Raw genomic sequence first — 72,089 nt, 5'->3', positions numbered from 1 at the left:
TCTAAAATCATATTATTTGCATCCCTCATCGTTCTAATAAAATCTTGCCTACATAGTGAAATAGGGAGATTTGGTGAGGTAAAGATAAGTACATAGTTTCCTATATTTTTGTGGGAAAGATTTTGTCATAGAGCTGGTTTCTGCAGAATATTCTGGTAGAAGTAAAACTATCAACAGATGATAAAGTAGGAAGAAAGGCAGGAGACACAAATTTTAAAAAACAGTAAAACAGAATGGGAGTTCTAGATAAAAATGGCTGCTTGCATATATACATTTAAGTCTACTCTCCTCTTACATCCATTAAATAAGGGGTTTTGAAAAAGGCAAGAAGAAAAGAAAGAAGATGAGCTAGCAGCAGAATGTTCAGAAGCTAGAAAACTGACACAGGGGCATGACAGGAGGCCTGAGAAGGCTGAATAGCAATCTTGCATAGGAAAAGCTGTTGAGCAATACAGTTATGATCCCTTCGGTGGGATCAACCTCCCAGGGGTCATAACTTGGAAAGACCAGATACCTTTGGAAATGGTGGCAAAAGTGAGATTAGTGACAGGAAGATTGCTTTAAAGTCTGTTTTGAAAGTAGATTCATGTGTCCTCCTCAACTCTACATTGCCAGACCATTCCCTCTCCAGTTGTTAATTCTCTGAAAACAACTAAACAAGCTGCTGATAGACTGATTAGATAATTGCATTATATATAAATAAGCAAGAATCTTGGGAACTCAACAATGAAATCAAACCAAATCAAAAATAAAGTCTAATAGAATTGAAATCACAAATATAATTTATCTTAAAGAAAATATCAGAGCATTAAAATCAATTAAATGTTCTTTCTCATTATTAATCAGAGAAATCAAATCAAATCAATCCCAAGATACCGCTTCAAATTCAAGTTGGAAGAAAAGTGTGTTGTCAACTGCTGGAGAAGTAGCAGAGAACAGGAAATTCTCTTTGCAAGACGAGTAGGATTGTTAATGAGCCTGATCATTTTATTAAGGAATCTGTCACTTCCTAGACAATGAAGTATAGGGTTTTCAATTTTATCCTGTATGTGTAAGCCAAAGAAACTCTTACACTGAACATTTGCAGAACTGTCCATCAAGGATTTGTTTGTTCTAGCAGAGTTGAAGTCAATCTTGGAATGTGGAATGTGCTTGTCCTTAAATATCACACAGCTGCCAGAAGCACTATAAAAATCCACATTACACATTATCAGAGTGAAAAATTAGACAACATGAGACATAAAGCACAATAGCAATTTCCACATTAAAGCATATGTAAAACTAAAATAATACCAAAAGGAACACCCCATGGATTGAAAATATGCCAGGTCATGGTGGCACCTACCTATGATCCCAGCAACTCAGGATTCCCAGGGAGAAGGATGGCAAGTTTGAGGGCAACCTCAGCTGTGTAGCCAGTCCCTAAGCAACATAGTGAGATCCTGTCTTGAAATAAAAATTAAAAATAGTTGAAATAAAGCTCTGTGGTAAAGTGCCCTTGGGTTCAATCCTGAACACCAAAAAAAAAAAAAAAAAAAAAAAAAAGGAAAAAAGGAGGAGGAGGAGAGGAGAGCAGGAGAAGGAAAAGCATGTGTATAATCAAAGAGAAAGGAAATTAGTAAAGTTAGAAATTGGGATTGCAGCTGCAGAGTGAATGGAAAGAATTGATAACATAATGATAGCGATTTATTAAATGAGAATGACTAGCATGATTCTCAGTCCCTGAAATCTTTTAGACAACATCAAAAAGCAAACCAACCAAAGTAATCAGAAGTGGGGTGGTGGGAACATAACATGGTAACTGACACACAGTATTTGCTTCCTGACCAACTGAATGAACATATGATTTCCTGAATGAACAAATATAAGAGAATGGATGGTATGTGTTTTAAGTGCTATATGTTTATTCTATTGGACAGAAAGTAGGTACGAAAATAGAATGCACCCAAAAAATGTTTTTCTCTCAGATAATCCAAGTAGATGTGTGCTACAATGATTGATAATTAGTTTGGACTGAGGGTTTAGTTATGATTATTTATGAAATGCAGGGAAAATGCATAATTGATTCAGATGATGCCAATTGTGCTGAAAAAGCATAATGCTAGTTGAAATTTAATTCATTACATGCATTCCTGACCATTCTCAGAGCCCATCAGTCTAATCATAAAACAGGGGACTACGATCAGTTTAGAAATCTCTCTAAGGCAAATATATTTCAGTGGGAAATACATTTTCCTATCTACAGTGTTTGGTTCAGCATAATTAACATGAATAATTCAGGACAATTTCCTGATAGTTATTATATTCGAGAGCTTAGCTGGATCCTAACTGCCCTCAAAATGTAGTCAGAATGTAAATTTCTCAGTAAAGAGTGGGAAGTTAGGTAGTTTGATTAAAATGTAATATGTATTTAGAATTAACAATCTTCAGGTTATAACAAAATGACCTTAACCATATTGCTTAATAGAAAAACATTTGCATAAACGTTGCAATGACATCTCCCTCTCCTGCTAATTTCCCCCCACGCCTCCTTACATATTTAATTTCTCCCTTAATCAATAGCCTTCCATGGAAAGAACAGAACTTCTTTTGTAGTTAATTTTCAGTTTAATGCCAGCTAAAAGAGAGAGTATGGTTTTAACCTAAGAAAAGCAGGGGAAAGACATCACTTTTATAAAAACGAGAATGTCTGAATCAGTTACCTCTATCAGGTCTTGTTTGTTATATTTATGTTATACAGCAAGACATTCACTTTTGTTAACTTCTAATTTAGTTCCCTCTCTGTGTGTTTAGAACCCAGAAAAGTCATTAGGTTATAGGATGGTTTGTAAGAGAAATGACTATAAGTTATACTTTAAAAAAATTTGATTTCTCTGTGTCAATTTTAAACTTTTACCTCTGAAATAAAACATAAACAAAACTTCAATCCACCATCTCTCTCTCTCTCTCCTTTCTCATCTGCTTATCTACTTACAGGTACCGGGTATTATTTCCTTTCTTTGGCATCTTATATTTTGTATGCATATTAAAGGAAGATCTGGGGCTTTTTTAGGGTGGACATGCCAGACAACCCAGTAGGGTGAATAGAACAGAAGGCGGCCAGGGTATTGGCTGGAGTCAATGGTGATCATCTGACAAATGAAAATGAAACTCAATTTAGACTAGCAGGGTTCTTAGGTCTCAGGAATCTTATAAAAATCATGCTGCCCCCAAATACACTTAGACTCCTCTCTGCTTTCCTGTTACGTGAAACTTTCTTTCACATAGGACTTTTAGAAATAAAGGAAAGGAACTGTAAGCACCTGTTTTTGAACTACATTGTTCTAACCACCTAGATTCTACTCTAACCTTCCTATCCACCAGCCATACATCACTCCGCAACCAACTTACTGTTTTTAAGCTTCAGTCTCCTGAAAATAATAGTACCTAGCATACAGGTATTACTTGTTATTATTTCACTATTGCTAAGAGATTTTAAGTTCCATAAATGGAGAATGTTTTTTAAACAATTTTTTATCACTAGTCATGTATGTTGTTTATACTCATTTGTCAGAATAAATGATAGGATAACACAGCTAACCTGTCATCACAATTATTAAAACATGGAGCAATATGTGTGTTTATACACACATACATGTGTCTGTATGGATATATGCATGTATGTGTGCATTCAATTCAATTACTTTTTCAATCAGTTCTTTGGATAAAAAAACATTCCCAGAAATGAAATGGTTATATGGTGTGAACTGAATGTACTATTTAGGACATTTTATGCAAACTGCCAGATTATATTCTTATTTACATTCTTTCTAGCTGTATATGAAAGCTTCTTTCCTTTCTCCTTCCCCAAATTCTGAGCAGCAGTATACTTTTTAATCTTACTAATACCATAGCTTAAAAAATCATTTTACCTACTGTATTTGCATTTCAATGATATATTGGTAATTGTTACATTTTTGTGTATAAATTTAAGTACTTATATTTTTACCTTGAACAATTAATGTTTACATTCCTACCCTATTTTTTCCCATGTGGAGTTCCTTCTTAATTTGAGAGAATTATTTGCTAATGGGATCACTAATTATTCTCATATAAAAAACTCATTTATCCATTTATATTTTGTCTTTCTCTTTATAGTGTTTTCAAATTCTGTTTCTCATATGACATTAATCCATACTTACTATTATAATTTCTTTGATTTCATTTTATATTGATAAATATCTAATCTATTTAATCTATTATAAACTGTGAGTTAGGGAATTAATTGATCGAAGTATAATTTTTATAATATAATAAGGTTTTATCAGAAACTTTTCAATTTAGAATAATAAACTTAAGTTTATGGGAAAATTGTAATAGTTTTCCTTAGTGTTAGCATTTTATATAATCAGGGATCATTTGACAGAATTAAGAAATTAACATTGGTAAAATATGATTAATCAAACTATGAACTTTATTCAGATTTCTTGGGTTAAATTTTAATACTTTTAATTCTATGCAACTATTCTATGCAAACACTGTAGCATTTTTATTATTATTAATTTATAAATAATCTTGATATGTCATATAAAGTCAAATTTTTATTCTTAAAAAAATTTGCTTGGTTATTGCACATAGCAGGTTTATTTTTCCAATTGGACTTCAAAATTATGGAGCAAGTTTTAACAAAATATAATAATGAAATTTTATTTTTTATAATTAAATATTAATTTGGGGAAGACTAACATACTTAAATTGTTTCCTTAGGTCATATATGTTGAGTCTTTATTACAACATTCTTCCTCCCCTTTATGTGTTCTAGGAATCTTTTTTTCCCCCAAGAGTCTTTTTCCTTTTCCCCTAATGTTTTATGAAGAAATACTCCTTGTCTATCTTCCTGTAGTTTGTATATAGTTAACTCCATCTTATACCCAGGAGACTTTCTTAAACCTGTGCTGCTGGTCTCATTGTATACTTCTTAGATGCACGGATGGGTTTGAGTGAATGTCTCTCATATTACTTGTGAACTATCCTCTATTAAACAGGATGCAGTCAGGTCCAGGTAACAGAGTATGGAAAACAACCATGTCTCTTGTTTACAAGGAGTCCTGAAATAGGTAATTCTATTGTATTATCAAACACCCATATTTTTCATTCACATCTTTTTGTATTTTTGTCTTCAGGCTTTTTAAAAAAATTTGTTCTTTGTAAACATTCATGACAGTAAAGTGTACTTTAACATTATACCTACATGGAGTATAACTACCCATTCTTGTGGTTAGACGTAATGTGGAGTTGATTTGTTGTGTATTCATATATGAACATAGGAAAGTTATGTCCAACTCATTCTATTGTTTTTCCTATTCCAATCCCCCTCCATTTCCTTCATTCCCATCAGCCTAACCCAATGAACATCTATCCCCCTCCCCAACCCCACCCTGCCTCCATGTGTGTTAGCATCTGTATATCAGAGAGAACATTCAGCCTTTGATTTTTGAGATTGACTTATTTCACTTAGCATGATAGTGTCCAGTTCCATCCATTTGCTGGCAGATGTTGTCTTCAGCCTTTTTGTACTTAACGTATGTTACTTCACTGACCAAGATGGATGCTGTTGTTCCATAACTGTATTCAAAAGTCAGTATCCCAAGCCACAAGAAAAGGATAATTAAAAAAAAAAAAAGGTGTCTCTGTGTTTCTCCTTGGTTAGAACTGGGTAAAACAGTCACTCTGAACTAACTAGAAAAACTATTGGGGGAAATGTTCCTGTAGAATAGGATATATTCACCACAATTGGCTTAGGTCAATGTATTTCTTAGGAGAAATGAAATTTATTATCATCAATAATAGGGAGTAGCCAACGTTGGATAAATAATCATTGTAACTACTGGTGCCTCTGAACTTGTAGAGTGTATATTTAAATCCCTCTCTATACAATAGAGAGATAATTTCCCTGAGTGATAAAGGGTCCTTATTCAATCTGTTCTTTTGCTCCTAATGGATTCTCAAGATGTCTCACTTAGGGACTGTATTTTAATTTTGGTCCAATTTTTGTAACTTTAGTATAAAATATCTTCTTTTGATAATAATTTAACTCTAGTACATTCAAAATACAATTACTTCAATATTAAATTTTTATGAGGCCACTTGTCTATTGCTATTTCTATGGCTACAAGAAAATATTTTTCACAATACCAATTCTGTAGTCACAACTTTTATATAAGAAAAGCTTCTAGAATCAACTATCAGTTTACAGTCTAAACTGTGTAAAATTGATATTAGAAAAGTAGATTTGGACTATATACCTTTGCATTTAATCTGATTTCATTGTGAGAAATAAAGAAGAGGAAACAGGAACAGAGCTTTTCATATGTTTGCACCCTCTATCTGAGAAGCTCACCATTTATTACTAATGAAGGTTAATTTTGAGAAAATGGCCATTTCCTCACTGTGAAAGTCAACTGCATCATCTAGTTGAATTTCCAAATTAAGCAGAATTAATGACCTAAACAGAGGCAATGTTGGACTAGAGCAGTACCCTTCATACAAGCAGTAGAGATTACCTAGGGAAAAGCAGATTAGAAATGGTTCTTCTGTAGGCAACCTCCTCCCAAGAGGGGAAAAACTGATCCACACATTTCTATGTGTGGGTACCAAATACTCCAATCAAAGACAAAAATTCATCTTTCTGAGGTAGAAAGGGTAATGGGACAGGATATGGCCACATAGTATATACATTGAGTTGATTAGCCAAGGGGGAATGTTAGAAAAAAATATGCATATACACATATTTATATATAATTTATAATATATATATATTTTCCCTCTATTTGTTTCTTCAGAAGGAAGGCATCTCCTTCAATCAACTGTGGATTGAACATATAACAACTGTTTATATAACATTTATATTGTATTAGGTGTTATAAGTAGAGTTGATTTAAATATACACAGAATGTGCATGGGTCATATGCAAATGCAATGCCACTTTGTATAAGGAATTGAATATCCACTGATTTTGTATTCCCAGAGAGAGGATCCCATAGATACCAAAGAACAACTGTATGAATGTGGGAATGTGTTTGTGTGTGTGTGTGTGTGTGTAATATCTATATCTACATATAACACACACACAAATATAAAATAAACAAATTGATCTTGATCTGGCTGTCAATTTAATAGAGCCAGAATAATCTTAGTAAGATGGCATTTGAGAATAACCATTCTGTTGTGTTTGGAAACTGAATGTTTCCCAAAGGCTCTTGTGTTGAAGACTTGGTCATCAATGCTGCAATGTTCAGAGGTGGGGCTTTTGGGAAGTGATTGAGGATCATGAAGACTCTGATGTCATCAATGGATTAATACTTTGTTGGATTCATAATTTGATGGCATTATTGGGAACTGGTGGAAACTATAGGAGGTGGGTCACTCCTGGTGATGGGGATTCCATGAAAAGTCTTATGTCCATGACCCCATCCCCTATCCCTCTCTGCTTCCTGGCTGTCATGAGCTGAAAAGCTTTCCTCTTCCTCCTCTAGACACCTCCCATGATGTTTTCTGCCTCACCTCATCCCCAAAGCAAGGGAGTCAGCTAAGCACAGACTGAAACCTCTCAAACTGTGAGCTAAAATAAGTCTTTTCTCCTCTAAGTGTGTTCCTTAGGCATTTTGAGGCAGCAATGTAAAGCTGAAAACAACATTCCAAATCTTAAAGCTCATATAACTTATGGCCCAAGAACTCAGCCCAAGATGTGTGATGATCATTCCCAGGGTGGTAGAATGATCATAGTAGAGCTTGGTGCTTATAGTAACTGTTAATTGCTAACAATAACTAAAAATATTATTTTTTACATATGAGTATGAATTATTTTACAAAATTTTTAAGTGCTATCACTTTCAATGTTTGTTAATATTTTTTGTGTTTCAACCAAATATTCATGCATTCATCTATACTCTGTTTCTAGTTATCTATTGCAAAGATATGGTGTATATAAGACAGAAGCTCATGCTTTTTTCCAGGACTGTGAAACTTAAGTGTAGGAGGGTATTTAGTGTAGTTGTGCTTAAAATTATATCACTATAGATGATAAGAAAATGAGACCATTGTTTGATATATCTTTACTATGAAAGCTGTGTGGACCAAAATAACTACACAGTTTTAAAGAAACATCTGGCATTGACATAGTGAGAGTGTCTAGTGTTGTTATAATTTGCTGAGGTAGGATTGGTTGAATCAATTGGGCAATGAATGGGATGTAAACCCACAATTCTAATACAGCAATGTTGGAAATGATTGAGACAACAGAAATAGTTCCTTCAGTTGGAAAACAACAACAACAACAACAACAGGAAGGGAAAGAAATAGAGGGATGGAGCCCCCACTTTTGAAGACTGACATAAAAAAGGAACCTGTAATAAGAGGTCTGAGGCCTGGTCATGAGCATTCATGCTACTTTCTCCAAGGATTCTAGGAGAATTTATTATAGAAACATAATGGAAGTTAGCACCTAGAAATAGACCATCTTTCTTTCAAGATAAACACAACATTCCCTCCATCCTGAGCTTGTATTGGAGCCACTTCTTGCCCTTTTGTCCAATAAAATGGGATTTCTCTAAATGACTGATATTAATCCTTCTATGTTCTCCTATTAATCTTTTCTCTTCCTTTACACATTGCTTTATATAAAACTTTTTGCTAATCCAAGAAGTATTTGGATCTTCATATTTTCTTAATTCTGGACTTCATGTCTGTCCTTGCTTTTCTTGACATTAACATTCATGTCCTCAGAGATAACATACATGTTCCTGAACAATCACATGGAGTAGAGGTAGCTCCATTAGGATGCTTGTTGATGCAAGTAACAGAAACCCAAACAATACAGAGGATGCATGGCTCACACGAAAGCTGAGAAGTAATGGAACCAGTTTTAGAGTTGGGTTGTCCATGGATTGAAGCATATCTTTAACGATTCAAGTCCATAGTGTCTCTTTATTCTGCCAACTGCTTCTCAACAGTGCATGCTTAAGATTAAGGAAGAACATTCCCTGATGATGTCACTCAATGTCTTCTCATCAGTCAATGGCCAGAATTTTGTCATATTCTCATTCTTGAACTCATGCCTGACAAAAGAGATGAAGCTGTATTTAGACTAATGTTTTTCATCCTTGTCACTATTGAGATTTGAGGTTAAATAATTCTTTTTCATGGAGAGCTTCCCTGTGCATAGCAGGAAGTATAACTTCATCCTTGCATATTACCCACTGAGTGTCATCACCCACTCCTTTATGGGATGAGTCAAAATGTTTCTATACATTTCCAGAAGTCCCCAAGGGAAAAACTTGCTCCCAGTTAAGAACTAAGGTTTTAGACCAATACAACTCGCTCTTAAAACTAAAGGTGAACTGAGTTTCCATTATAGCTCACAGTTTCTTGGGAGAGAAATAATTACTCTATATAAAGCAAGGATTTTAAAAATAATGAAATAGAATAGTGATATGTGGGTAACTACATAATTATGTAAATTACATAGTTAAATCAAGTCCTGCTTTAATATTAATGATGATAAATCCTTACTGGCTATGAAAAGGAGAATCCTGTAACATAGGATAGAAAGAAGACAGGCTTACTTCTATGAAAGATCTCATTTCCACCAGTGGTTATGGCTGCTCAATGTAACTACAGTCCTTTGGCTCCTACTGGCTGGGTGAAAGAAGTAGTGTTGAATTAACATTATCATGTTATTGTCAGCATGTAAGATTTGTCTGCAGTCCCAGCATTTTTAAAACATTTGATGATAGTTGTGGAACCCTGGAATAAAATTTGCACTCTTTAAGCAAATTGAATCACTTGTTGGCACTTCAGTTGACCTGTCCTTGCATGTATTTATTCCTTGAAACACCTTATAGCAGGAGCTGTCTTGAAACCATTCTGAATCTTTGACAGCACCCATCATTTACATATGTTGGCATCCCCCCATTCTCAGGAATCTATAACCAATATAGAAGATGTTCTCTAAATTGTGTTACTGTGAAAGTGAGAAAAAGAAGATAAGTGTTTATTATTTTGAAGCTTCATAGAACATATCTCAGGACAAATCTAACTTAGAGCATGTGGAGTATTATTTCTTTCTTTTGTGAGTTTTTTCTGGGCTCTGGCCTGGATGCCTGGGGCACAGATTTCTATTTTAATGTGAACAGATGTAGGAATCAAGCTGCTTTCCTCTGGACTTATTGTCACTTGTATGACACAATGATGGTATCCTGTTATTTTAATCCAAGTAAGAATCTCGGATAAGAAACTTGACATAACTAAAGTTTTAGCTGACAAGGAATGGAGTTCAAATTTGTGTATTCATTCATCTATCCATCATACATTTATTTATCAGGAATTGTGTATATTCCTAAAAATACATTCATGACATGATTGAAGCATAATATCAAGGAAATCAAACCCTAATAGGGAAGAAAATGTGTAGACACATGATTGAAACAAATTCTAAATAGTGTCATAAGTGGCATGAATAAAGTATTTTCAGAAGACAGATGCAATATACTTCTAAAAACAAGCTATGGTCCAATTCATAGCAGGAAACAGGAAAAATCCAAAGAATTCACAGTTACACAGGCTGTATAGAGAGAAACAGAATAGAAAGCTGTAACATCCAGCAACTAATAACAGTGAAAACCAGAAAACCTGAAGAGGGAAGAGGAAACTAATGTTATCACATCTCACAAACATCACAGACATGGGAGAGGAGGGTCCACAGCACCTGAAGACCTGGGAGAAGAATAAGAGCAACACAAAATATTAGAACCATGGTCTTGTGTAATGATGGCATGCAGAATAAATACCCCAGTGTCTTCCTGCCTCAGATTTTGTGGTATTCCACTTGCTGCCTCTCCTTGGTGGTACCCAACTAGAAAATAGAGGGCAGGAAGATAAGTTCTATGGAAGAAGCCTCTTAGCAATTTTTTTAAAATAGCAAGAATATGAAATTTATTAAGTACCAACAGGGTGGGGTGCAGGAGAAAAGTGCTGTTTGTTGGGCCCAAGCAACTGAAGCCCAGACTGGGGAGGTCTCTGATCTTTCATCTCACTTCTTTGAGTAGAGATAAGACGCTGGCAAGCTAAAAAAAAAAAAAAAAAAGTTTCTTCCTTTAATTTTCTCCTTATTATTTGAGGAATTTATGCAAAAGACTATGTATTCGTGTGTGTGTGTATTTTGCTTTTTCACTTGCATAAATAATTTTCCAGAATAGTTTTTAAATGACTATAAAGCATTTTTAAGACTTTCAGATTATTTCATAGAAGCAAGTACTATATCTACTAAGAAAATATTTTTAAGAGGAAAAAACTTAACTGGACAGAGAGGAGATTTGGGGCATTAGGACAATGAAGAGTTCATTAGGACAATTTTCTTAGCAGGACTTTTGTGCAAGTTCATAGACACACAAAAATACAAAGTACTGCAGCTCCATAGACCTTGAGGTGCCTAGAGAACTCAAATCAAACTTTAAGTCTAATATGAAAGTAAGTGCCAGTTTCCTGTGCCTTATATTACATTTTGGTTTGATCAGAGATGTCTGGATGTTTCAGGTCCTCATTAAAACTAAGGTGGTTTACTGTGCTTTGTGAGATGCTATTTTGCCCCTGTTCTCATTTCATCTAGGTTCCAGACATCTGAGATTTTTTAAACATGCGTAGAATAATTGGCCAAATACTTAGGTATTTCCATCAGTTTTTATAATTAGGTTGGCTTTTTCCCCCATCCAAGCATAGTTGGAAAAATGACAAAGGATGAGCTGTTTGTGTATCATTAATCTGCATCCTCGTTAACTAAAGTAAGATCTTTAGTCAACAGGAAGAGATTGGGCTAATGATGGTTTCTGGCTGTTTGATTGCTTATCACTCCTTTTGTCATTTTTCACCCTCTACATCCCTTTGATTGAGCCAATTGTGAATATAGGCAATCAATAAAGCTCCAGGTGCCATGATTTGGCATGTATCTTGCATATATTATGTGAGATGGGGGAGGTGAGACTATAACATCAAGAGGGAGTTTAAGAATTTTTTTTTAAAGTAACAACAAAACAAAACACTCAGAAATTTTAAAGTCAACATAATGCCAGGATATTTTGTGGATATACATTCATATGTAATTACGAAAGGGACATTATTTTTGCAAAACAGATATGCAATATGAATCTAGAGGAGGTAAATGCTAGATACATACTAATGAAAAATCTTCAAATATTAGCATCACATATACTGAGGGTTTTTAGCAACTGGCAAGTTTTGAATAATTCTGGTGGATCTTTTACTTTTTTACATATAGCCAGAAAAGAAAACAAATTGATATAATAATTTCTTTTGTTTCCAAAGATGTCACACAGCCAATAAGCCCTTTCTCAGCATGCTACACACTAGTCTATGTTATGAAATTATTTTCCAACATGGCTGTGCTCCACATGGTCTCTTCTTTGATGGTTAATAGAAGAAATCAGAACCAAGAAACCTATGCAAATCTCAATTTTAAAAATATTATGAGTTATTTTAGAAAATAAATTTTCTCAGCTCCAAATGTAAACATGTGGTAAAGTTGTTATAGATGGAAGCTAAAAATAAATGTAAGCCAATAGAAAGGAAACAAGCAAGCTTACATATGTGTGGTAAACATGAATATTCAACCTCTCATGACTACATTTTGGAAAGTAACAATTAAAAGTAGTCAGCAGGGATGTCAAAGTTGTGTCCCTTGCTTTATGACTTATAAATCATAAAGTATTAAATAATTGCCAACTTTTCTATGAGAGCCCACACACTTATATTTAAAACCCTTTACATTTAGAAAAGAAGAGCCAGATGTGGTGGTGCATGCCCTTAATCCCAGTGGCTCAGGAGGCTGAGGTAGGAGGACCACAAATTGCAGGTCAGTGTCAGCAATTCAGCAAGACCATCACTAATTTAGGAAGAAGCAGTCTCAAAATGAAAAATAAAAGGACTGGGGATGTAGCTCTGTGTTAAACAGCTCCTTGGTTCAATCCCCAGTACTAAATAAACAAATCAATAAAAATAGAAAGGAAGAAATTATCTTGTTCTCAAAGCAAACATACAGGGTGACTGTAATTCAAGCTACTAGGGAAGCTGAGGCTGGAGAATTGCAAGTCCAAAGCCCCAACTCAGCAATTTAGACTCATTCTCAAAAATAAAAATTAAAAGAGGGCTGGGTTACATCTCAGTGATGGGGTGCATCTCAGTGCTAGGGTGCCCCTAGGTTCAATTGCCATGACTGCAAAAGCAATACCCCACTACCACCACCACCCCTGCCGCAAAACAACAACAACAAAACACCCTACAGGCTGTAACTGAGTGATGATAACACTGTCTAGAATTTGGAGTCAGGGAGGTTTATTGTTGGGAGTGTCTGCTAAATCTGGCAACTCTGCCAAGGACATCCTTGTCCTTCCTCACTCTGTATGGGAGTAGGAAGTTCAGTCTGAGGAAAGCGTTACTGGTGTGGATTCTTTGCCCTCCTAAATGGAAGAGCCTACTGAAGACTGGCTCCTAAGTGGTGATGCTGTCACCAAGGCTATGGGAATGACAAAGATAGTAAAGAAGCACTGGGTGAGCAGATGTTGGAACACTGTCCTTGCTGTGTGACTTGGAATCTGGGAGGAAAACAATGGATCAGCAGTGTCTGCTGAGCAGCTGGGTCTAATCTTGCTGGCTGTTCCCAAGAATCATTGCTCAATGCCTGCCCTTCAGGGCAATAATTGTGACAGGACAAAGTCTGATCAGCCTGCTTCCTAGCCAGTTCTGCAGAGTTCAGTGTGCTCTGCCTGAGATATAGGTTTCCTATTTCTTATAGCTCTTCAAATGTAGATTTATAAAGATCACAAAAAAACCATTTATTCACCTGCCTTCCCTTTCCTTCCTCCCTTCCTCACTTGTCTCTTTTCCTTCTTCCTCTGTTCTCTTGCTTTTCCTTTCTTCCTATTCTACTTCCTTTGTTTGCTCTTCCTGGACTCAAATTATTGGATTGTTAATACATATTAAAAACTTTTGAAGCATTATGAATAAAAAAGTAAATAAAATAAACACACCCTCTACCCACACAGCTAGAGAGGGGAGATAAAGCACTTAGTAATAAATAAATAAATACATACATACATACATACATAAAGTGTAGATATACGCCAAAGGGAAAAACAAAGCAGGTGAGAGAAAAACCTGTGATTTTAGATAGAACAGTTGTATTAATTATCTAGGACTGCCATAACAAATTCCCCTACAGTTGGTGTCTTAAACTAATAAAATATTATTTGCTCATGGTTCTGGAGATCAGAACTTCTAAATCAAGGTGTTGGCAGGGCTGGGCCTCCTCTGGAGGTTCTGGAGGAGAATCTTTCCTTGACTCTTCTGGCTTCTGGAAAGTCTTTGTGTCCCTTGGCTTGTGATTGCATGAGTGTGATCCATGTCTCTGACTTCATATGACTGTGTCCACTTCTGTTTTTTCCTCTTTATCTCTTATAAAGACCTCTGTCAGTAGATTTAGGGCCTACTGGGTATTGCAGAATGGTCTCATTCATACTTAAATGAATTACATCTACAAAGATTCTTCATGCAAATAGGTCACATTCACAGTTTCCAGGGAGTAGGAGATAGACATACCTGCTGGGAGTGGTATAACCTTCAACTCATTACAGTGATCAGGAGAGGCCTTTTCTGATATGAAAGTTGAGAAAGGGCTTTTGGGTGAGACAGTACTTCAACTGAAACCAGGTAAAAGGGAGAAAATGTACCAACATGAAAATATGATGTAACAAGAAATATGCAAATCACACTTTTCATTCCAAAGGGTATTGCTGTCTCCAAGAATGCTTAAAAACACGTAGGAGTCATATTCTAAAAAGAGTAATTCTGTACCCATTTTTTTTACTCTCATTTTGTAGACATAAATTACATGGACAATTACTTTTTATCCTAGTTCTTGGAATTTCCTTGGGTTGTCACCACTGTATTAAACTCAACAATGTATCAGCAGCCCATTTGAGAAAGTAAGCCTTCCAGCTCTAGGGATCAGGGGTAAATGGAAGTGCTAGGCACCTCTGGCATTTTAAGCACAGATTTTCACTGGGGTGTCTACAATTGTATGTACAACTATACCACAAAGGACTTCCCCCACCATGCCCCAAATTTCACCAATAAAATGTGAAAGTTTCACATTTTTAGTTAATTTTAGTTTTCTATAAAATAAATGTTCCTGCAAAACCCATAAGGAATATGAATGTAATGTGGAAGTAGTAAAATGAAAAAAAAAAAATAAGAGGAATGCTTGGAAATGCTTATGGAATTGTGAAGAATGAGAATAATGAGAATGTAGTGAAGGATAGTGCATTTTTTTCTAAAAATTAACCCATTTCAAAATGGAGCTAAGAGCTGACCGTAGTAACCACAGTCAATTTTAAATGCTGGTGCAGAATACATTGCTAAAACCGGGCAGAAAAAGATTTCTCTCTCTCTCTCAATATAGGAAGGGTTTCTCATTTCCACTTTCTAGCCATAATTCTTCATGCTGGGACCATAACAATTTCATTACATGGCAGAAACTGACATGAGACAGATCTGTTTTTTTTTTTTTTTTTTTAGTTTTTTTTTTTTATTTTATTGGTTGTTCAAAACATTACACAGCTCATGACATATCATCTTCCATACATTTGATTCAAGTGGGTTATGAACTCCCATTTTTTTTCCCAACAGATCTGTTTTTGATGCTTCCATGCTTTTTGCTCACTGAAATAGCATTTCACCTGTGACCTGGTTGTAAGGCATAGAAGTGAGGAATTTGGTTGACTCTGCCCTTCCCTCTTCACAGAGTCTATAAGTCAGTATCTCATGCAACTAGTGTTCCAGGGGCCAATATCGTAACCAGAGTTGCCAAGGTGAATAGGAGTGCAAGTTGTCACTTTGTAATTAAAATATTTTAATTGCTAAATGGGGTGCGGTAACCCACATGCCTATAATCCCAGAAACTCCAGAGGCTGAAGCAGGAAGATTACAAATTCAAGGCCAGCCACAGCAATTTAGCAAGGTCCTAAGGAACTTAGTAAGACCCTGTCTCAAAATAAAAAAATTAAAAAGGTTTGGGCATGTAGCTCAATGGTACAAGGCCCCTGGATTCAATCCCCAGTACAAATACATATTTTTATTTCTAGATCATGTGAAAGTGAAAGCTAGAAGACACCTGCCATGTATAATGGAAACAAGTTTCGTAATCAGGAGTCAGAAAATCTGATTCCTAAATCTGATTTTGAAACTCAGTTTCAGCATCTGAAATGTAACTAAATTAATACCTTCACAAGGTATGTATGTTTCTCTTAGTATCATGAATATTAATAATAAAACGAACGACTCAAGACAGTTTAGCTCTGAAAACCCACTGAATGCTGCAAATGTTGACAAAAGACCTCCCTGTCCTTTACTTTCATTTCACCTTTCTTTCCCAAACATTCCTGGATTCTATTTTTTTTTATTTTGGCAATCATTTTGATCTTTTGCAGCTGGGTCAATTCCACAACATTTCTTAGAATCTTGATTACAAGGGCTGACCTGGTTGGTTGTGGATAGAATGATCATCACCAAAGGTATAATCCTAAAGGCCTTTATCATGCTTCAGTGAGCTACCTCAGGTACCCCTGAGGTGGAAGAGACAGAGCAAACAGATTGGAGTCTGTTTAAAAGAGTCAGATGCAATCATTGGGAAATCATTTTAGACTTTCAGTTTGAAGGAACAGATGAAAGATAGGAGCTGTGAGATTGTTGTAAGGCAAAGACGGCAAGCAAGGAAGAAACAAGAATATTGCCTGAAGCAGAATCATCTTCAGTGCAGCCCTGGGCAGCACTCCATGTGAGTGTGAATTCTGGCCAAGAGTCTCAATTTATAAAGAAAAATGAAGGGATTAAAAAGAAGAAGAAGAAGAAAAAAAAAACTTCACTCAGGCAGCTGTTTATCTTGCTTTTACATTCACATTTGCCTTTGCTTTAAATCAGCCATATTGAATTTCTATATTAGTGGCTCTTGTCAGAGAAAATGACATCAAACACTCCAATTAGAAGTCTATTTTGGGGAAAAAGCTATCTATGAAGAAAACTGTAAAGACCTATAGTCCTTGACAAAAATAATTATAATTGCTGACCAACAGAAGTGTATTCACTGTGACCATATTGTGCCATTGCAGAATCACTTGTACTGCTCTAGTTTTATTAGGATTATTAGTATTATTATTTTCTGGTACTGGGGATGAACCAAGGGGTTCTTTATCACTGAGCTACACCCCCAGGCTGTTTTATTTATGCTTTTAAACTTTCAGACAAGATCTGGCTAAGTTGACTAAGCTGGCCTCAAACTTGTAATCCTCTTGACTCTAACTTCCTGAGTAGTTAAGAGGGTGCTTCACCATACCCAGCCAGAAACTTTTTGTGGCCAACAGGAACAGAATATAGAAGTTTTGCCATAGCTGAAATGTAGTGAGTCTTCTCGAGAAGGAGTGTGACCTGGATCAAGGCAAGCTGAAGAAATCTTAACCATGTCACATGATCCACATCCTAGTTTTTCGCTGTTACCTCAAGAGTTGCCTAGGATGTGAGGACTGAATCAACTAGAATCATTTGTCTATTTATTTTTAATTTATTAATTAAATTATTTAATTATTATTATTTTTTTAAGCCAGGGGTGCTTTTACCACTGAGCCACATCCAAGCCCTTTTTAATATTTTATTTAGAGACAGGGTCTCACTGAGTTGCTTAGGGCCTCACTAAGTTGCTGATGCTGGCTTTGAACTTGCCATCCTCCTGCCTCAGCCTCCCTAGCCACTGGGATTTCAGGTGTGCCTGGCTCATGTGTCTATTTTGAAACATTGGAGACTAAACACTAATGGACCATCAGCAGAATTAAAAAAAAAAAAAAAAAAGGAGGATTACCCAGGAATACATATTCAATACAGAGAAGGAAAAAGTAATAAAATTTATAAATTATAGGTATATACTAATGAACTTTCAGATTATTAGATGATAAAAAACAAAAGTAGTTTAAAGAGGCATTGATAGGCATTGATATAATTCAAATATAAACATGTTAATGAAAATGCTCTTAATACTATCTTTGTAAAGATAGTATATTCTTTATAATCTTTATCCCCATTTAAAAATATCAGAATACACAAATTGAAAACTAATGGAGGAAAACAATGATAGAAGTACAAGAAGAAATTGGAGAATTTAGTGGGATGGTTGTAGGCAAATGATGCCCTTCCCTGAGATGACTGTGAAACCATGCCTTGTCCCCAAGGTCGGAGCCAGCCTGATGACATCACCAGAAATAGCTAGAGCTAAGGGTAATGTGGAAGCCAGGGATTGCAGGGAGGGAAGGATGGGGTGGGATGTAGATTTGCAAAATTCTCAAGTCTGATTCAGAACCCTAATAGTTGCTTCTGTTTTCCTAATATATAGATCAGAATATATTCTACGTCCTATGTCATGTAATATATTCTGTATCATGTGCCACTGTGTTTTGATTTTAGAAATATACTGATTTTATTTTAAAAAGAAAATGGTTTTCTTTGGATTAATAACATTTTAATTAAATAACTATATAAACAGTGGATTAAAAGCAAATAAGAGATTTTAATTAAATAACAGCTTCTATTTGAAAGAATGTAAAGAGTGCTTAATAAGTGCATATTAAAATAATTCCATAAAGACATACAATTACAACCAGACCAAAAAATCACCAACATTCCCACCACTTGGAAGAAAAACAAAAACCATTTTTAATATCATGTTAATATTTGTTTAGATATTTTTCTATAAATATACAAAAATAAGATAGATATAGAGCACAAAGAGAAACTGTCTGAATAATAGGGACTTGAATGGCATTTGCACAGGTATATTCGCACCATCATGTAAGAATAGTTTCATATGTTTTTTCAGAAAGGGTTTTCAATTTCCCTTTGCTTAAATTGCAAGAAGTAATTAGAACAAATGGAAGTAAGAGTAAAAAGAAATTTCTGAATTTTATGTGGGCATGTATATGTGTGTATGTCCATATGTAATATGTGTACAAATATTTATATCTATTAGACATAAACAACTAAAATATTCCTGTAAAATTACAAAACCAATATGTAACTATTGAAATGTTTTGAATCATTATGGTTTTTGTTTTCCTTATTCAACTTCATATATAACTATAACTTAATACATTTTAAATTGAAAACTTAACAATGTTATGGTCGTCTTCTTTTTCTTTCACATCTAGTGGTTTACTAACTGTGCATCAATATGTTTTGTTTTTGTATCATTTTATATTCCAATCTGTAGTCATGCTTTCCACAGATATTCAGTTCTTTTTACATTCATTTACATGCAGTTATTCCCAGACCTTTTACCAAACTCCTCTATTATGAAGTTCAATATCCAAAGTTGTAATCCACTGATTATATCTGCGTTTTATTGTTAGATAGTATTTAAAAGAGGGACTTACAGTTGTTAAATTCTTTTATTTACTACGTGCTAAGGAATCCATGGATGATGTCCTTACATGTGAAGAATAACCTCTCACACCTTCTTCACTTGAAAATTGCAAACGGGACTAATGTCTTTGACCTCTGCCTCCTTATTTCATATTCCCTTATTGGGTTTGGTTGATGAATAGTTTTATTAACATACATACTTTGCTACTTGACTTCTTTTTAACATGTCTCATTTTAAAACTTAATATTAAAAAACAAAACAAAACCTGACTGGCATAATATTCTCAACTATATTTTCTTTCCCTCAGCACTCTGTACTTACTGCTTTATTTTTACCTGGCTCAGGAGTGGCTGTGCAGGTGTCAGTGACCCAATTACTTTCCTAGAGTAAGAACTTGTTTTTCTAGCCTAGCTCTCTTAATTTTTTTTTTAAATTTTCTCTTTAGATTTTAATGCTTGAACCAGATTATTTACCTGTGCAAGTATCTGTATCAATTTTACTAAAGTCTGGAAGTGTTCCATTTAAAGATTTTTACTTTTCAAATTTTAAAGATTTTTTTTTTCTATTACAAGTGTCACCTGTTTGGTAACTAGGTATACCTACTATTTTTTTGTTGGAGCCTAAACATTAATTTCTTAAGTCTTTATTGTAATTTTGTTTATTATTATAATTTTATGATATTTATGACAAGCATTCTTTTTATGGAATTAATTCAATATTCAACCCTAAGCCGTGTTAGCTGTCTTTTGTGATGATTTTAATGTATTTATTATTTCCAATGTGGTAATATTTTATTTACTTTAATGTTGTGGTAATATTATGTTTACTTTTAATTTCTTTATCCCTTCCTTTCTTCCTTTTCTTTTCTTCATTTTTTCTGATGAATAAAGAAAAAAAAGAGAGGTTAAAAAGACACAAAATTAAAGTAAATAACACATTGGAAATGATAAATACATTAAAATCACCACATTACACAGTTAACATGGCTTAGGGTTGAATATTGAATTAATTACATAAAAAGAATAATTGTCATAACTATGGTAAATTATAATGTTTGTATTTTTGACATTTGATACCAAAATTATCAAACATTTTATCATGTTATGTGACATGACCATTATCACGTCATAACTGGGTTTTTCCCTTGCCTCGAAGAAAAGGTAAGAACCCTTAACATAACCAGCAAGCCCTTGGCCTACATGGCTACCATTGACTTGCCTTCCAAATCTCATGTTCATTTTTCTTCTTTTTTCCTAGTTGCCTTTTACCTCTTATAGCATGCTTTTTCCATTCTTGAGATCTTCACACAGATTGTTCTTCTAAGCCACACTTAACACACAACAAAATCAAACCCCATAATCTCTTCCCTTCACCAGGCTAAGCCAAATCTTAAATATCAAAATCTTAAATATCAAAATCTTAAATATCAAACATCTTAAATATCAAACATCTACAATGCATCTTGCTGGCCACCCTGACTGGATGTGCGCTTCTCATACTATCCAGGGTATATCCTATGACTGATAAGCTATCATAATTCTAAACTTAATTGTTTAGTGTCTTTCTAAATATAGGCCATAAGCTGTATAAAAGCATAAAAAGTATTTCTTTTTTTAATATATTCTTCATAGGAAGAATGGCAGCTGGAAGACAAGAGGCACGCAATATGGATTTTGAGACTGGGAGCCATTGTGTTCTCACTTACAGGGACCAGGGGTACCAGCAGTATCTCTATAGCTTCTGGAAACTACTTTCTACTATTTCTTCAGACCAAGATCTATTTTTTCCATTGTCCAATTAAGTCTATTAAGGTATTATTCTGCTAGTATTTGTCATAGTGTCTTAGTGTTGCTTCAATATATCAGTAAATTCTAGTATAATAGGGAGCTCTGGATTAATTTATTTTCTGTATAGGTTTTAGTCAGTAGAAAAGTCAATTTTCTGTAGAAAAAAGGTGTATTGTGGAGACAGAAAACTAGAAATATATGCCACTTCAGTGGCTGAACAATTATTTAGTTTTAACCAAATGAAAATACATGACCCAGAGGCTTAATTACTTAAAACACTTAGGGCAATTTCATTACTTCTCCTAATTTATTTATAATCAAGTTATTTGCAATCCAATTTTATTAAAAATACCTAGAATTTTCCTCTACTCAAAGCTAAGCTAAGATTTCATCTTGGGAAGTTTCAGTATTAATAGATATATGCCATTTACATATTAAGCCAAAGTGACTTCTTCCTCATTTCACGCATGTTCAGTTAAAAACCATTTTTGTATTATTTTGATCAAATTGTTAACATTGGTGTCACCTTCTTAAGATAGATTAGTTTGACATAAATAATATGTCTTCTAAATTGATGTTGCTTCAGTTAATGATAGATTATTAACAACTCCAGTTTCAAGAAATGCCATTAGATAATGAATTGGTCCTTTTCTGAGTTTTAAAAATGGGTTTGAGAAGGCTTATCATAGTGAAGTCAGTAATGTCCTTTTAAAATGAGAATTGAACAGTGATGACATTTTTTTTAATGAGAATAAGGAACAGAAAATAGTTTACCTGTAGAAATATTAAGAATATAAAGAACCACAGAAGCCTGAAATAGTGTAACAAGAAAGTCCAACTGGTAAATTAGGGGAAGAAATCAATGGGTTTTCCAGCAGCACATTGTAAATCACTTGCAGAACTAAATTTAAGACACCCTTAACTCTACTTCTTGCTCTGTTAGAAGTCAAAATAGTTTTCTTCTTAAATTTGAGAATAATTTTCTTTAAATTTGGACTTTTTACCCTAATGAAAATGAAGATAATGAAGCCAGGTGCATGCCAGTAATCCCAGCAACTTGGGAGACTGAGGCAGGAGGATTGTTAAGGGCAAGTCCAGCCTCATTAATTTAGCAAGACCCTCAGCAACTCAGCAAAACCTTATCTCAAAATAAAAATAAAAAGGGCTAGAGATGTGGCTCAGTGGTAAAAAACCCCTGGATTTAATCCCTAGTAACACACACACACACACACACACACACACACACAAAGATAATTAAAGTATGAACTTTCCCAGTTTCCCACATATAAAAATTCTTTTGGGATGAATTGAATTTCTTTCTTTTGTTTTGTTTTGTTTCTGGGAATTGATCCCAGGGACGCTTTGCCACTAAGCTATGTGCCCTTGTTAAACTGCTGAGGATGGCCTCTAACTTGCCATCCTTCTTCCTCAGCCTCCTGAATAGTTGGGATTACAGGCATGTACCAGGCTCATAGGATTGCATTCCTATCTGGAAACTGTGTCATTTTCCACATGGATTTTAATTAATGTATACACTTTTGTTAATATTATTTTATTTATATTGCATATGTTAAATTACTTAATCTCCACAATAACCTTGTGTTGAGAAAGCTGTTATTCTCATTCTCTTTATTTTTTTATTGGCATTTTTTCTTTTTTTTTTTTCCTTTTTTCAAAAAATTTTTTATTGTTGGTTGTTCAAAACATTACATAGTTCTTGATATATCATATTTCACACTTTGATTCAAGTGGGTTATGAACTCCCATTTTTACCCTGTATACAGATTGCAGAATCATATCAGTTACAGAATACAACAGACACTAGTATGGCAACATGTAAATCAATGGATGTGTAACTGATATGATTCTCATTCTCTTTAAGTGAATGACACATTTTTATGGTGGGCCCAAGTACAGGCAGTTCATTTGTATACATGAAAATACATTCAGATTCAGTGAACATCTTTCACTACCAGTGTTAAGTCAGGTAGATGCCACTAAGTTGACATATTGTCTCTTTTTATTCTTGTAATACACCTAGGAAGGAGATGCCTTCAATCCTGCCATTTCTAAAGAAGAAACTGAGTGACAGAAACACATAAGCAGCTTACCCAACAAAGATGAGAGGGACTTGAAGCCCCATCCAGGCACCAAATGTGAATTCCTACATGTTGGTTCTTTCATATCCCAAGAGTACTAGGTTTTCCAAAGTGATGAAGCATTCATTTTCATATTTTTCTTGTGTAGAGGTCATATTCAGCAGCATTTAATGGTGTACACAGTGAACCTCTGCCCAATAATTCTAAAGGAAAACAAAGGTTTCAGTTCTCTTCGTTGGAAAGAATAATTTCTGTACAATCTAAAAGTTAGGAAGGAAAATAAAATCTCCAACTGTGGTCTGTGTGTTTTATTTTTCAATATGCCAAATGTGTTGCCCTTAGGAAATTTCAGTTTTATAGCAGAGAGTCAAAACGTTCTTTTTTAGTGTTTTGTTGGTGTGTTCTTTAGGTTTCAGAGAGCTTTTGCAAATATGGCTTGAAATAAAGAATCATAATATTTGGAAGTAGAGTTGCTGAAGTGTCCAATCTTCAACCCAGTGTTATTAATGGATTGGCACTAAGTTCAGGAACTAAGATACAGTTCTACATTTTAAAGATTAGCAAAGCCAACTTTATAATTTGCCATAGTGTCTCAAATGTGCTTTATATTTTTGGAATTAAAGAGGACAGTTAAAGGGACACTGACGTCTCATGGTAGAATCATGAAATGGAAACAGTAGCATTTGGATAAAAATTGCATGTTTTGCTCTACCTATAACATGATTTTGTAAACTCTCCAGTCAAAATTTCTTCCAGTAGTAAAATGTAGGAATTGGACTTGTTTCCATTTAAAGTTACTTCCTGCTAAACAGATTGATTCAGTAGTAAGCTACATTCTTCCAGCTATAAATGAGAATGGACATGTTATTTAATGCATCTATGCCTCAGTTTTCTGGTCTGAAATATGAGAAATAAATCCAACCTTCTGCATGCTTCTAGTTCAGAGCTGTCTGATAGGAATACAATGAGATCCATACATGAAAGTCAAAATGCCTAGTCATTGTATTAAAAAAAGCAAAGAGAGGCAAAATTAAGTTCCATAAGATATCTAATTTAATATTGCTGCAGCATGTACTAAATAGGAAAAAATTAATATGCTTAATATGCTTTATATGACGCCATGTCTTTGAAATCTGGAGTATATTTTACATTCAGAGTAGTCACATTTGAAATGCTCATTATCTACATGTGGCCAGTGGCTACCATTTTGGGCAATGCAAGTCTAGAAATAATTACATTTATCAGAATGTGTCACACAGGTAATTCTGCTCTGAGTATTATAATTATATTTTTATAATCTGCCATGATTATTAATTAATATTAATACAATATATTAATATGGCATGAGAAAGAATCTTCTTTCAAAGATAAAAAATTGGAGATATATAAATACAAAAATATATAATAGATGTTTTCCATTTTAAATTATGCTCATGTTAATGCCATTTCCCGAAAGGGGGCAGTGATGGTGAGAGGATGAAAGTTGGGTTTAAAATGTGAAAGGCTTAAAAAAAGTCAACCCCTGCACCACACAAAGGGAGTGTACTCTATGTGTGTGAATCGTGTGTGTGTATGTGTTGAGCATGCACACACACACACACACACACACACACACGACACACAGTATTCCCTCTCTGAAATTTATTCTTCTCATCCATCAAATGAGGATTATAACAATTCACATACAGAGATGTTATAATGATTAACTGAATAGAGAAGAAATTCTCTTTAATATAACCCCACTTCCTCATCATATGCTGCCATCATTGCTGTTGATTCAGTCATTATATCCCACGAGGATCTTATAGACACCCATAGAGATATTGATATAGTTTAAATAGTATGATACAGTTTAAGTACACTGGAGTTTTGTTTCATAGAAGTTAAGCGCTGATGGATTTCATTTAGAAAGAAAAAGCCAAGTAACTAAGTCAGCTAATTTCAGGAACTGACAGGGAAATTAGTAGAAACAATGCTGATAGTAATCCTTACTTATCATTGAAGGTGTTCATACCTGTCTGTTTATCTATCTGCCTATGTAGCGATTGCTCCCTATTGGAAATTTTTAAACATTGAATTTGATTCATAAAAATCTTCTGGTGGCCCAGTGTGGTAATACATACCTATAATCCCAACGACTTGAGAGGCTGAGACAGGAAGATATAAAGTTTGAAGACAGTTTCAACACCTTAGCAAGACTTTGTCTCAAGGTAAAAAATAAGAAGGACTGAGGATGTAGCTCTGGTAAGGTATTCCTGGGTTCAATCCCCATACTTCCCTGCAAAAAAAATAAATAAATAAAATCCTATGGTGATAGGAACATTTCTTTTTCATTTTGATAACCTTGAATCTGACTGTTACAAACACTGTCAATTTTATGCATATTCTTTGCCTCTAAGCTTGTGAAGTTGAGATTCTGTGATATTGCCTTTCTTTGGCCACAGAAGAATTGCTTCAAGGTATCTTGTTTCTTGTTATAATCACAAACTGCCAGAAAACAAAACACTTAAAATTCATTTTACTTTAATTACTTATTCATTAGTAGAATCTGATAGTCAACTTTTAGGAATTTGGTAATCTAAGAGTGAAATGAAATTATTTTGAAAATACAATGGAAGGGTTTTGTAATAACAAGTATGAATTTCTTCTTTAATGGATATAATACTTTAGTATGTTTGACAATGGTGTATAGATAGACACATTAAGAAAATACACTGAATAACTGAGGAATAAATCCAAGGAATATACAATTTGACACATAAAGTTAGCATGTGGAGTCTATGAAGATAAGATGGGTTTTTTAAAAAATATTTTGAGCTTTTATTTATAAATTAATTCCATAAACAAACTACTAAGCATGACAAACGACAAAGCTCTTGGCTTCCATCCTTTATAGCTAGAAAATAAATAATTTTAATAGCTATCTAAATTTGCCTCCTGCTTCCACAGAAATAAATGTATTATTATATATCCTTATTTTCAAATTGTCACTAATCTTTGACATGGACTTAAGAGTAGATACCACTTTGTTTTTACACAGAATTGTTAAGTCTTTTAAAAAGAAGCTAACTAACTTAGGGTAGCTTTCTATTAGTAGGAACTGAACTTAATAAAATATAAAATTGTTTTAAATCCTATAATTTAGGTAATTTAATTAAGATTAATCTGTGGGAATACTGGTACAAATCTGCCATCCACAATTAGGTACAATAATTATGTACAGAGAAAAATTTTAATATGGTCAGGAAAAGTTTTCATATTCTTGAAAGGCAGTTTCTCAGTATTCATTCTGTTTCTGTATACATTCTCCATCCAAAAAGAAACAAGATCATCATTTGACTTTTTGTTTTTTTCTTGCTTGAAACTGTTCTGTTTTGTTTTTTACAGATTTAACCAGCATTGATAAGGCAGGATCAATAGACTTCTTTTGTGATTTCTTTTCAAACTCACTGTCTTTTAAGATGGATTTTTAATGCCAGTACCTCTTGAGGGAGTAGTGAGCATTATTTGAGCCCTTGTACTTGGGAACAGGCATTTTCTACACATTGTCTCCTTTGATCTCCATAATGACCATACATCTTAAGTATGATATTAATTACAATTTACAAGCCTGTAGAATTACCTAAAGTAATTACCTCATCCTCTTTCAGACAGAAAATGACAGAGCCCAGATCCATACATGCATCTGTAAAATAATTTTTGTTTTTAATCAGTAAGATATTTTACTCATGACTTGAAGTAGGCTACATAATCTACTGCTTCTTTAAAAAATATATACATAGATTTATTTTCCTTTCCTTTTGTCTTCTAATCTCCATCTTTCTTACCTTCCCTTTCTCCTTCTTTTCATCCTCCTAATCAGTCTCCTTCCTGAACATGACTGACCTCACAGATTATCATCCTTTCCTAAATATACTTTCCTATATCTACTTGCAGAAATTAGGAACCCTGTCCTGGACATCCCTCACATGTTTTTGATTTACTTAAATGTGTCAAGTCACACTTTGGTAGATTCCTGCCTCTGTCCTGTCTTGTGTGTACTTGCCTGAGATATGTACGGTATGAAGTTTCTGCCATAAGGTTGAAATATAGATTGCATTTATTAAAAATGGCCATGTCATGTATTATTTTTTCCAGTTCATATGCACATTCAGGGTCTCATTGATACACAAAAAAGGAGATTTTATTTCCCTCTTAATGAATCTGGTTGGGTTTTAATGATACTTCCAATTGACAAAATGTAACTGAAGTTATTTGTGACACCCAAGGATTGGTAATGAGAGTTGGTGTAGCTTCTACCAGAGTCTCTATTGGGACATGAGCTTTTGAATATTTAAACCACAGTATATCAGTCCAGATACCCTGAAGCTACTATCCTGGGAAGACAAAGTAAAAAGGGTACCAGGTTGTTCAAATTTAACCAGCTGTTAAGAGTTTCCATCCGGATGCCAGACACCTGAGTGAGAGTCTACAGATGACCCAACCCCTCTACTGCGCAAATGAAAACTTCCCAATTGGACCCATAATTCTAAAACCACGAAAAATAATAAAATGGCTGATGTTTCCCCAGGCACAGTGGCACATGCCTATAATCCCAGCAGTTTAGGAGGCTGAGACAGGAGGATCCCAAGTCTGAGTCCAGCCTCAGCAACTTATGCACGTAGCAAGACTCTTGTTTTAAAATAAAAATAAAAACAGCTGGAGATGTAGGTCAGTGGTAAAGTGCCCCTGGGTTAAATCCCCAGTGGATGGAAGGAAGGAAGGAAGGAAGGAAGGAAGGAAGGAAGGAAGGAAAGAAGGAAGGAAGGGAAAGAAAGAAGAAAGAAAGAGAGAGAAAGAAAGAAAGAAATTAATGCTATTTTGAATCATTAGGTTTTGAGATATTTTTTAAATGAATGAATAGTTAACTGGAACAGATGGTAACTTTCCAATGGTCATGCAGAAGTATTCTTTATAAAATTAATTTCCTATTGCGATTTATTTCAAAGGAAACTTAGGAGGAATGAAATTGTTTTACTTTGGGTATATACTCTGTACTATAAATCTCTCTGGTTTATTTTGTTAATTAGGTAAAAAAGCTACTGATGCATTTTGCGTCTGGACGTCATTGAATGGTACTTTGCAGACTTTGCACAGCACTCATGTGGTTTCATAATTAAGCTTTTTAAATTAATTAGGCCAATAAAAACAATTAAATCACAGAAAGACTTCCTGGGTCACTTAATCCAAGTTCCTTCTCACATTAAATAAAGTTTTCAGAGAGAATATAAGTGTCAGTATGTTCAGGAGATTTCAAGGTCTTGAACAGAGAACAAGGTTCTGAAATTATGCCTATCAAACTTTTGAATTCTTTACAATTTTGAGGAATGCCATTATAACTATTTTGCTAAAAAAATTATAGTGTAGGACTATGGAGATAAAAGATGTTTTCATATAAATACATGTTGTGTTTGTAAAAGTTTATGTATAAAGTCAAGGAGACTAGAGACAGAACAACCTAAAATTTCCATTTGGATTGGTGCAAAAGAGATATCTGAAATGTTTTCTGGCCCTGGCTAATGAATTGAAGGGCTTCATAGTATCACACAATGAGTTTGGGTTCTCCTTCTTGGCCCTGACCTGGGGCACCAGTTCTTTGTGTTTTCATATGACACTGTAGCAGCCCTTGCTGTTTCATTCACATTCTGTCAGTTCAGGCTGCTTTGTTCCCACACAAGCACAAGGCCTGCTAAACAATGCTCAGGGACTCTGAGATGATGACAGTTATGATGATAGTTCGGACGACAGCAGGATATCCGTTCTTAAAGTTTTAGAATTTTAAGAGTAAATATCAGTTATCTGGTTCATTTTTGTAATTTTATAAGTTGCAAATATTCAAAGACTTGAGGAATTTCTCAAGCAGGAAGAGCCTATGATGTTCAATTTACTGTATGCACTGCAGCTTGTTGTATAGAAATGCAAATTCATAGATTAAAATGCAATATATTATGTAATATTTAAAAATATTTCAAGCAATTGATAAGAAATGGAAATATCACATGTTTTGCTCACACTATTTTAGTCATTGCAAATACTAAGAACAATCTTCTCTTCAACTTTCTTGAGATTTTAAGATTTTAGTTAAGAAGACATATGCATTAAGCTGTCCAAGAAGCATGCATTAATGGATTGAAACAGACCACAGTTTTACAGGTCCTCACAGTTTCTCAAGTTTACATAATGGATGCTAAAACTAAGATGGTCTCCTCTGACCTAAATAAACCTGAAACATTAATTCTAGTAGAAATTTCCACTAAAAATAAACAGCAAGGAAGTGAAGAAAGAATGCAGTCTTTGTTAACTATAAATACATTATGCTAGAGTTCCAAACCCAGAACAGAATAATGTAGTCCAAATTAAACAGAAAAAATGCATTTCCCCACAATGAAAAAATAACTCAGGAATAATGCAGTTAAGGGATAGATATAGTTCCTCATAATGTCAGGGCAATTTCAAGATTTCTGTTTATATTTGCTACATTAATGATTGAAGACTATTGTCACTTTCTGTGTCATTTGTATAGCCTTCAACTGAAATAATTAAAAGATATAATATTCAAATTAACACTATAGAACAGTGGCAATATGACAATTATTTCAAAGGCCACCTATGGGCTTTTTTGTCCTATTTAACTGATGTATATATGATCATTGTTTTTTTTTTTTTTTTTTTTAAGAGAGAGAGAGAGGTTTTTTTTAATATTTATTTTTTTGTTTTTGGCGGACATAACATCTTTGTTTGTTTGTGGTGCTGAGGATCGAAGCCGGGCGCACGCATGCCAGGCAAGTGCTCTACTGCTTGAGCCACATCCCCAGCCCCTATCATTGTTTTTAATTGAACAAGGGACTTTATAAAGATTTTTTTTGTGTGTTTTGTTTCTTTGTTTGTTTTGTTTTGTTTTTGATACTGGTAACTGAACTCAGGGACACTTGACCACCAAGCCACATCCCCAGTCTTATTTTGTATTTTATTTAGAGCAGGTTTCTCACTGAGTTGCTTACAGCCCACCAGCCTCCCAAACCTCTGGGATTATAGGCATAAGCCACAGCACCAAGCTATTTTTGGTGTTATTTCTTGTAGGAGAATAATAGCAAATACAGAAATATGATATCTATTCATGGTTACACGGTATCTATCTTCTTCAGATTCAGATTTACCTCATGATAACAGACATTGGTTTGAAGAAATACTGTGTGATTGTACTTCTATTTTCTAATTGAATCTTCCTACTGTGAAGCTGCTGCTTTTATTCCTATCTTGCTAAAAAGGAAACTGAGGAATGAAGGTTATGTGATTTACCATTGGTACCTACTCAGGGAAGGCATCAATCACAAATCATACTCATATGCCAATTCTGAGTCCAGTACTATGATGTACTATTAAATAGTAATGCCTCTTTTGATAACTAACTGTACTTGCCATTTTTCAGTTTGGTACTTTTAAATCTCTCTATTTAATTATCCTTATAGACATTCTGTAAAATATTGAAAGTCATGCATCAATTTTTTTTTTTTAAAAAACATAGTGCTAACAAATGGTGAATGTGATTAACTGAATCTTTTTATTTGACTCAAAGTTTTATCAAGTACCATATATTTGATACAGAAAGAATGACCAAACTATTCCCACTTCCTCCTCATCTCCATACTTTTCATTTAGGCAATGCCTCTTTAATATAATTCTTAAGTGGCCAACTTATTTTTCATGAGATTTTAAAATCAGCTATCTGGATCCTAAGCATCATTGGTACTTTTAGGAATAATTTTTAAACAAAAGGTTAATTTTATTAATTTATCTTAAAAACTAAGGTTATTCTTAAGATTAATTTATGAATCGTTCAAATATTCAAGTGCTTCATTCCAAATAATTTAGTCTAAAGTGGCCTAAAAAAAGAATCATTTAATTGTTTCTATTTTCTAATTATTACCTGTAAATAAATGGAAGATTTCAAGAAAAAAAATCATACTATCAAATGATTGAAAATTAGTCATTCTCTAGGTTAAAACAAAATAGGAGAAATTGATGTAAATACTTTTGTTTAATTTGTTGTTAATCTTCCTAAGTCAGTTGATTTTGACCCCAAAACAATACTTGGCAGTGATGAGAGACATTTCTGATTGTCAGAATTATTTTTACTGGTATCCAACAAGTTAAGCAAGTAATGATACTACTTAACTTTCTGCAACATATAGGATAGTCCCTGTAACTAAAAATTATTCAGCCCCAGATGCCAAAATGTCAGTTCTGCAATATATCTATATCTGTGTGAATATCTGATACCTACAACAAATAAGCATACAATAAAAGAGACAATGAACTAGTCTCATCCTAGGGAGGGCTATGTGTATCCCATGAGCTCTTCAGAGTCACAAGAAAGCTGGTACCTAATAGCGTTTAAAAATAATGGACTTCAGTATACTAGAATGTATGTGAAGATACCATCCCTCACCAGTAAAATGGTGAATATTAATGTAATTGATTCTAACATTTATAAAATCTAAATTCCAACTTCTATATTACTCCTGGTTGGTAGGAATGTTTATATGATGAAGTGGAAAACTGAAATTAGGGATAGTTGATATGGAAAATGTCAAATTTATAGAATATATAAACTACTCACTAGTTTAACAAAGATTATTAAGAATCTATTATGTGCAAAAACTATGTTGGAATTTATGGGAGTTATATCGACATTACTGAACCCAATTATCCTAAAATTGTAGCTTTTTTTTTTTCATAGAAATATCTACTAGCAACCTTTCTATGATTTCTGCTCCCTTGTGTCCTAGGATTAAGACAAAGCCTGCTTTTTGCATAAATTGTCAATTTTAATTAGTTACCTATGGTTGCTATTCAATACTCTCCCTTGTTTTCAAACTCTCAGTAACTTTTATTTATTCTAACTGATTGACCTAAAGAATTCAGTTGAGCAGGCCCAGTGACACATCACTGTAATCCCAGAGAATCTGGAGGCTGAGGCAGGAGGATTATCAGTCCCAGGTCAGAACTTCTTAAAGAAATCCTGTCACAAAGTGAAAAAAAAAAAAATGCTGAGGATGTACTCGGTGGGCATCCCTGGGTTCCATTCTCAATATCACAATAATAGAAAAAAGAAAACTAGTCCATAACCACCATCTATACTTTCTAAAATTTCCTCTCCATGTTATTCGTAATTTTCTCAGCAACATATTGGTAACTTGTTCACATCCTGGCTGCATGCTTATCCAGTGTGAATATTCAGCAACACCCTGACTTTATTGCTCTTTCTCATCCCCATGCCATTTCTGCTGTATCTCAGCAAAATTTGAATCTACTCAGTGTGACCACTTCTTACAAAATGGCTTCTTTTCCTTCTCTCATCCCTCATGTTTACAGAAATTAGTTCTAACCTTGTTGAACCTCCATCACTCATGGCCCAGCAATCTGTTAGTCTTATATCCAGGCTCTCCTCACATTCAGAATGCACTCTGCCTTAGGTTTTCAAAATGTTCACCTTGACAGTCTGCAGGTCTAGAAAAAGCTCACAGTTCATGTCAAGCCATGCAGTAGTACCCAAGGCCACGACACTTCTCACCATTGTTCTTGGTAGTTGTGATATATATTTTTACCTTTCCCATTTTTACTCAAGAGAATTTTAGTTTCTCTTCCTGCAGAAAAAGTGGTGGTTGAATAAAACTAATCAAAATGAAGAGCTGGGAATGGTGGCACATACCAGTCATCCCAGCAACTCGAGGGGGCCAAGTCAGGAGAATCACAAGTTCAAGTCCAGTCTCAGCAACTTAGCAAGATGCTTTCTCAAAATAAAAAATAAAAATGGGGGCTGGGGTTGTAGCTCAGTGGCAGAGCGCTTGCCTACCATATGCAAAGCACTGGGTTTGTCCTTAGCACCACATAAAAATAAACAAAATGAAGGCATTCTGGAGCTGGGTATATAGCTCAGTTGGTAGAGTGTTTGCCTTTCATGCACAAGGCCCTGGGTTCAATCCCCAGCACCAGAGAAAATAAATAAATAGAGGCATTCTGTCCGTCTACAATATATATATGAGTGGGGGTTTAACTCAGTGATGATGTGCCCCTGGATTTGATCTGTATACAATAAGTAAATATATAAATTAATTAAATAAAATGATGAGATTGAATTAGCAAGACGAAATACTATTAAAGATATTTGTAAAATGTGCTGAAGTTTGATAGAGGTATACTGAGACAATTGATGAAATGCATAAAAATAAGAACTTCAGGGAGAAGCATGAATTGCCTGTGGAAGGGCTGAAGAGCATACTTCCAGTTATTGACCCTGCACTGCCACCACCAATCCTTCAGGCCAGAGCCCCTATACAACTTCTGTCTTTCAAACCACCTGCCTCTGGTTTTGGAGCCAGGCTTTAATGCTTTGATTAGTTGGCCCTTTGGGAGAGCAAGTAGGGTGATGTTTTTGATACTTACATATACTCTTCTAATATACAACCAACACTGGTTCTTCTTTTTTTTATTACATTCCTTCACTTAATCTATCATTTTACCTATTCTTGCATAGCAAAATTAGTGGATGATACAGATGCTGAATAATTCTTGTAAGTAACTTGCCATAATTCTTATAACAGACATCATTGCCTTAGCTTTTGGACTTCTTATTATATTTTCCAGAGCATATTAATTTGTTCTCCTAGGCAACAGTCCTCTTTAAAACTCTACTGGGCTTTTTTTTTTTTTTTTTTGGTCTTTGGAAGCAGTGATGGCTTCAGCTCACAGCAATGGTGAAAGGGAAGTACTGAAGTATTGTCAAGTGAACTTCCTATCACTGATGGGCCATCCATGCACTCAGGCTATGGGGCAGTGATGCTAAATGGTAGAGTAAGCCTTTTGGGGAAAATTCTAGGTGTTTCCTTCTCTCTTTTATTATAAGTATAATATTTTTACAGACTTACTGGAGGATTAAAAAGGATTTTCTCTTTTGGAAAAAAATTCAGCTGTCACAATCTCCTTCCCTTCCCATTCAATTTTCAATTTGAATTAAGCTCTCTCATTGCATATGGGCTCCTATTACTATTCTCAGGAGAAAATCCAAGAAGGATTAAATAAAGTCCATCTGGAGCTATCAGATGCTAGACTACACAGCTACACTGAAGGAATAAAGATCTTAAGGCAAAGAAAAGTCTGAGAATCTCTCCAGGCTCTAAGTGAAAGACATTGATCAGACAGGCGAAGTGAAGATAGCTGTCTACCAGGTAAAACAGTAAAGACAAAGCTAGTCAGAAATTTGACAAAAATGCATACAGAAGAAAATGCACATTTTTGACTACAGATGACAAATTATGAAATTAAACATTATTAATCACATATAAATATGCATGGATAAAAGGACTCATACATATATTTTTTTCAGGATCCTGATAAAGACAAATTAAGAACTTCAGATAGAATTAATTAACCTCCAAACACATTCTTTCCTACAAATGAAAATATTTGGGTTTCCAAGGTTAGTTTACCAAGCCTTCAGGAAATTGATAATTTCTTCATGCAAATTTCCTTTAGTAAATAGAAAAAGAAGGAAAGCTGTGAGTAATCTAGATTCATTTTTGTCCATATGGTAATATTATTGAAACTGCAATGCATTTTATTGTTAATGTGACAGGAAAACATCCTGTTAGAGTTTGACATTATTTTTTCTTTAATAATGGTGTACCTTCCAATTGAGTGACATCTTAGGTTCAATGAACTATCATAGTATTTAAACTAATATAATATTGAAACCTGTATTCATTTCCTGTTGTTCCTTTAACAAATTACTACAAACTTTTGAAGCTTAAAGTAACAGAAATTTATTATCTTAAAGTTCCACAAGTCAGAATTCCAAAATAGGTCTCAGCAGACTAAAATCAAAACATCAGTAGGGCTGCTTCTATTCTTGGAGACTCCGGGGGACAATTCTTTTTCTTGCCTTCTACATCATTTAAGGGATGCCCACATTTCTTAGCTCATGGCTGCCTTCCATTCTCAAAATCTGCAACATCTGGTTGAATTTTTCTCATATTACATCACTCTAACACAATTCCTCCTGTCTCCCTCTTTCATCTTTCCAAGATCCTTTTGAGTACATAGTCCATCTGGATAATTCAGAATAATCATCCCATCCTAAAGTCAACTGATTAGCAACTTCTATTCCACCTGCAACATCAATTATTTCTTGCTGTGTAACACTATACACACACATACACACATAGACACACACACACACATATATATTTATATACCTTGGAAATTATAACATGAACATCTTTGAGTAGAACCATTATTCTGCCTATCATAAGCTGGATAAGGCTAGAATAAGAAAGTATTGACTTAAACTGCATGAATGTATATGAAAAAATAGTAAATGTAATCTTAAATCAATTATGGAACTGCATAATATGTATAACATAGCTCATAAATGAATGAAAGTGTGTATATCTTAACTAGGAAGTTATTTTGAAAATAGAAGCGTGGTTCAAATAGTAAAGTTTATTAGTATAACCGCCACATCATTAATAGATCAACAGAACACATAGAGATTTAAATCAATGCAAGCCAGGTGCAGTGACACATGCCTATAATCCCAGTGACTTGGGAGGCTGAGGCAGGAGGATCACAAATGAGACCCTCTCTCAAAATAAAAATTAAAAGTAACTCGGGATATAGCTCAGTGGTAGAGTATCCCTGGGTTCAATCCCTAGTATCTCTCTCTCTCTCTCTCATACACACACACACACACACACACACACACACAAATAATAATAATAATAAAGTAAAAACAGATGTAAGAATATGTGCCATAACATGTAACACTAATTCACAATTTTAAAAGTATTCCTGCTAATTAGATGAGAATACAGTTTTCTCATGACAATTACTATAGCATGCATCCTACTTTTAAATATGATATCATAAATGTTACCATTTTTTACTTTATTTTTTAACATTTTAAATTTATTGTAAATTGCTACATACATACATGAAACATGTACATATTAATGGGGAACCATGTGAAGTTTTGACACATGTATACATTTCCTAAATAAAAATGTGCATTTCAACTATTGAAATGTGTTATTTGGGTAGGTCTCTTTCTTTTATTCTCTAAATTAGATAAAAAGCTGGCAACAAGAAAATTCTTAATGTGGTGGAATTAATTTTTAATAGAATGTGTTAGGTTAATATAAAAATTGACAACCAGACTGCATGCCTGCTCTCAATTAGTTGTCCTACAGGGAACTAAAGATTCTAGCAATACATTTGAGGTAGAAAAATTGAAGAAGAGATATAGGAAGTGCAATTTTCAAAACATTTCTGAAGCGCATGAAAGAATATTGAAACAGATGAAATATTATGCTATAATCATAGATATGAAATATTTAGTAATATATATTTTTCAATGAATTCAATGTAGATTTTTTTAAATGGTCAAAATAAAACAATAATTTAATGAAACTAATACTAATACTCATGTGAAAGATGAGGTCCTCTATAAGTTAAAATATTTTAAAGAAAGGGACTGAATTAGAACAAGATATATGCTTTTATATTTATGTCAAAATGGATTCTACTATCATGTATAACTAAAAAGAACCAATAAAAACTTTCAAAAAAGAAGGATACATTTGGGAATGTATACCTTATCAGTACTGAGACTGGCATAAATAGGATATATTTAGAAAGATGAATGAGAAGGGATTTATTAGAGAAATCAGCTCACTCAATTGTGGAGGCCAAGAAATCCTACGATAGGCCATCCACCAGCTGGAGAACCAGGAAAGCCAGAAGCATGGCTCAATCCAAATCCACAGACCTCAAATCCAGGGAAGCCAACTATGCAAATCTCAGTTCCAGGCCAAAGGCCAGAGAGCACAGTAGCCACTGGTGTGAATTCTGGAGCCCCAGAGCTGAAAAACCTGGTGTTCTCATGTTAAGAGCAAGTGGAGAAGGGGATCACAACTTCAGGAAAGAGAGCAAGGATTAATTATTCCTCCATGATTGTGTCCCATCTAGGCCCTATTCCATTGGATTGAGCTTACCCATATTGAGGGCAGATCTTCCACACTCATCTCACAGTCCCAGAAGTGAATTTCCTCAGGAACACCCCACCCTATAAACACACCTGTGGACAGCCCAGTCATTTTAATCAAATGCCAACCACCCAGATTTCATATATATATATAAAAAAAAACATTAAAAAAATGACTGGGGACATGGCTCAATGGTGAAGCACCCAGCAATCCCTGGTACTGCCCCCCCACAAGATACAAAAAAGTCAAACAATAGATATTTAATTTAGTAAACTACATTTATGTCTTATTCTGATATACCATTTAAAATTAAAAGTTAGAAGAACAGTTTTAAAACTTAAAATATAAGTCATAATATATTGTTTCATGAAAATATCATTACCTAAAATATTACTGTACGATCTCATTAGTGAAGTATAAAATATGTGTTTATCTGTAGCTATGTGTTCATTCATCAGGATAGCTATGCATATAAATTGACTGAAGATAGGCAAACCAGACATATATTCCTGTTTTCATTGCATAGAGTGGGATTAAGTTTCTCTGTGGGATTTTTATTTTTAATATTTGTTTTGTAAGTGTTCTTTGAGATTTATTATTTCTCTTAATTAATGAAAATTTTATTATTTTGATGAAATATTGAGTGCATAGAAAATGCTTAAACTTTAAATTAAAGTTTTAAAAATACTTATAAAAAAGTCAGGCACAGTGATCCATGCCTGTAATACCAGCAACTTGGGAGGCTGAGACATGAGGATCACAAGTTTGAGGCCAGCCTCAACAATTCAGCAAGGCCCTAATTAACTTAATGAGAGACCTTGTCTCAAAATAAGAAAATAAAAAAGGGCTGAGGATGTAGCTTAATGGTGAACTGCCCCTGGGTTCAATCCCCAGTACAGGAAACAAACAAACAAACAAACAAAAAAAAAAAACCAAACTTATTTTGGAAAACAATGTAGGGCTTATCATTTAAAGTTTCTATAAACAAAATTATAATAAATGTACATGTTTGAGTTTATACTCTGATAACTTATTTTCTTTATGATAATTTTGCTTACCCATTTTTTCTTATTTCTGTTATTTCAATGAATAAATATCACAACAACTTTGCTAAAGAATACCTGTTGACCGCCTGACTAGATGGGCAGGATACATTCATTTTCAGTGGGTTCTTTGCTCCAGTGATATCTAACACGGTCAGATTCTGAGTGAGGATGCAAAATTCAAGTACAAAAAGCATGCACGTGCATGCACGTGCATGCGCGCGCACACACACACACACACACACACACATACCTCAACCAAATTAGAAATGTCTAGTAAATACCAGCATGTAATTATGAACTTTTGGTTTTAAGACCCTGGAGGAGAACAAACAGTGACAAACAGAACTGGCCTCATGAGTCCTTTTTATACTTGCAGCCACGAATAGCTGAAATCTGCATCACATTCACCATGCAGCATCTGAGGGTACACTTTTCAACATTTTATTGCTGCTAAATTTCCCTATGTGTAAAATATCAAATTAAAAGCAATATAAAAATGCATGTGGTTCTTTTGGGTATAATAAAATGAACTCATGAAGCTGAGCCTTATTTCTCTGCTTTGTGAACTTTGGCCCACTTTGTTTAATGATAGCTTGAGCTTGGCCAGAAGAGTTTATCAGGACTTCCAGAAAAATCTCTTTCTCTTTTACTTTGTGGCAGAATGTCATATGGGTTGCAATTAGATGAGTAATTAAACTCACCTAATAGCAAACTTGGTAGCCATCCAAGCCGTTGGCCTCATATGCCATGAAACTTTCCTCATCATAGGAAGTAAAATATTTTCCAACCCAAATTTTGCTCCATGGAATGACCATGTTTAGAGAAAGAGTTTTAACTAACTGGGAAAAGAAAAAAAGAAAAAAGAAAAAAAATTCTCAGAAATACTTAGCTTCCAATTTGCAATGAAAACCTTAAAGAATACAAATCCCTGAAAATATGCAGCCACATTGCTTATCACCACCATACAGGCAGGGGTCTGTAGTTCTCAGCCTCAAAGACTATTGCTCTGTTTTCCGCCACCAGCTTTAGGAGATCCATACATCATACTCTTTTGCATCTGCCAGGTTTTCTGTTGAGTATTGTGGCTCCCTCTGAAACCACAGGTTGATTACCTCCTTGTGCTGAAGGTTTAGTAGTTCAAAGCTTTCTTATGTTCTATACCCATCAGTTTGTTTCACACAGCTGGGAGGTTAGGAAAATAGTCACAATTCCATATCATTGCATCTTTTCAAAATTCTTTCCCTGGTTTCTCTTTCAAAACAAAACAAAAGCCGGGTATGGTGGCACATGCTTGAAATCATAGCAATTTGGGAGGCTGAGGCAAGTTTGAGGCCAGCCAGCCTTAGTAATGTAGTGAGATCCTGACTCAAAATAAAACATAGAATTATGTATGGGGAGATACAGCCCCAGCTTATTTTCTTTTTAAATTCTATCTCAGTGGTAGATGGACCCTAGGTTCTAACAACAATTGTACAAAACTCAAAAATACCCTGTTTCTTCCCACCTTAAAATTTCTGTATTATAGCTAATTTTTCCTTGCCGTATTTCATCATGAAGCTGACATGGCATTTCTCACTGTTAAAAAACAAAACAAAACAAAACAAATGCATAGGAACAGAGAGGAGAGGATAGTCTGGGGTCATGGACAACTGAAAAACATCTCACATTTTAAATTAAATTAATACTTATTTCAATATTGATTAATATCAACTTAATGCTATGCTACCTGTAATACCATTCCTATCAGAAATATGAAAAAGTGAGACAAATTAAATAAATTGTTCAAGGTGACAAATATAAAAGCTGGAACTTGAAACTTCCTTTTTAATTATGATTTGGTACAACAGGCATTAAGTGGCATGATGGAGGTTAGGCATCAAAAACCTTTTTCAAGAATACCTGGCACATAGTCAAGCTGAAATTTATAGCTCACCCTGTGTTATGCTCGAATTCGGGACCCCCGAGGACTACCAGAGACCCAAGATCGATGTAAGCAGCAAAGAGGTGTTTATTGCGAGCTAGCTCGGTCCTCCGCACGCACACACAGCAACTGGTGACGCTGAGAGGCCCCGAGCCCAGGGTTTGCAGCATTTTTATACATGTTTTGGAGAGGGCAGGGACTTCACATACATCATAGCATCCCTTAGCAAATCATCACACACCACGGGAAAATCAAATAACAACTCTAAAACATGATTAGCACATTCACTGGCGGGAACAAGTTGGGTAGGGGTGATTGGTCAGTGTAAAAGGGGTATTCGTTTGAACTGATTGGTTTAAGCCAAGAGGGGTGTACGTGCTGAACTACATGGTTTCCCAACAGGTTATCAACTACCATAAACTACTGGGAGGGTCATCTGGCATCCCAGGTATTTCCCTGTCTCATGCTGATTGGTGGCTGCTAGGGGGTTGCTATGGATCTCCACCTAGCCTGACTGAGTCAGGGACACCTGGCTCAGCAGATCTCTCCTGTTATTTGTAGATAAACAACTTAGCAGGGTGGGAATGTGCCTAGGAGTGCTCTGTGGGTTTTTCCAAGGACAAAGGTCATGTCCCTTCCTTGGACAGGCTTTGCTCTGAGGTAGAGGCTGGTTTTTCACCTGGTAGCTCACAATCTTCTATGCAGGGATACCAGATGCCATCTCAGCCCAGGTCTGCCACACCTCACCCTATCTCAGATGCACAAAGGCTTTTGAAGGCCCACCCTCCAAAAATGTTGTAAGAGCAGAACTGTGGGTGCCCCCCCCCTCCTGTAGCACCACCCACAGTGCCTCCAGCCTTTCCTGGCCCCATCTCTGCTAGGTGTTCCTGGTTCAGGAAATATAGGGTTTCCTCTTGCTAACCCTTTGTTTTTCAGTTTCTTCAACACAGTCAATTTTTCTTTCATTCTTTCTTCTTGGGAGGAATGACTTTTGACTTCATCTCCAGGCACATAGAAAACTCAATAATTGCTTGATGAGTGTTAGCAGTGATTGCTGTTATTATGTGATTGTTAGTATTATTAGAATGAACTTGTCAACTGGATTTTTTTAACCTCTGGGTTATTTTTGCCATTCTAAGCTATGTTCATAAATCTTTGCTTTACCAAAAAAGTTTTTCTTCTTTCTCTTACTGGAGAAAACTCCCAAACCACCTTTAAAACCTAGCTGAAATTTTACTTCCTCTGTGACTTCCCAAAATGATTCTAAGATTACCATTTTTCTGTATGGCTCTGTGGTCTCACATGGTAATATATCAGAATTGTGTATGTAAACACAAGAGTCCTTTACTAATTTGTGCCTCCTATTGGAGGTAAATGGGCTTCCCTTTGGCATTAGAAATACGAAGACTGTCTCTAACCAGTACAGGGGAAACTTTTTCCTTTACTGCATTTGTCATTTTGTTTGACTTTTTATTGATCTGGAGTTTTTTTTTCTGCACGGTATACAGTAAATGTATTGAAGACATATTTTATTAATGTCAGTGTGAACCTTCTTCTAATGTTTGGAATTGACCTAAAAATCAATCCATGTCTCTAAAACAAGACTTTGTAGTTACTTTAAGGATGGCTTTAAAATTATTTTTAGTGATACTTCAGAATAAATATATTTTCTCCCCAAATACAAAAGCCACATCACTTGCTCTAGCACAGCCTCATCCTCGTGAAAATATAATTACCCATGTGATAATAAATACCAAATGTTTAGCTTTGGGCATATGTTTTGTTCCTTGCCAAGGCTCTGGTATAGTATTTGTTAAATTGATTTTGCTCAATTCTACTTATAATCCTAATCTTATCTGAAATATATTCTACCTTGTTGACAGAACAAATAATTATGTCTAACTGATAGAAATCAGGTTGGAAAGTATTTTTTTAACATTATTGTGAATAAACATTCAGAGCTACAAAGGAAGAAATAAGAAAATAAAATTCATTGAATTAAATACTGAGTATCAGAAATTATGTTCAAGATAAAATAGCCAACCAGACAGACAGAGAGGCTTTGATATCTCAAATACTATGATTTAGCATTGCCATAGAAACATGATTTTTTGAAATGCTAGAGGAAATCTTGTTGAATTTTCCAAAGACCAAAGTGCAATATTCCCTCTATTTTCATGGTAATCACCTTTTTGAGAATTTAAAGTGTATTAAAATAATGCAAAATTATTAATTGTATGTACAATGAAATTACAGTCCCAATGTGAATGGTTAAAGGGCAGCCCTTCCTTCCAGATACAGCTCTCAGCCAGGCCCGTGGCTTGGCCAGCCTTTGGCCTCTTTGGCCCCCTTACCAGGCACACTTAAGCCATGTGCACGTACTTTCAGAGGCCCTGGTTTAAGCTTGTGGTAGCTGTAACAGATTTTTATTTTTTACTTCAGACATTACAACGTCTTGCCACAGGCTTGAAAATTTTTCATTATTTCTTGCCATCGGCTAGAAAATTCTTCATTACATGGGAGAGTTTTGCCTTTTGTAGGACAACTAGCATCACAGGCTCTGTACATTCAATTTCAGTAGCTCCTCCCATCATAACCCACTAAAAATGATACACAGGTCTCTATAAAACACACTTCACCAATTGATAACACATCCAGGGAGAACTACTTTAATCTCACTCCAGGGGGTTGGTTGTCAGGAAGGCCTTTAAACAGGAGAACAGCCATGTCATCAGGTACCTTGAACTTTATCAAGAACTCTGCCTTGCCTCCACTGTGGCCTCAAAACATCCCAGGCAATTAGCAGAAGAGATTTTGCTATTCCCAATTTAAAGACTAGGAAGATAAAGTGACTTATCTTAAGTCATGTGACTTGGGAGTTGCATAGCCATGATACGATCCCTATTATTTTGAAGAAAGATTCAGGTCTTATTCTGTTTCCTTATCAGGTACTTTCTTTTTAGCATAAACTACTCAGATTTGATGATTAGGGATTTCAGGGTCTGGTTCACCACATAGTCCACTAGGAAAGATCTATTTTGACTCGTGCTGTTCTCTAATTTCCAATCTTGTTTGTAGGTGTTTTAATCTGATCAACCCAGCTTGCTCCTTTAGAACCCGATATCCCCAATTATTAACAACCTGAAGTCATTAATGCAGTGAACTGATGCAGGGGAAAACTGTTCTTCTATTTGGATTTCTAGAAAAATGCGGCTGTGGCTGTGATTTCACATTTGGCTGATAGAAAGTTAGACTGCTGCTGATTTGATCCAGTTAGAGTAAGATTTATGAGCCCATCCTTATTTTAATTTCACAGTCCTCTTATGCCAAATTTTTCCTGAAAAAAAATGTTTTCTTTTCCATATTTGGATTGGTATATTGCTTACTCACTACCCTGGGTAAATTAATTAATGTGATTATTTTTCATTCTTTCAGTTTATTGTTGCTGCTCTTTTAAATTTCACTCCTCCTAAGCAGCCATTATTCTGGGTGATGAGAATACATATTACTAAGACATTGTTCTGGCCCACCAGGAAAGTATGGTCTTGAGAAGACAAAGGTGTAAACTGAAATAGCTAAGCAGTAACAGGGATAAGCACACAGCAAGCACATGACCTACTTTGTGAAATTTAGGAAAGAATTTTCAGAGGGAATCACAACTACCTTGACATGATAACAGTGAATTGGCTTTATCCTGATGAAGTTTCATAATGAAGGCTTTTGTGAAAAGAAGAGAATTATTTGAAAAAGTATAGATTGTTCATTTGATGGATTCCAATAATTTAGTAAAACTAAAGAAGAAAAAAGTGAGAAGTAAGGCTTGGAGAATAAATAGGACTCACATCATCACTGGGTTCTATCTCGTATATTAGACAATTTGGGGCTTCCACCTTAAACCAGAACGAAATGAATGTGAATTTCAGATTTTTTTTTTCATAAAAGTCAATCTGACTGAATAGAGGAGATTATAATGCAGAAGTTTGAGGTGGAAGAACAACTCCAAAGGCTAGTAAAATAATGCAAACAAGAGAAGATATGGCCTGATAGGGAAAGCTGTTAGTAAGCTTTTTGTCACTGTGACCAAAATATCTGACAAGAACAACTTAAAGGGGAAACAGTTTATTTGGCAATCATGGTTTCAGAGGTCTCAGTCCAAGTTTGGCCAACTCTGTTACTCTGGGCCTGAGGTAAGGTCAGAGTGTCATGGCAGAAGGGCAAGGTGGAGAAAAGCTGTTCAGCTCAAGGCAGCTGGGAAGCAAAGAGAGGGAGTGAGGAACCAGAGGAACAAGATTTAATTCCCGAGGATACAACCCCAGTGATCTACTTGTTCCAGCCACACCCCATCTACTTATAGTTACCACCTACTAGTCCATTCAAATGATTGATCCATCAAATGGATCTATCCATTGGATTAATTGATTCTTCCACTGATGCAGTTATAGCTTTCATAATCCGATCTTTTAACCTCTGAACATTGCCTACTGCATAAAGGGGGCATTTTTAGATACAAACCATAATCAAGGGTCTTGGGCAGTAGGAAGACCAGAGAATCAAGGAGATTTAGTATTTGATTTGAAGGCTACTCTTTGAGTAGAGAAAAGGCAGACAGGGAGAAAACAGATTTATTGATTTATTTATTTTTGTGGTTGACTTAGATTGAAAGGAATGGCATTCTCTAAGGTAAGAAACCAAGGGAAAATTGGGAAGATCGGTGTTGACTTTAGTTTTGATTATATAAATTGAATTTCAGTTGGGGAGTGTCCTGTCAGCCTTTGCATATAGTGATGTGGAGTCCAAGGGAAACTTCCTAGCTACAGATGTAATTTTGAGTCATCAGAATTTAAGAATATACCTCTCAGTTTGCAATCTCAGAGTTTATAAGCATGGCATTTGATCCCAAGTGGCCTAGATTCATATCTTGAGTCTTCCTTTTCAATTCTAATGGCCTTGGTCATAATAATGAACTTTTATGTGCCTCAGTTTCCTCATCTATAAAATGTGTAGCATCATATTATCTACTGTGAGAGTTCTCTTGAGTTATTAGGAACATACCATTCAATAGTACTTCACCTGCAGTAATGTTTATAAATATTAGTTGTTTGTAAGAAACTTTCTGTTGCTGTAACTATTGTAATTTATGGTTATATCTCTAGTGTCTGGCATATAATAAGGCCTTGGTGATTGTTTTAAAAAATCAATAAGCTTATTTTCTATTAAGAGCCCTTATTCTGCTAGGATATCAGAAATATGCTCCAACAGTCATTCCTCCAATTTCCCTGGGGCTATACCTGAATCCCTTGATGAGTAAACAAAGATGGGTAGAAAATGATGAGAGCAACTAGCTCTCAAGATTATGTGCATGGAGGAATGTATTAGCTGGTCTTTCCTTCCAGCTGACTTTTGTTCCATCTGGATTCCCATGGTAATATTTAGTTTTTGGATTGGGCATCTCACTGATAGAGCACTTGTGTAGCATGCATGAGCTCTGAAGTTGACCCCCAACACTGGAAAAAAATGCATTCATATCTATTCTCATTTACATTCACTCATTCATTTATTATACAGTAGATACTAACCGAACTTCTATGTGCCTAACATTTTATGAACTTGGTAAATAACATAAACAAAGGTCTATGTTAACATGCCGTCTTCTATTCCTATGGTCACTTTAACCTCAGAATCTCCATCTGCTACTTTAATGCATTTTGGGGTGGTATGGAGCATATGAGGCAGCTCTGCAACATTCTGGCACTGAGTAACCTTTGAGAGATTGTCCATGGACTGTCTGACTAGAGGGATCACGCAGGCATGTTCTCAGTCTGCATCATGCCATTCTGTGGTCTCCTGCAGGATCTTTCTGTCCTCTCACTTGCAGGCATCCCTAAGATCTACCTCTCCTTATCTCCCGCACCCCATCCCCTGCCCCTGGCTTGCCAGGACTTATTTTTTCCAGTTGCTTGAAGCACTAGTCCTGTCCACTTATTCTTTTAGACATTTCTGTATATCATGAAAATATTTTTCCCAAGCTCTTGAAACAGAAAAACCAAAGTTGTGCATGCATTTCAGCTGTCTGCCTATCTCATCTCTCATTAAGGCAGCTCACCTAGAACCACTGTTTTCATGAAAGGGCATGAGAAAAAAAAATACAGAAATATTGAGGAACTAGGGAAAGAAAAAGTAAAAACCCTCATCATTTTAGCATCAAAACATTCTGTTATGAGCATATGCATAAAAATTTGAAGCATGAAAGTAGGTAATATTACTTATTGTGTTAGAGATCCAGTTCAGGTTTACCAACTTTATAACGGAGTCAATTCAATTGGTTTTATTTTATTATTTACTATTTTAGATTTTTAGAAATCCCATGGCTGTTTGAACTGTTATCTAATTTTGAGCAATGATAAATGAAATATTAATCAATATAGATTGTTGGTTTTGTTTAGTTTGTTTTTTTAGTGTCATGAATTCAAAAACCTTGTTTTGTTGACCTTTAGCAAAAGGTATTTATATTATTTTCCAATAAATTATGTCTCAACTTCAAAAAAAATAAAGTGTTGATTTCTCCTTAAAATTTTATTTTATATATGCATTAAGTTCCAGTATTTCAGTAATACCATTTTTAGTTCTATATTTTACTTGTTATCTTTTTAAGTCCCATTTCCCTACCCCCTTTCATATGCCCCCCCCCCTTTTTTAAATGGGTTCTTGCCTCTGCTACTCTGAGATTTTCTCCTTGCTTTTTTATACTTGAGTAAGTTCACTTACCTGCCAGGTGACTCCTTAAGAGCATTTTAAATTTTGTAGCCTGTGGTTGGGTTTATATAGTCAAGTATCCTTGGAAAATTTAATTGCATGACATTTTCAATTCCCTTTATGTTCTCAGATAATTAATTAAGCATAAGCCCAGTTCTGCTTTCAGAGTCTTTGCTCTAATAAGGGCCAATTTTATTCATTACTGCCCCCCTCTCCTGGGTAATCCTATTGGTTGCTCATCTCTCCATGGTAGGTGGGCCAGATACCTAAGTCAGGCAAACCACTTTCCACTAGGATGAATTATTTTTAGTGGTTCCTCTTTTGTTCATGATCAGGGAACAAGAACAGTAGCAACCAAATATAGCTTAAAGACTGGCAGAAATTCTATCCTTTTTGGGGAGAGGAATATCCTGGGGATTGAATCTAGAGGCACTTTACCTCTGAGCTATATCCCCTGTCATTTTTATTTTTTACTTTGAGAAGAGTCTTGTTAAGTTGCTTAGGGCCTGGCTAACTTGCTAAGACTGGCCTCCAATTTGTAATCCTCCTGCCTCAGCCTCTGGGGTAGCTGGGATGGTGGGAATATGCTACCATGCCTTGCTTGACAAAAACTCTATCCTAAGAAACATTTTTTTTTAAATTTGTTTTAGTTGTAGGTGGACACAATGACCTTTGTTTTTATCTTTATGTGGTGCTGAGGATTGAACCCAGTGCTTCGTGCATGCTAGGCAAGCGCTTTACCACTGAGCCACAACCCCAGCCCCTAAGAAATGTCTTAAATACCTGGAAAAGTAGTGAAGTAGCAATGGAGACCCAGACTTATGCTTTCTTAGAAGTCGCCAGTTAATTTCATTAACTGGGCGTTAATACCACCACCCTACCACCCCATCCCTCCCACCCCCACACACAAACATACTACCACCAATTGCTTTTGCTGAAATGCAGTTACTGTGTTCTCAGTCTCTAGGTAGGCTTCTCTTTCTATGAATCTATTGCTTTCCATTTAGGAGGAAAGTAAGCTATAATGACATTTCTTGGAAGAAGATAAAGCAAATCCTGAATAAAATTTTCTTAATCCATCTCCATCCACTATTGTAGTGATTTAAGCCAGATTTTGGAATTTGTTTATCTTAGTCTTCAGGAGGATTTTGATGTTTCATTTTCTCAGAGCCCATCTTTGAAGAATGCTTACGCTGGATTCAAGACAAAGTTTTTATAAAAAGGATTTTACAAATCCTCTTTTAAATTAGGAAACTGATATCAGAAGCTTGCCCAAAGTTGTAATTGTGACCAGTTAAAGTGAAGCTGGGTCTAGAACCCAAGGGGCCCATTTCAATGAGGGTAAACTCCAGAACACCAGATAGCCACAGCTCTGGGTGTCAGAAATGCAGGTGTATAATTACACCAGCATTGCCTCGTATGTTTAGCACGTGAAATAGCTTGTGGTCTCTTGGTGGAAGTAAACTGGAGTGGTGGCTCACAGGTGCGTGGTGCTCACTCAGTGGTGGCATACACAGTCCATCTCATAAAAACTCATTCCTCACCACAATTCCTGAGGTAGATTCTATTCTTTCTATTCATAAATAAGCAAACTAAACTGCAGAGAGTGTAAACACATGTTTAAGGTCACACAGGCAAGGAATAGAACCAGGATTTAAACTCAGTGTGGTTCCAAGCAGGCCTAATCTCATCTGCTATTTCCTGTACTATCTCTTAAGAGAGCTTCATTTATGATATTAAAAAGTTACTCCGATGCTCAATTGCTTTTCACTTATTTGGGTTCTTAGGATTGAACCTGTAGGTGCTCTACCACTGAGCTACATTCCCAGTTCTTTTTATTTTTTATTTTGAGTCAGGGTCTTGCTAAATTGCTTAGAACCTCACAAAATTGCCGAGGCTGACCTTGAATTTAGGATCTCTTGCCTCAGACTCTAGAGATTCTTGGATTAGAGGTGTGCACCACCGTGCCAGAATAGTCTTTTATTTTAATAATAATTGATCATATCATTAATTTGTAGTGGTAGGACATTAGATCAAATACATAATTGCAAGGCAAGAGAAAAATGAAGGAAATAAAGAGGAGAGCTGCTCAACAGTAGCACAGATTTATTTGGGACAAACATGTGCAGGGGGGCCCAGTGGAGACTGTCTTCCCTTACAGCCTGAGGTATATATGGGAGCACGAGTCAGTGGGGGAATTTTTGTGGTTAGGCCATTGCTAGGAGCTTGTCAGGGAAGGGTCCTTTTGGTCATCACCTCTATTCTTTGAGGTGGTCACCATGCATGTCAAACCAGGTATTTTCAAGATTCTAGTCCCAGATAGCAACTTCCTTTCTTTGTATGCGGATAGAGTATTATTTGGGGTTTCTTTGCATGATGATGAAGTATTGTCTGGGGTTTAAGGTCAGGCTGATTCAAAGTGACCATGAGGTAACTCTTATTCTAAGATGAGGGATATGTTTCAAAATGACGCTGCTTGTATCAAGTTCCACCTGATAATAATAATAAAGAATCACACATCCCCAAACAAACATTCTAAAGGAAGTAACTAAGCCAGTAATGGAAAAACCCATGAAATTTATTTTAGAAAATTATTTTTAATCATCATTTTACCTTAGATTATCCATATTTTTATTTAAATTTTAGCTAAGATCACCCAATAATTCAAAAATAGTAGCTGACATCCAGTGGCACATGCATTTGTTCCCAGTGAGTTGGGAGCATGAGACAGAAGGATTGTAAGTTTGATACCAGACTGGATAACAATGAGACCCTGTCCCCCAAATAAAAAGTACTGGGATATAGCTCAGTAGTAGAGTACCCTGGATTTAATCTCTAGTACCACCAAAGAAAAAAGAAAATAGTACAAGTCAGTTCATTGTACTAACTTATTGCATTTTTTTCCCTAGAACAACAGTAAAATCTTTTCTGTCTAAATTAATCACTGTGGGTACTGTACATGAATCAACAATCAGAAAGTATTAATTTCATCTAATCTATCTAGGCACTCCATGGAAGACCAAATTATATCATCCTAGGTTCATATCAGTAAGTAGTAAGGGTTTGGAAATATTTCTTATTTTATGTTTGTGCTTTTCAAACTTAATCTGTACCAGTCCTTATCCTGGTTTTCATTTTTCATAATATAAATTGCAATTGAATAATCACATATGTGGACTCATCATGCTGAGATTTTCATACATAAATTTTTAATTTCATGATGTAAGAGGTATAATTTTTTAACATTTTTATCTAGTGTTTATTAACTACACCTGCCAGATTTTAAGACTGTTAAAAAAGCATATTTGGGAATAAGTATGATAGCTACTGAGAGAAGGTTTGATATTTCACATGAGTTTTTCACCTTATTCTAGTGACAAAGAATTTTAATTCTCATTCATTCATGTATTCAACAAATATTTAATGGGTGGCATCTGTGCCACACTCTGTATTCTATGCAATACTATGAATAAAACAATGATTCTTTACTCTTGTGAACATTTTATTCTAATGAAGAGAGACAGAAAATAAGCCATAAGCATACAAAGAAGTAAATAATAAATTTTCTAGGAGATATTAAAAGTCATCAGGAGAAGGGAAATAGGGGATGAGCACATCAGATTAGTGAACAGGTTAAACTTTAAACTGGGGTAGTACGAATTGACCTCAATGACAAGATAAAACTTTAGCAGGCTTAAGGGGCACAGTTTAGATATGGCTAATGCCTGGACTAAGAGCAATTCAAAGAGAGGAAGAAGTCTTTGTAAAAGCCACGGGGCCTGGGCATGGTTGAGAAGGAGTAAGGAGGTCAGTGTGACAGGATCCACGTGAAGGAACAGGAGAGATGAGGACAGAGGGGGACAATCGAGATGTCACACTGTTGGCTGATAATTAAAGCAGAAGAGTGACATGAGCTGACTTTCTGATCCACCTGAAGTTCTTAAAAGGACACCTTCCTTGCATTTGGGAGGGGGACATTGTAGAATCAAGGAGATTAATGACAATGCACTTATAACAGGTTCAGGTTGGAGATGACAGCTGCACCAGGTGGAGGGTGGGAAACAAAGGTGATGACAAATAATCAGACTGTGGACATGTTAAGTGGGAGCCCACATGCTTTGCTGAAGGATTGAGAGTGGATTTGGGCCTGAATCACTGAAGCAATATATCTGGGAGATCCTTTGAAGGACAGTAGATACTAAGTCTGCTACATTGATTTTAATAGCTGGTTAATGTGCCATGGTATGGGTGCATCACAGTTTGTTTATCCATTTGCTTACCAAGGGAAAGTTGCTTTTATTTTTATTAACACCATAAATAAGGCTTCAACAAAAAGGTTATAGAAGTAGAAGTAAAAAAAAAAAAAATCTGCATTGCTTAAAAGTAGTTTTGAAGCATGATTTAGCTTCTGGTTAATAACTTTTCATAAGTTCTAAAATGATATTTCATTGACTAAAATGGCTTCATTGTTCCCTTCTTAACCAAACTTAACACAGGCCTCTTTTCCTTCTCCCTCCTTACTTTTAGATATACATGACGGTATATTATACATACATATTCTAATATGCTAATTAGGATTTTATTCTTGTGGTTGTATATAATGTGGTGTTTCACTGATGGAATATTCATAAAGGAACCTAGGAAAGTTATGTCCAATTCATTCTACTATCTTTTCTATTCCCATCTCTCATCTATTCCCTTCCTTCCCCTTTGTCTAATCCAATGAAATTCTATTCTTCCCTTCCCCATTATTGTGTGTTAGCATCCACATATCAGAGAGAACATGAGGCCTTTGGTTTCGGGGGATTGCTTATTGCTCTAGCATGTTTTCCTATCTGTGTTCTTTCTAAAGGAGTTCTGAGCTTGAAAAACCAGCCTCTACCTCAGAGCAAAGCCTGTCCAAGGAAGGGACATGACCTTTGTCCTTGGAAAGACCCATAGAGCACTCCTAGGCACATTCCCACCCTGCTAAATGGTTTATCTACAAGTAACAGGAGAGATCTGCTGAGCCAGGTGTCCCTGACTCAGTCAGGCTATGTGGGGATCCATAGCAGCCCCCTAGCAGCCACCAATCAGCATGAAACACGGAGATACCTGGGATGCCAGATGACCCTCCCAGTAGTTTATGGTGGTTGATAATGTGTTGGGAAACCATGTAGTTCAGCATGAACACCCCTCTTGGCTTAAACCAATCAATTCAAATGAATCCCCCTCTTGTAGTAACCAATCACCGCTACCCAACTTGTTCCCGCCAGTGAATGTGCTAATCATGTTTTAGAGTTGTTATTTGATTTTCCCGTGGTGTGTGATGATTTGCTAAGAGATGCTATGATGTATGTGAAGTACCTGCCTTCTCCAAAGAATGTATAAAACTGCTGCAAACCCTGGGCTCAGGGCCTCTCAGTTGCTGTGTGTGCGCGCGCAGAGGACCAAGCTAGCTCGCAATAAACACCTCTTTGCTATTTACATCGATCTTGGTCTCTGGTGGTCATTGGGGGTCCCGAATTCGAGCATAACAAGCTCCAATTGAGAAATCATGATGTCAAAGCCAAATTCCAGGAAATCTTTAATCAAGGCTATTGCAATAGGTGAGTGAGGCCAGAACTGAAGTCTGAACTCAATTCCCCTGAAACAAAAGGCTAGAGAGTCTCTAAACATGAGATAAAGAGATCACAGACAACTGTAAAAGTAAAACTTCTATCTTCCTGGTATTAGGCAGTTTGACATTTTGCAGCAAAGCACCCACTGAAGTTAGATCCTACTCTTCCACAGAGACTGGGAAACAGGTGCTGCTCTCCTTGAGGACTGTACTGAAATGAGTTATTTTCACAATAGGACTATCAATATAATTATAATTGTTTTATATATATACATATATATATACATATATATGTATACACACACACACACACACACACACACATATATCTCCAGGATGGACTGGTTTTCAGATTTCCAAATCCGAGTCCACTGTACATTTACAAAGAATCGTCTTTGCTTGAAGCCCAAAGGGAGCAGTATAAAAGCGAGTTTTTCTGTAACTCCTTTATTTTGGGGGATCAACAGTCTATTAGAAAAGCAGCTGCAAGTGTGATACCTAAGGTCTGAGCCAGGAGAAGAGTCAAAGGTGTCATAGATTCACCTGTGAACAACTCTATGCCTGAACTTCAGCCAGTTCTAGAGAAAGCAGCATCTTAGGATGTGGGCTCTCAGGGTGCAGCTTGAATGTCTTAGGCTCCGGTATTCGTGTCTTACAGCCAATGCAGGCATATATTAAGGCAGTTTTGACAGCCATCTTTTGGTCACGTCTTTGTTTCTTCCTTTGTCCAGACTGTTTTTGACTTTTTTTTTTTTTTCTCCTGAGATTGACTCTTCTACTGGGCAGGGACTGTATCCATCTGAGCGACCTACAAGGCCAGAGCGTGAGAGGGCGGGGAAAGTTCAGAAGGGGAAGAAAAAAAAAATCAGAGCTGCATAGTGCCAGCAGCCTCCTCCACCCACCAAAAAGGGGAACCCAACAGCCCAGGCCTAGCACACCTGCCTCCTGGAGCCTTAGGAAGGCCTCTAGGCCTCTCTTATTTCCGTATCCTGGAGAAAGCATTCCTGGACTGTGAAACTGGCAGGAAGCTTTTACAAAATTTACATATTAAAAGGGCAGAGGAAGAACTCACTACTACAAGAGTCAATGAAAAGAACAGTCAAGAGTCCATAAGGAAACATTCAGTGCTCTATCTGAGGTGCAGGTGGCAAAGAGTGGGAGAAAATCTTTGCCACCTGTCCTCAGAGCATTAATCTTCAGGATACTTGAAGAAATAAAAAAACATAATACCAAAAAAAAATTTAAATAGCCCAAATAATAAATGGGGAAAGGAACGGAACAAGAACTTCACAGAAGAATAAATACAAGTGGTCAACAAATTTTAAAAAACTTCAACTTTTCTAGCAATTCCAGAAATGCAAATTAAACTACATTAAGATTCCATCTCAGTCAGTATGGCAATTATTAAGAATATAAGTAATAATAAATGGTGGCAAGGATATGGGATCGATATCCAGCTAATTATTCAGTAAATAACACGAGCTAAGGGCTGGAGTGTATCTTTTCAAGCATAATATATTTCATTATTTTTTAATTTTCAAAAATGTACACACTTGTGTTCATAAGATTTGAAAATTGCAGTAAGGATTGCCTAGAAACGTTACATAAATGTGCTCTTACCACAGGAGAAGAGGTGTCTCCAAAGAAGGATATAAGTTCCCCAGAGAGGAGGGGGAGCTCAACTCCAGACCAGCAGGGACCTTGGCTCCTGTGGTTGAAAAGAATTCCAGCATTTGCCAGAAGAAGAGAGCGAGACTTACTTAGGAAAGGAGGTACACATTTAGGAGAGAATGTGGACAGTCTCAAGAGAGGGATACCTTTTAGGGTAAAGCAAAGAATACTTAATCACAGGAGAATGTGGACCGTTAGGGAGTGAGGGATGTGGTTCTGGGGTTCCCAGCTCTGTTTTTAATAGGAAACTTGGTGAAAGATAATTATGCAAATATGTATTGGAATGATATTGTCATGGATGACAAAACCATGCCTGGTTGTAAAATGAAATTATAAGAACACTATCCTGAAAATCTGGTGTGTGGGAAAAGGGTTCCTTTGCCTCTCCTTCTGTCAGCCTTCTTCAGGAAACCTAATTAATTATTATTAATTAATTAGTTTTTGTATTGTAAATAAATACTCCTAGGCATCTAACTACTCGTCTTTGAAGTGGAAACACCCCTGTTGAGGCTTTGAGCACTAGGGTAGAGTTTTTTCAGAGGCCTGTGAGTAAAGCCAGTTTTCCCCTTATCCCACTCTGCTTCTGCAAACAGGCTTCCCACTGGAAACCCCACAGCAGATAGCCTGTAAACATTGTGAGAAACTGGGGATGGGGACTCAGAATTTGGAGTTTGATTTCCTCTGGGCCCTCCCACATAAAAATAAAGTTTGAGTTCTCTTACTCTTGCTGCTTCTTGGCCAGTCTGATTCCTGCAACGATATCAGTCTGGTGATCTCAAGGCAGTTTAGGGTGATCTGCTCACTCTAAGGATTCTTGTGTTGCTAAGGTCTTCATTATCTGATCAGTAGATAGTCCTGAAAAGTTCCCTAAATTATCAGATTCTCAAAAATAGTGTATCTCTCTTTACTTAATTGATTTGATGGCATTTAAATTAATAATGCACAGGTAGGTTTCCCAGGAATTTGGGCTAGTAAGGCCTGGAAGGGAGAATGGCTTAGGGAAAGACAGGCATGAAAAGTTGGCAGCACTTCTGAATTAAAACCTAATTTCCTCTTCCTTTCTTTATGTCTCCTTTCTACCTATTTCTTATTCTGTCCTAACTCACTCTGAGGGCAACATTTCTCAATACTAACTCAAGAAGTATTTTGGTGATTGGGGAACATATACAGGGTCTTCATATAGGCCCTGCACAGTTTCAAAAGTATTAAATTTTAGATTAGAAAAACTTAGGCTGTAGAAATGGTAGTAAGCTTTTACCGGAATCAAACGTCCAGGCTACTAGGTGCCAATGTTCAGGTGACTAGCACTGGTAGGCCTTGAAGAAGATAGAGGCTTGTGTCCTCAAAGTTTTATCTTCTTGAGCTCAGGGGCATAAAAGATATTTTGTTCTTGTTGTTTTTGTTTTGTTGTGTGTTTTAAGGAGGTCCTAAGGATTGAACCCAGGGGTGTTCTATCACTTAGCTATGTTTTCAGCCCCTTTTATTTTTAATTTTGAGAAAGAATCTCACTAAGTTGCTCAGGCTGGGCTTGAACTTGTGATCCTCCTGCCTCAGCATCCAAAATTGCTGATATTAAAGGTGAGTATCACTGCACCTGACTAGGTTTTTGCAGGGAGGGAAGGAGGCAGTGAGTCTGCAGGCTGGGCAGGGTCTTCTACAGCAGGTTGTGAGTCTCTCCAGACCATCACAATGGATTTTGACCACTTAACATCTAGCTGGGACTTCCCTGAAATCAATAGATTGGGGGGGGGGGGATGGAAGAGGGGAAGGACAGGAAGAAGGAAGGACAATTTTAAGGAACCCCTCTTACAGAGATAGTAGAAGCCATCTGGAATCATTATGTAAAGGTTAATTGCTCCTGATCATCAAAGATCTTAAGAAATTTAGGTTTTGTTCTCAATATTGAGTGCACCGTATACATTGTTGATCAGTAGAAATTTTTTTTTCTCTGCATAGCTTGTAAAACACACACACACACACACACACATTAATGACACTTTCTAAGGATGGTAACACAGACTTATTTAAGGGGCGGGGGTACCGTGACTGGCTAAGAACCACTGCAATGAAGTCTTTCAGTGGAGGAGAGAGATTAGATTCAAACCTTATTTCAACAACAATAAATAGGGATTTATAACCAAGGAGCAGGGTAGGTCAGTGGATGGAAAATTTTAAGAGGAAACATCAAGAAGAATTGACATGATAGGATTATTGCTGAAGGCAGGCTAGTGGGAGAAAATACTGGAGAATGGTGAGATGGCAATGGGGCAGTATTTCCACTAAACTAATTTAGCAGGATTCTCGTTCACACTGCATTCTGCAAGGACAAAGAGGGAAACCTAAGAGTGGAGGTATTTAGAAGACTGAGGAGAGTCCAGGTGGTGATGCGTGCCTGTAATTCCAGTGGCTCAGGAGACAGAAGCAAGGAGATCTCAAGTTTGAGTCCAGGGTCAGCAATTTAGGGAAACCCTCAGCAACTTAGAGAGGCCCTGTTGCAAAATAAAAAATAAAAAGTCTGAGGAAGTGTTTCAGTGTTAAAGCACCCCTAGTTTCAATTCTATATCTCCCCCCAAAAAGTTGGTCAAAGGAGAGAGTGTTTCTCAGGTTTTTGTTGGAACAGATTGACAAGAGAAAAGTAAATAAAAGTTCAGCAACATGAATATCCCCTTTATGCAGAGAAATGAGGAAAAATCTAGATTAAATCTCAAAGAATTGCCTTAGTCTTTAGGCTAAAATACCCTGGAATCAAAGAAAGGAATTAGGAAAGTCCCCTGGTGGGGAGGTGGCCAGGAACAAATGTGGTAACAAGAGCAGCTTGTTATGCAGATTTAAATTAATCATATCTCCCTCTACTCATCACTGTCTTCCTAGTACCCTTGGAAATGATGATTTTCTTTCTAAATGCAATTTCTTCAGAAGGTTTTCAATCCCTTCATTTTCTGAAAATAACTCATTCAAAATAATCCTTATGCCCAAGAGTAATATTTTGATCTCCTACAGTGATATTTTAGGGTGGCATGATTTGAACCCCATTAATTATGAAATAAAGGTTTTCTTTATGTGATAAATTAAGTTCAATGGTAATTTACAAGTTTACTCTAAAAGAGCTATAACTAAAGTCCATGCATGTGTAAGCATATCATATCATTCTTCCTGTGTTGAAAGAGCTGTTATCTAAGAAATTATACATATAAGTGTGTGTGTGTATATATATATATATTATTAAATGTATATATTAAAATATATCTATTATTATTATTATTAAAAATCTAGATTTCTGGAAGTTGTGCCCAACTGGGTGCTTTGTGCAACCAGCCAAGTGACAAAATGTTAAAAGAACCAAGGTCACTTCTGTTCTTTTAAAGGTTACATTTGAAATCGTAGTCCTATAGCACTTTTATAAACAGGAGTCATTAAATTGTTTCCTAACAAAACTGCAAGGACCTCTTATACAAACAATAAATGGTTTGTTTTCAAAATACAAAGTTTATTTTTGAAGTAAAGGTTTATGATCCATGAATTCTCTGAGTCTCAGAATGCTTTCGGCTTTGGGAAATTCTTGTTAGAGCCCCAAAGTAGCAGCTATAAGCATTGAAGTACCCTCCTGGGTGTGACATTCCCAGCTTGATGACTTGATGGCTTAATTTACTTATATGGTGCTCTTCAAAGTGATTTTGTAGCTTTGGGTAGGAAACTGAAACCAGAGTTACTGAGCCACAAATAAGTGAAATTTACACTCATGAACACTGAAGATTGCTATAATCATTTTCAGGGTGAAAAAAATTTAACCACTGACATCAAATCAAAACTTCAAATGTAGAAGTTTTACCCAGGCTTTAAAAAAAGCCAATGAATAAAATGAGTTGAGTTCATAGGAAGAACTACCCGCAAAAGGTTTAATTAAGGTCACTTGGACTGTCTACTAAAGATTCAAATAATTTGTTTAATTTGAAGGCTTCCTAGAATAATAAGATCATTGCCTTTTGTTCTTCATAGACAATTGTTGATTCTGCATTCAAAGAGTATCTGCCCAGTGATCTCCAGTGGCATTCATTCAAAATCACTGGCTGGATCATCCAGGGTGGCACTGAAAGACAGAAACACAAAAGAGCTTTGAAGGAAAACACTCAGAGATAAAAGTAATTGCTGCTAATTATGGAGCAGAATTGAGACTAGTGCACATTCAGTCTTCTGCTTTTGGTATTACCTGGCTTTATTACTTGAAATAGAGATAGCTTGGAAAAACATCATCATGATGTTGATTTTGGAAATTACCAAGGACTGCAGTAATCAAAAAGCAGGAGCCCTATCTTTATCTGCAACTCCTATGCTCTGCTATAAATTGGGACAATGGGAAGATTGTTGCTGCCTCTGTCCTCACTTTATCTTCACAAATATATCCTCACAAATGTACTGTGTATGCAGCCTTGAAATTGCAGACAATGCCTGGTCAGCAATTAGTGAGTATTGCTTGTGACATATTATATCCTGAAAATCTCTACCCTGGAATGAAAAGCTACACGTGTCACAGTATGCTGAGGACAGTACTTTTGAGATATCATAGATTATTTTGCCTGAAGTGCTAGAGATTTAGAAGTTATCCTCAGGAAAACCAAGGAAATTTGATGAAAACCTCTTGTGAATGGAGATTCCTGCTGTTCCTAGGAAAATTATTTAGAAATTAAGGTAATTTAATTAATAAATTTAAGGTTTTTCTTTAAAGAGATAAATAGTTGTTAAACAAAATTTATTTCCTTCAGATATTATCAAGGGAAAGGGAAAAATAGAGAAAACAAAACTTAAACATGCCCTTAAAGTGAGAAATAAATTTGAAATCTGATTTAGAAAAAGCATAGCAATAATCATACTTTTGATAATAATTTAGAAAATTTAAGTGAAAGATACTTTTATAAGTGAACATACAGCACTCTTAAGAAGGCTGTATGGTGTATTTCAGACACCATAATTTTTTAAAACGCAATTTAGGGGAGCGACCCAGGGTCTCCCACATGGTAGGCAACACACTACTACTGAGCTATGTCACCAGCCCTTTAAAAATTTTATTTTGAGATAGAGTTGAAGCCAGAATTAAAAACAATCAGTGCAGATAGGCAAGGATCAGACCCAGAAAAAGTGGGCCTATCTGGGTCTGGGAAGTTGGAGAGGGATTGAAATGCTAATGCCTTCAGAGCCCTTCTGACACCCTTATCAATCTCCTGCTCCAACTTGTTACTAAGGTAACCTGTCTCAGGAATTGTCCCTCCCTACAGGGAGTCATAAAAGTTGTTAATTAATGTGTCCTGGGCTGCTACATTTGGCCCTTCCCCCTGTCCATCTGCTTCTCACCTATTGACCGTCCCACCAGAGCATCTCCTGAGCCTAGTCAAGCACAGAAAGGCATAAGGGAAAGAGAGCAGGAGAACAAAGAAAGCCTAGGACATATAAAAAAAGGCAGAAAGCTCTCACTCCTTGGGATACCAGGATATCAGCTATGGCCCCCTTCTCCCTCCAGGGAGAATTTGTTACTCCCTTTTAAATAAACCTTGTTTTATATGCTTGCCTCAGCGTGCTTCTCTAATGTTATACTTCAACATGTGAGGAAGCAGTACCTATCTCTTATACCTATATCTCATGGTATCGAGGTCTCACTAATTTACCCAGGCTGGCCTTGAACACCATATCCTCCTGCCTCAGCTTCCTGAATAGCTGAGATTACAGGCATGTACCACTGTACCTGGATGACATCATGGAATTTTTAAGAATTATCATTAAAATATGTGGGTTAGCTGGGAAATTCTAGCAAGATTTAAAGAAGAGAATGTTATTATTTAAGCAGTTTATAACTACATAAAAACAAAACTTCTCAGTTATGAAATTATTAAATTTGACCAAAATAACAAAGTGAGGATTTTTGAATAACAATTTTAATTTAGGAGTTCTATTTTATATAATGGTAAATTATATTTCATAAAGTAGTAAAATATTAGCACAGCATGACTGAGTAAAGAAAGTTTCTTTGAGAGAAAACAGTGGTGGGCAGAGGCCAAGAAAATACAGGTTCATGTATTTTTTCTTTTTTCAAAGTAAAAACTAACAATTTTTAAATGCTCACTGGATGCTGCTTCCTCTTCTGGAAACTTTATATGAACTACAGCAACTATTTTCTACTCACAGGACAAGTCACTCCCTCAGGCTCCTTCCCTAATAGTCACAGGAGGAAACTGGAGCTCAGGAGGATTAAGCAAAATGCTCAAGTCCCCCAGTAATTGGAGAGGCAGTGATTCTATGCCCAAAAGTCAGCCATCTGGTTTCCAGATCTTACCCTTACGGCCAGCTGCACAGGAGTGTGTCCTGTGCAGTTGCAAAAGCCTTTACACCCAGAAGGCCCTGAGCTTAGTATAATCATCTGCTGATGCTGTCTTGAAATTCTAAATAAATCGTATACACAGGAACTTGGTTTTATTTTTATCTACACTAGGCCTTAAAAATCATGTAAGTGACCCTGCCTGCATTTGCAACACACTGTGTGTGTGTGTGTGTGTGTGTGTGTGTGTATGTGATAAAATATTTGATTAAGATTGCCTTAATTCTCCCCTCAGCTTGACTAAACTTTGGAAGGTCCTCTTCCTGGTTCTAGGTCCCTAACCCCCATTTTCTCAGAACACTGTATTTATTTTTGTATATATTGTGGTACTGGGAATTGAACCTAGCAGCTCTTTACCATGGAGCTACAATCCCAGCCCAGCATGGAAGGAATAGACAAATTCTAGATAGGGAAGAGGGGTGGGAGGGAAAAGGAGGGGGCAGGGGATTAGCAAGGATGGTGGAATGTGATGAACATTATTATCCAAAGTACATGTATGAAAACTTGAATTAGGTGTCAACATACTTTATATACAAACAGAGATAGAAAAATTGTGGTATATATGTGTATTAAGAATTGTAAGGCAAAAAAAAATTAAAAAATAAAGATAGCGTTACCTTAGATTAAGTAGAGGGAAGTGAAAGGAGGGGAAGGCAGGGGATGTGGGGATAAGAAAAATAACAGAATGAAACAGACATTATTACTTTATGTATGTATGTGACTGTATGACCAATGTGATTTCACAATATGTATACTCAGAAAAATGAGAAATTATATCCCATCTATGTATGATATATCAAAGTATATAAGTGCATTCTACTGTCATGTATAACTAATTAAAACAAATAAAAAATTTTAAAAAAATGAGTTCATGGGAGTACACATACACACACCCAAAACAACAACAACAAAAGTTAGTTTATTTTCTTTTGAATAAATCAACTAGAGAGTCCATGTAACCTAAGATTCCCCTGCCCAGCTATTCAAACTTCTCCACTATTTGGTCTGAGCATACAGACTTGGTCTGTGTTCTTTGTACTACAGCAAGAATTTCAGAATAAAAGCAACTTCTGTTTGCTCATTTTATCTCATGTGATTTTCCTTTAGTATATTGTATACATCATTTCTAAGCTGAATATTTTTGCTGAATAACATATTGTCATAGTGTATTTAAGATAATATTAGGTGTAGGAATATAAGAAAATTTAGACATGAGTGAATATATGAAAAAATTCCCATATTGCCTGTACATAGATTCCCCAGATGCCAGTATCTTACATAAACACACCATAATGATCAAAGACTGGGAATCAACATTGATATGATAACATTATCTAGTCTATATCTTATTTTGACCAATTCTACCACTATGTTCCTTTCTTTGGGTGCAAAAGGCAATCCAAATCACATGTTCCATTTAGTCTACTGAGTTCCCTTTAATGTATGGAATTGTTCTGCTGGGAGCCATTAGCCAAGTAGGTATGACAATTTCCTTGCCAGCGTACCCCATGTTGCTGACATGTTGCAGCGACATTGAATGTAGGTGACCTTGCTCAAGGACCTAGGCAGATTAGGGTGTTCCCGGTTTTAAGATAATCGTGTTTAGGGCGTTCCCAGTTTAGGTTCCAGGTTTAAGGTTTAAGATTATTCCTGCTGGGAATAGGGCGTATCCTGCTGCCTGAGTTCCCCTTGAGTTCTGACGGGATTCAGACAGTATATTTTGGAGATAGAAGCCCAGTGGGTGTGAATTTGGATCTGATGGACCTTTTAGAATATCAAATAAAGGTCCCAACTCTCCTGTTGGTATACCTAGATAAGGCCTTATCCAATTTATGTCTCCCAATAACTTTTGAAAGTCGTTAAGTGATTTGAGTTGATCTACTCGTATTTGAATTTTTGGTGGACGGACCATGGTTGAGGATAATAGAACTCCTAAATAATTAATTGGAAAATTTAATTGTACTTTATCTATTGCTATCTCTAGATTATAATTTTTTAATAAGTTTGTAAGTGTGGCATAACATTCCAGCAATATGTTTTTATCTTTATGTGCCAATAATACATCATCCATATAGTGAAATATTTGTAGTTCAGGATTTTGATTTCTAAGTGGCTGGATTGCTTTGTTAACATATATTTGGCACATAGTTGGACTGTTAGCCATCCCTTGAGGGAGTACTTTCCATTCATATCTCTGATCAGGACCTTCATGATTTAATGCAGGGATAGTAAATGCAAAACGTGGACTATCCTCGGGATGAATTGGAATTGAAAAAAAACAATCTTTAATATCTATAGCTAAAACATGCCAGGTTTTTGGCAAAGCAGACAATTGAGGAATCCCTGATTGAGCAGGTCCCATAATAACCATCTCATTATTAATGGCTCTTAAATCTTGCAATAATCTCCATTTACCAGATTTCTTTTTGATGACAAAAATGGGAGTATTATGGGGAGATATGGAAGGTTGTATATGTCCTTCCGCTAATTGTTTTTTGACCAGATCATGGGCTACTTGTGTCTTTTCTTTAGTCAGGGGCCACTGAGGAACCCACACTGGTCTTTCTGATTTCCAAGTAATTTTGATTGTCTCAGTGGCCCTTTCTGAAAATCCAACCCATGTCTGTCTGTTCCTTGATCTATTTGTACTGGTGCTGCTATACCTTGCCCTTGTTTTCCTAATCTTTTTTCTTTCCTAAAGCCTTGTCTAGCCCTAGTAGTGGGCGCATTAGGATTGATGTTATTTGTTAACGTCAAACCTAATTGATCTAGGACATCTCGTCCCCATAAATTTATAGGAAGATGATCCAATACATATGGCTGTATAGTTCCTTCACATCCTTCAGGATCCTTCCAATCTAATATCATAGAACTTCTATGGGGATTAGTCGCCACTCCTAGGCCTCGAAGCGTTTGAGTGGCTTGTTGTAATGGCCAATGTTTTGGCCATTCTTGACTAGATATGATGCTAAGGTCAGCTCCTGTGTCCAGTAGCCCATTAAACTCATGACCTTGAATATTTAGTTTTAGCATTGGGCGAGAATCTAAATTTAAAGACAACATAGCCCAATCTACACCTGTAGAGCCTAATCCCCTGGAACCTCTCTCTACACTATGACTAGGAAATTTATTATGTAGGCTGGGTATTATTAACAACTGTGCTATTCTATCTCCTGGTGAAATTACTGATATACCTCTTGGAGAACTAGCTATAATTTTTATTTCACCTACATAATCGGGATCAATTACCCCAGGACTTATCATAAGTCCTTTTAATGTAGATGAACTACGTCCCAGTAATAAGCCTACTGTTCCTTGGGGAAGAGGTCCTTTTACTCCTGTGGGAATGATTTGAACTCCCATCTCTGGAGTTAATACTGCTCTGGCAGAGGCGCAGATGTCCAACCCTGCGCTCCCTCGGGTTTGTCTGATGAGGGATTTAATGGACAATGTGTCCTGGGCACTACCCTGATGGTGTTGCTGGGATCCTCCACTGCCCCGTATATTTGTGGTTGTGGGCCCCGGAGCATTGGGCCCCCCTGTCCGTTTTTTGGCAATGGAGCCTGATGCCTTTCTCCACGATATCTTGGATAAATACCTGGTCTTTGTCCGTTTTTTGATAAGGGAGTACCTTCTATGGTGGTTTGAGAACGGCATTCATTAGCCCAATGTCTCCCTCTACGGCATCGTGGGCAAATACCCGGTATTCTATTCCTTTGATACCTACTTTTGTTAAACCCTCCTCCTATGGGGCAATTCCTTTTAAAATGTCCTGTTTGTTCACAATCATAGCATGTTTTTGGCCTGGCATCTAAAGCCTGTTGTACTGCAGCTGCCAAGACTTGCCCTTGTTCATTAATATCTCTACATAATTTAATATATGTGTTTAAATCTTCATGTCTCCATGGTCTAATAACCTCTCTGCAGCAACGATTTGCTTGTTCATAAGCCAGTTGTTTTATTAATGGCATTGCTTGTTCTGTATCCCCAAAAATTTTGGCAGCCGTTTGAATTAGCCTATCTACAAAGTCAGCGTAAGGTTCATTAGCTCTCTGTATTACCTTAGATAGCTGACCTTGTAAATCTCCATGTCCTTGTAAAGTCTTCCATGCCCTAACTGCGTCTGCAGCAATTTGTGCATATATAGCAGGATCATATTCAATTTGTTGCCGTTGACCCTCATAAGGTCCTTTTCCTAACAACATATCTAGATTTCTTTGAGGGTAACCGGCTGCTGCATTTCGCCTAGCTGTCTCCGTGCAAAATTCCTCATTGGCAACCTTCCATAACAAATATTGTCCTCCATTTAGTACAGATTTACACATGCTAGCCCAATCTGCTGGCGTCATGTCCAAGTTAGTAATGGACTCAACCATGCTTACCGTGAAGGGAGCTTGGGGACCATAGGTTGTTACAGCCTCCTTTAACTGCTTCACTGTTTTAAAATCTAATGCACGGTGAATTCGCTGCCCTCCTGCCTGTTCAAGTACAGGGCATGCTAATCTTTGAGGTCCTGTCTCAGGATCCCATTTATCAACTACGGGGTTTGAGGGCCACTCAGCTGTCTCCATCGGTGGGGCTGTTGGTTGAATTACGCCCTCTTGTGATAAAACGGAGTTAGTAACAGCCTCCTGTTGTGGCCTTTTTCCTAACAACCCCTTTTCCTTTAAATTTTCTTCCTCTGTCTGACTAGCTCGAGAGACCTTCTCTTTTGCTTGATCTAAAATGTCTTTCTCCATGGTCTGAACCTCTAACAATTTACTTAACATCTTTTCGGTTTGTTTTTTACTAATTTCTAATCTACTATAAAGATAACGCAACCCAATAAGATAGCACAAAACAAAGCCGAAACTGAATGAAACAAAAACGGAATAAAAAATCGTTGTATCAATTTTCTCTTCCTCAGGGCTGACAAACTTCAAACCTTTAGCCAACCATTTTTCCCAGTTTGCCTGAGAAATTTCTAGGGATAGGCAGCTTGAAACAAAAACAAAATAAATCACAACAGGAACACATTGTTTTTTGAATTGATCACCCATTCTTTCGCTCTTCCTCAGGGGTGAGAAATTTCACTTACCTTTAAGCTTCAGAAGTTCCCCGCACGGGACGCCAAATGCCGCACAAATTTCTTTGTGTTTCAGGATCTATTAATATTTACAAATTATTTTTAAATATCTTTATTGGTTCTTCTTAATTTTACAAAATAGTAGTTTTCATTACATTGAATCAATTTCATAGTCCCCTTGTCCATACATTGTTCTTCTTTATGGCTGAAAAACACTCATTGTGTATATATACAATGATTTTTTTTTTATCCATTTATCAGTTGATGGATACCTAGACTGGTTTGATGACTTGGCTGTTGTGAATTGTGCTGCTATAAACATGGTAACTCATGTGTTTCTAAATCATGCTGTCTTTAATTCTTTTAGATAGATAACGAGGAGTGACATAGCTGAATCAGATACTAGTTCACTTTTATTTATTTGCAGAACCTCCATTCCGATTTCTGTAGTGTTTGTTCTAATTTACCTTCCCACCAAAAGCGTATAAGAATTTCCTTTCTGTTGCATCCTTGCCAGCATATAATTGTTGGCCATTTGTACTTTTTTTAAAAAAAACAAAACAAAACTGGGTATTGAACACAATGACACTTCATAACTGAGCAACATCCACAGTCCTTTTTCTATTTTTCATATTTTTTTGTTCTAAGAAATATTTTGTATTTGTTTTAATTAGTTATACATGACAGTAGAATGTATTTTGACACATCATACATAAATGGAGTATGACTTCTCATTCTACTGGTTGTACATGATGTAGAATCCCAACAATCATGTAATCATATATGCATAAACAGTAATAAAATCCAATTCATTCTACTATCCTTCCTTCTCCCATACCTCTCCTCTCCCTTCAATACCCCTCTATCTAATCCAAAGTTCCTTTATTCTTCCCTAGCTCCCCCTACTCCTATTGTGAATTAGCATCCACATATCAGGGAAAACATTCAGCTTTTGGTTCTTTGGGATTGGCTTTATTTTGCTTAGCATAATATTCTCCAGCTCCATCCATTTACCAGCAAATGTTATAATTTCATTCTTCTTTAAGGCTGAGTAATATTTCAGTGTGTATGTTTACCGTGTTTTCTTTATCCATTCATCTGTTGAAAGGTTCTGTAGTTTTAACTATTGTGAGTTGAGCTGTTATAAACATTAATGTGCCTGCATCACTGTAATATGCTGATTTTTAAGTCATTTTGGTATAAACAGAGAAGTGGGATAGCTGGGTCAAATCCATTCCAGGTTTTCTAAGGAATTTCCATACTGCTTTCCATAATGGTTGCACCAATCTGCAGTCCCACCAGCAATGTATGAGTGTACATTTTCCCCTACATACTCACCAACATTTATTGTTACATGTATTCTTGATAATTGTTATTCTAATTAGAGATAAAATCTCAGTGTAGTTTTAACTTGCATTTCTTTAATTGCTAGAGATGTTGAACATTTTTTCATATGTTTGTTGATCATTTGTATTTCTTCTGTGAAGTGACTGTTCAGTTGTACAGGGTCTTCGTAAATTGCTAAAGCTGGCCTCAAAGTTGGAATCCTTCTTTCACATCCTCCAGAGTTTCTGGGATTACATATATGTGTCCCTAGATCTGTCCATTTGTTCCTCTTACTCCTTTTCTTCTTTAAGAGAGAATTCAGTGTTTTCTGTTTTAGCTTTGTTACAATATTTGTACTTCTTCTTTAGGAAGTGTCTGTTTTGTTAATTTGCCAATTTATTGAATGAGCTTTTTTTTTTTGGTGATGAGAGTTTTTTGAGTTCCTAATGTATTCTAGATACTAATCCTTTGTTGAGGGAATAGCAAAGATTATCTCCTATTCTCTAGGTTCTCTCTTTGCACTGTTCCTGTGTTCTGCAGAAGCTTCCTAGTTTGATGCCATCTGTTGCGTTCCACGACTAAACAAGAGACAGAGATGCATTTTTGTTTGAGTCCTGTGATGGCTTATCTGACCTTAGGGGTACATGGAAGAGAGAGAGAGAGAGAGAGAGAGAGAGAGAGAGAGAGAGAGAGAGAGAGAGAGAGAGAGAACATGCAGAACCCTTTTATGGAGGAGAAGCCATTCAAATGAGGCAAGCGGTCAGGTTTCAGGGGGTTGAGTCTACCTATGTGATGTCTGCTGTCAGCAGATTGACTGCATCTAGGGAGGCCATGCCCATCTCATGAGCTGTGTTGGAATCATGGCAGAGCAAGCAAAGAGACCAGAGTGAGGCCCACCCAAACAGAGGGGCAATGTCAGTTCAGTCCACTTTGTGCGCTCAATGCCCATAATTCACACATAGCCCATGGCTGGCTTTTGCTACATCTCCACATTCTCATCACTCAAGGCTAAGGACTGCTATGTTCCTATGTGGCAGCTCCCGACAGCCATCCAGTTTTTGATTCTTGTTATTATTTCCTGAGTTTCAGAATTTTTTTTTTTTTTTTTTTGAGGAAGGCATTGCCGGTACCTACATGTTGGAGTGTTGCCCTTATGTTTTCTTTTAGCCATTACAAAGCATCTAATCTTATTCCTAGATCTTACCATTTTGAATTCACTTTTATACAGGGTAAGAGATAGGGGTCTAATTTCAGTCTTTTACATGTGGATATCCAATTTTTCCAGCACCATATGTTAAAATATTGTCTTTTATCCAATGGAAGTTTTTGGAACCTTTGTCAAGAATCAGACATATAACTTTACCTATGTGGATTGTCTCTGTCCTCTGTTTCACTAGTTCATGTGCCTATTTATACACCAGTACCAAGCTATTTTGTTACTGTGGTTCTGAAGTATAATTTGGGTTTGTGGGCTATATCCTCACTATTAGGGTCATACTATTCATTTTGGTAGGAATAAAAAAGGAAGTGACAATGTGTACTCAGTTCAGTACATTGACAGGCAAATGATATTGACTTTTATCATTTGTGACAATGTTAACATTGATCAGTTGGTGAATATAGTGTTTCCATACTGCTTTACTAATTTATCCATTAGAAATATTAGATAGCTTGTGGGGAGATATTTTGAGACTATGTGAATGTTCTGTTTATCATGAGTTTTTAGTCCACTAATTTTCTCAAACATGAATGATTCTAGGCTAAAACAAATTAATTAGGTGTTTGCCAAATGGTGACATTAAACTTTCCAACATTTAAAAAAATTATTGTAAGAGATTCTACCATTTATAAAATATATTTTTCAAAGAGCAGATTTTTCTCAGTTTTTGCTCTCCTCCTAAAAATATTTTAGTTGAGAGACACAGTAAGTATGGAAAAAGGGTTTAATTAGGTGAAACAAAATTGAAGTATATGCCTATGAATGTGGAGAGACAGGCTGGGCCTCATCACTTCAGTCTTGTGGGATTTTAGGGCCTAGTTTGATTCCTCCCTCCTCATGAATTATTCATTTGTGTCAGTTGCACTTGCTTTCTGCCTAAGTTTGGTGCATCTATGTCAATTCTGCCATGTTGGAACTTTTCCCATCACCATCTAAGTCAAACCCATTGCAAATGGTATTACAGTAAACCCAGAGTCACTCAATGACAGTACTTCTCTACATGTTCCAGTTCCTTGGGGGCTAACTGTATCTATTTTCTCCAGAATGACAGGAAATTGTCTGAATGCAAGAAGCACTTCTTGAGTGAACACTAGGCATTCCCTGGTGTGTATAATGGCAAGTTTTGAGCTGCCTAGAGCTGGATTTGGATTTTCTTTCCCTATCATATTGGCTCATGTCTATCTAAACACCTACTCTAACATTGTTAGCTTTGCTTTCTAGTGAAGCTAGTTAAATTGCATACAAAATCTGTTAGAAAAAACAAATAAGAAACAATGGACAAGAGAAAATTCAGGACAAAGCTGGCATGATGTAGAGTGTCTAACATTATCATATATCATATACAAATCCTGTGATATTAGTATTGGCACGTAAAACTAATAGGACATATACAAACTAGAGAGGAAAACAGAGATCCATTTGGAAAGAGAGCCGTTTACAAATGCACTTGTACTAAGTGATAAGCTGCAATCAAATCAGTGAGGGAAAATAAGTTTTTCACTAGACAAGCATATTAAAAACAGATAAAGTTGTATCTGATCTATACATAGGATTCTGTACATAGAATACCTACTCTGTATATAGGATTTGTACAACAATTTTCAAATTCATTGGAAACTTAAATATAAAAAAATAAAGGCACACATAAATGAAAATCGAGTGAATTCCTATTTTAAGTGGCTGTGGAGAAAATTTCATAAAGTAATGAAGATAAATTGGATTATAAACATTAGAAAAAGTTGGCGATAACAGTCCGCGCAGGACCCAGGCTCACAATATGCCCTAGTCCGCTGCTCCACCAGTGGGGCAGAGACCCACCAGAGCCTACCTTTTGGCAGAGGACTGTCCCATCCGACCAGCAGACTACCAAGGGAGTCAAACCCTGCCCATATGTGTCCACACTGACTTACACAGGACTCAGGTCCAGGGTAGGTCTATTCTCCCAACCCCCCCAGCCTAAGCCTAACTCACTTTCATCTTGGGACACTGCAGTCAAGGCTGGAGCCTTCCCCACACAGTAGCCTCTAACTTTTTGACAACAGATAGGGCCTACAAGCAGCTACATCTCAAAGCAGGCATCCCAAAGGGAGTGTGAGGCCCACTCTTGCAGCTCCTTCTCTGTAAGACATTGCTTCCCTCTTGGGGCACCTCAAAAATAATCTCGAGTTACCTCTGCTATTGCTGCCACTAACCTTAGATGCAATAGCATACATTGAGAGACACTGGCAAGGTCTACAAACCCAACATCAAGGTGAGGTACAGACAGTCTGCATGGGTACTACAAGAATATAGGGAAGAAAATGTAATATCTCAGACCCACACTGCAAGAAAGGAAGACACATAGACATCATGAACAAACAAGGGAGGAAAGTGCCCCAAACAAATCAGGATACTATAATAACAGAACTCATGGACAGCAAAGTTGATGAAAATGTCAGAGAAGAAGTTCAGAAATTTCATAATTAAAATGATCTGTGAATTAAAGAATGACCTAAATGAGCAAATACAGGCAAAAATTGATCACTCCAACAAAGAGATAAGAGAGCAAATACAGGTAGCAAAAGATTACTTCAAGAGAGAGATAGAGATTCTGAAAAAAAAAAAAAAATACAGGCAGAAAGCCTTGAAGTGATGGATACAATAAATCAAATAAAAAAATCTCAATAGAAAGCATAACCAACAGACTAGATCACTTGGAAGAAAGAACATCAGATAATAAAGACAAAGTATACAATCTGGAAAATAAAGTTGATCACACAGTGAAAATAGTAAGAAACCATGAACACAACATCCAAGAATTATGGGACAACATCAAAAGACCAAATGTAAGAGTCACTGGGATAGAGGAAGACATAGAGTTTTAAACCAAAGGAATGAACAATCTCTTCAATGAGATAATATCAGAAAATTTTCCAGGCATTAAGAACAAATTGGAAAACCAAATACAAAGAGCTTACAGGACACTAAATGTACAAAATTACAACAGTTCTGCACCAAGGCACATTATAATGAAGATGGTTAGCATACAGAATAAGGATAGAATCTTAAAAGCTGCAAGAGAGAAGAATCAGATTCACATATAGGGGAGACCAATTCATATCTCAGCAAATTTTTCAACCCAGACCCTCAAAGCCAGGAGATTGTGGAACAACATATACCAAGCTCTGAAAGAAAATGAATGCCAACCAGCAAAACTAAGCTTTAGGTTTGATGATGAAATAAAAACCTCCCATGATAAACAAAAGTTAAAAGAATTTACAACTAGAAAGCCTGCACTATAGAACATACTCAGCAAAATATTCCAAGAAGAGGAAATGAAAAACAATGATGAAAATAAGCAAAGGGAGGGATTACACTAAAGGAAAATCTAATCAGAGGAGAAACCAAGTCACATTAAATATCAAAAATAAAAAAAAAATGGCTGGGAATACAAATCATGTCTCAATAATAACCCTGAATGTTAATGGCCTAAACTCACCAATCAAAAGACATAGACTAGAATATTGGATAAAACAAAACAAACAAACAAACAAACAAAAAAACGACCAACTATCCTGCCTCCAAGAGACTCATAGGAAAAGACATCCGCAGACTGAAGGTGAATGGTTGGGAAAAATTATATACCACTCACATGGACTGCACAAACAA

At 36.1% G+C, this 72,089-nt stretch overlaps 1 non-coding gene across 1 annotated transcript; it reads left to right on the top strand.

Annotated features, from left to right (window-relative positions):
• The first annotated feature begins 33,351 nt into the window (after positions 1-33,351).
• Trnae-uuc (transfer RNA glutamic acid (anticodon UUC)) lies at positions 33,352-33,433 on the top strand. The gene has a single exon. It is a non-coding gene; the product is annotated as a tRNA-Glu (tRNA).
• The last annotated feature ends 38,656 nt before the right edge of the window (positions 33,434-72,089 follow it).

This window comes from Marmota flaviventris, chromosome 14 (genome assembly GCF_047511675.1).
Source record: "Marmota flaviventris isolate mMarFla1 chromosome 14, mMarFla1.hap1, whole genome shotgun sequence".
In the NCBI taxonomy this organism is placed as follows: domain Eukaryota; kingdom Metazoa; phylum Chordata; class Mammalia; order Rodentia; family Sciuridae; genus Marmota; species Marmota flaviventris.
This window is presented reverse-complemented; position numbering and strand designations above follow the sequence as displayed.